This window comes from Rattus norvegicus, chromosome 10 (assembly GCF_021556685.1).
Source record: "Rattus norvegicus strain SHRSP/BbbUtx chromosome 10, alternate assembly SHRSP_T2T, whole genome shotgun sequence".
NCBI classification, from domain to species: Eukaryota; Metazoa; Chordata; class Mammalia; order Rodentia; family Muridae; genus Rattus; species Rattus norvegicus.
The window spans coordinates 8,787,583-8,859,671 of record NC_141543.1 but is presented as its reverse complement, the minus strand read 5'-3'; the positions used below and the strand labels follow the sequence as shown (position 1 = coordinate 8,859,671).

At 42.1% G+C, this 72,089-nt stretch overlaps 3 protein-coding genes across 3 annotated transcripts; all 3 read right to left on the bottom strand.

The window, feature by feature from the left end:
* Positions 1-29,129: 29,129 nt before the first annotated feature.
* On the bottom strand, positions 29,130-31,515 carry Smok4al (sperm motility kinase 4A like). The gene has a single exon (XM_087574778.1). The coding sequence runs from the start codon at positions 31,024-31,026 to the stop codon at positions 29,587-29,589; it is 1,440 nt and encodes a 479-aa protein (XP_087430904.1). The 5' UTR covers positions 31,027-31,515; the 3' UTR covers positions 29,130-29,586.
* An 11,585-nt stretch (positions 31,516-43,100) lies between these two features.
* On the bottom strand, positions 43,101-45,472 carry Smok3al1 (sperm motility kinase 3A like 1). Its single transcript, XM_087574779.1, has one exon. The coding sequence runs from the start codon at positions 44,995-44,997 to the stop codon at positions 43,558-43,560; it is 1,440 nt and encodes a 479-aa protein (XP_087430905.1). The 5' UTR covers positions 44,998-45,472; the 3' UTR covers positions 43,101-43,557.
* An 11,481-nt stretch (positions 45,473-56,953) lies between these two features.
* Smok2bl (sperm motility kinase 2B like) lies at positions 56,954-60,212 on the bottom strand. The gene has a single exon (XM_087574780.1). It carries the CDS (start codon positions 58,848-58,850, stop codon positions 57,411-57,413), a length of 1,440 nt encoding a protein of 479 aa, XP_087430906.1. The 5' UTR covers positions 58,851-60,212; the 3' UTR covers positions 56,954-57,410.
* Positions 60,213-72,089: the final 11,877 nt, after the last annotated feature.

The window sequence follows — 72,089 nt, the reverse complement described above, 5'->3', positions numbered from 1 at the left end:
TTCTGAAATTATAAACACATCATTATAAGATTTCATTGAGTCTACAGATGAACTGAACTCCCAAGAAACTGGTTAAATTTGTGACAATATTAGTATTAGAATATTAGTATTTGGATCTTTTCTCTCCATGAGTCTTTTCTTTGCCCCATTGGATGGAGCTTTTTGGTTTTTTTCTAATTTTTTAATAGATTTACTTATTTATGTTTATGAGTACCCTATTCAACCTTCAGACATGACAGAAGAGGGCATCAGATCCCATTACAGATAGTTGTGAGTCACCGTGTGGTTGGTTGCTGGTAACTAAACTCTAAAAGAACAGTCAGTGCTCTTAACCACTGAACCATCTCTCAATCTCCCTACTCCCAGATTGAGCTTTCAAGAATTGTCTAAAAAAGCCTAGAATGTGGACCTGTGCTTCAGTCCTCAGAACTGAGAAAAATATATAATAGCATGGATTAGACAGGTCCAGATTGAACTAGGAATTGTGTTTTGCCAGCTTTTATTTCCTTTTTTTTTTTAAACATCAGTCCTTGGAGGTGGGGAATCGATGTCTCTGTTTCATAAACACAAAGACAAAGAGCAAGAGATGATAAAACATTTCTCCAAGTTCACACAGCTATTCAAGGAAGGATTTTGATGAGAACCCTCAGCTTGTCCATGCATTTGACGTGTGCTGATGCTACACTGAGTGCCTGAGGAGGTCTCACCTTCTAAGGGAAGAGGCTGTTGTATACTACTACACTGCATGCCCACATGTCATCACCCCCAAAGCACAGGTTGAAGTCTTTTTTTTCTGTTTAGATTTATTTATTATTACTTACATATATGCCTGCAGGCCAAAAGAAGGGACAAGATCTCATTATAGATGGTTATGAACAATGATGTGGGTGCTGGGAATTGAACTCAGAACCTCTGCAAGAGCAGCAAGTGCTCTTAACATCTGAGCCATCTCTCCAGCCCCCAAGGTTGAAATCTATTTTTGTCTTTCTTTTTTTCTTTTATTGGGTATTTTTTAATTTACATTTCAAATGTTATTCCCTTTCCCGATTTTACGGACATAAGCCCCTTAATACAACCACCTCCCCTTGATCTACAAGGGTATTCTCCCCATCTACCCCTGCCTCCTACCACCTCAACATTCCCCTACACTGGGGGTCCAACCTTGGCAGGAACAAATGCTTCTTCTTTGGTGCCCAACAAGGCCACCCTCTGCTACATACGCAGCTGGCTCCGTCGGTCAGTCCATGTATAGACTTTGGGTAGTGGTTTATTCCGTGGGGCTGGTTGGTTGGCACTGTTGTTCTTATGAGGTTGCAAGCCAATTCAGTTCTTTCAATCCTTTCTATATCTAATTTCTCTAATGCGGGCCTGTTCTCACTTCAATGGTTTGCTGCTAACATTTGCCTTTATATTTGAAATGCTCTGGCTGTGTCCCTCAGGAGACATCTATATCAGGTTCCTGTGAGCATGCACTTCTTAGCTTCATCAATCTTACATAGTTTTGGTGGCTGCATATATGTGGGCCGCATGTGGAGCAGGCTCTGAACGGCCATTCCTTCAATCTCTGCTCCAAACGTTGCCTCCTATAAATATTTTTACCCCTTTAAAGAAGGAGAGAAGCATCTGCACTTTAGTCATCCTTCTTCTTGAGCTTCATGTGGTCCGTGGACTGTATCTTGGGTAATTCGAGCTTTGGGCTAATATCCACTTATCAGTGACTGCATACCATGTGTGTTTTTCTGAGATTGGGTTACCTCACTGAGAATGATGTTTTCTAATTCAATCCATTTGGCTATGAATTTCATGAAGTCATTGTTTTTGATAGCTGAGTAATATTCCATTGTGTAGACATACCACATTTTCTGTATGCATTCCTCTGTTGAAGGGCATCTGGATTCTTTCCAGCTTCTGGCCACAATAAATAAGGCTGCTATGAACATAGTGAAGCATGTGTCTTTGTTGTATGTTGGAGCATCTTTTGGGTATATGCCGAGGAGAGTAATAGCTGGGTCCTCAGGTAGTGCAATGTCCAATTTTCTGAAGAACCTCCAGACAATATCCAGAATGGTTGCACCAATTTGCAATCCCACCAACAATGAAGGAGTGTTCCCTTTTCTCCACATCCTTGCCAGCATCTGCTGTCACCTGACCTTTTTATCTTAGCCATTCTGACTTGTGTGAGACAATCTCAGGGTTGTTTGGATTTTCATTTCCCTGATGACAAGGTGCTTCTCAGCCATTCAATATTCATCAGCTGAGAATTCTTTATTTAGCTCTGTACCACATTTTTAATAGGGTTATTTGGTTCTGAGGAGTCTAAATTCTTGAGTTCTTTGTATATTTTGGATATTAGCCCTCAATCCTCTATCAGCTGTAGGATTTGTAAAAATCTTTTCCCAATCTGTTGGTTGCCATTTTGTCCTTTGACTTACAGAAGCATTGCAGTTTTATGAGGTCCCATTTGTTGATTCTTGATCTTAGAACATAAGCCATTGGTGTTTTGTTCAGGAAATTTTTCCCAGTGCCCATGTAATCAAGATTCTTCTCCACTTTTTCTTCTATTAGTTTCAATGTATCTGGTTTGATGTGCAGGTCCTTGATCCACTTGGAGTTAAGCTTTGTACAGGATGATAAGAATGGACAAATTTGGGGGCACTCGAGCAGCAGGTCCCCTGTGCTCCAGACACCTCCCGGACCTGAAGGGACCCAATCAACGGTTCTCTGTACCCAAATTCCGAGGGAGGGAGAGCTAAACCTTCACATGGGCAGACACACCTGGGAAGCCAGAAGAGACTACACCCTGCCCACATTTCTTACTCTATAGGAAAACGCCTAAGGCCATCTGGGACCCCGGTGCACAGGGATTCAGGGAAAAGGTGGTGCAGGCCCTCCTGGTTGCTGCCCTCACGAAAAGCTCAAAAACAGCACCCATGAGCAACTTGAGCCTAGGGACCACAGGTAAGACCAACTGTTCTGCTCTAAGCAACCTGCCTGGTGGACTCAGGACACAGTCCCACAGGAACAGCTGAAGACCAGTAGACAGGAAACACTGCACATCTGAAAGCAGAACACTCTGTTCCCATAACTGGCTGAAAGAAAACAGGAAAACAGGTATACAACACTCCTGACACACAGGCCTATAGGAAGGTCTAGCCACTGTCAGAAATAGCAGAACAAGGTAACACCAGAGACAACCTGATGGTGAGAGGCAAGTGCAGGAACCCAAGCAACAGAAACAAAGACTACATGGCATCATCGGAGGCCAGTTCTCCCACCAAAGCAAACACTGAATATCCAAACACACCAGAAAAGCAAGATCTAGATTTAAAATCACATTTGATCATGATGCTGGAGGACTTCAAGAAAGACATGAAGAACTCCCTTAGAGAAATGCAGGAAAACACAAATAAACAAGTAGAAGCCTATAGAGAAGAATCCATAGAAAACCAAAGGAAGAGAAAAGGAGTCGCAGATACAAGCATCACCAACAGAATACAAGAGATAGAAGAGAGAATCTCAGGAGCAGAAGATTCCACAGAAATCATTGACACAACGGTCAAAGATAATGTAAAACGGAAAAAGCTTCTGGTCCAAAACATACAGGAAATCCAGGACTCAATGAGAAAATCAAACCTAAGGATAATAGATATAGAAGAGAGTGAAGACTCCCAGCTCAAAGGACCAGTAAATATCTTCAACAAAATCGTAGAAGAAAACTTCCCTAACCTGAAGAAAGAGATGCCCATAAACATAAAAGAAGCCTAGAGAACTCCAAATAGATTGGACCAGAAAAGAAACTCCTCCCATCACATAATAGTCAAAACACCAAATGCACAAAACAAAGAAAGAATATTAAAAGCAGTAAGGGAAAAAGGTCAAGTAACATATAAAGGCAGACCTATCAGAATCACACCAGACTTCTCACCAGAGACTATGAAAGCCAGAAGATCCTGGACAGATGTCATACAGACCCTAAGAGAACACAAATGCCAGCCCAGGTTACTGTATCCAGCAAAACTCTCAATTAACATAGATGGAGAAACCAAGATATTCCATGACAAAACCAAATTTACACAATATCTTTCTACAAATCCAGCACTAGAAAGGATAATAAATGGTAAAGCCCAACATAAGGAGGCAAGCTATACCGTACAAGAAGCAAGAAACTAATTGTCTTGGCAACAAAACAAAGAGAAGAAAAGAACACAAACATAACCTCACATCCAAATATGAATATAACAGGAAGCAATAATCACTATTCCTTAATCTCTCTCAACATCAATGGTCTCAACTCCCCAATAAAAAGACATAGATTAACAAACTGGATATGCAACGAGGACCCTGCATTCTGCTGCCTACATGAAACACACCTCAGAGACAAAGACAGACACTACCTCAGAGTGAAAGGCTGGAAAACAAATTTCCAAGCAAATGGTCAGAAAAAGCAAGCTGGAGTAGCCATTCTAATATCAAATAAAATCGACTTTCAACTAAAAGTCATCAAAAAATATACGGAAGGCCACTTCATATTCATCAAAGGAAAAATCCAGCAAGATGAACTCTCAATCCTAAATATCTATGCTCCAAATACAAGGGCACCTACATACATAAAAGAAACCTTATTAAAGCTCAAAGCACACATTGGACCTAACAGAATAATAGTAGGAGATTTCAACACCCCACTCTCATCAATGGACAAGTCATGGAAACAGAAATTAAACAGAGACATAGACAGACTAAGAGAAGTCATGAACCAAATGGACTTAACAGATATTTATAGAACATTCTATCCTAAAGCAAAAGGATATACCTTCTTCTCAGCTCCTCATGGTACTTTCTCCAAAATTGACCATATAATTGGTCATAAAACAGGCCTCAACAGATACAGAAAAATAGAAATAATCCCATGCGTCCTATCAGACCACCACGGGCTAAAGCTGGACTTCAATAATAGTAAGCGAAGAACGCCCACATATACATGGAAGTTGAACAATGCTCTACTCAATGATAACCTGGTCAAGGAAGAAATAAAGAAAGAAATTAAAGACTTCTTATAATTTAATAAAAATGAAGGTACAACATACCCAAACTTATGGGACACAATGAAAGCTGTGCTAAGAGAAAATCTCATAGATCTGAGTGCCTGCAGAAAGAAACAGGAGAGAGCATATATCAGCAGCTTGACAGCACACCTAAAAGCTCTAGAACAAAAAGAAGCAAATACACCCAGGAGTAGTAGAAGGCAGGAAATAATCAAACTCAGAGATGAAATCAACCAAGTAGAAACAAAAAGGACCATAGAAAGAATCAACAGAACCAAAAGTTTCTTTGAGAAAATCAACAAGATAGATAAACCCTTAGACAGACTAATGAGAGGACACAGATAGTGTGTCCAAATTAACAAAATCAGAAATTAAAAGGGAGACAAAACTACAGAATCAGAGGAAATTAAAAATTCATCAGATCCTACTACAAAAGCCTATATTCAATAAAAGTTGAAAATCTGCAGGAAATGGACAATTTCCTAGACAGATACCAGGTACCGAAGTTAAATCAGGAACAGATAAACCAGTTAAACAACCCCATAACTCCTAACGAAATAGAAGCGGTCATTAAAGGTCTCCCAACCAAAAAGAGCCCAGGTCCAGAAGGGTTCTGCTCAGAATTCTATCAGACCTTCATAGAAGACCTCATGACAATACTATCTAAATTATTTCACAATATTGAAACAGATGGAGCACTAACGAATTCCTTCTATGAAGCCACAATTACTCTTATACCTAAACCACACAAAGACCCAACAAAGAAAGAGAACGTCAGACCAATTTCCCTTATGAATATCGACGCAAAAATAGTCAATAAAATTCTGGCAAACGGAAACCAAGAGTGCTTCGAAACAATCATCCTCCATGATCAAGTACTCTCCATCCCAGGCATGCAGAGATGGTTTAATATACGGAAAACCATCAACATAATCCATTATATAAACAAACTGAAAGAACAAAACCACGTGATCATTTCATTAGATGCTGACAAAGCATTTGACAAAATTCAACACCCCTTCATGATAAAAGTCCTGGAAAGAATAGGAATTCAAGGCCCATACCTAAACATAGTAAAAGCCATATACGGCAAACCAGTCGCTAACATCAAACTAAATGGAGAGAAACTTGAAGCAATCCCACTAAAATCATGGACTAGACAAGACTGCCCACTCTCTCCCTACTTATTCAATATAGTTCATGAAGTTGTAACCAGAGCAATCAGACAACAAAAGGAGATCAAGGGGATACAGATTGGAAAAGAAGAAGTCAAAATATCATTATTTGCAGATGATATGATAGTATATTTAAGTGATCCCAAAAGTTCCACCAGAGAACTACTAAACGTGATAAACACCTTCAGCAAAGTGGCTGGGTATAAGATTAACTCAAATAAATCAGTAGCCTTCCTCTAAACAAAAGAGAAACAAGCCGAGAAAGAAATTAGTCAAACGACACCCTTCATAATAGTCCCATATAATATAAAATACATTGGTGTGACTTTAACCAAGCAAGTGAAAGATCTGTATGATAAGAACTTCAAGCCACTGAAGAAAGAAATTGAAGATCTCAGGAGATTGAAAGATCTCCCAAGCTCATGGATTGGCAGGATTAATATAGTAAAAATGGCCATTTTACCAAAAGCGATCTACAGATTCAATGCAATCCCCATCAAAATACCAATCCAATTCTTCAGAGAGTTTGACAGAACAATTTGCAAATTCATGTGGAATAACAAAAAACCCAGGATAGCTAAAACTATCCTCAACAATAAAAGGACTTCCAGGGAAAGCACTAACCCTGAACTCAAACAGTATTACAGAGCAATAGTGATAAAAACTGCATGGTATTGGTACAGAGACAAACAGATAGAGCAGTGGAATAGAATTGAAGGCCCAGAAATGAACTCACACACCTATGGTCATTTGATTTTAGACAAAGGAGCCAAAACCATCCAATGAAAAATAGATAGTATTTTCTGCAAATGGTGCTGGTTCTACAGGAGGTCAGCATGTAGAAGAATGCAGATCGATCTATGCTTATCACCCTGTACAAAGCTTAAGTCCAAGTGGATCAAAGACCTCCACATCAAACCAGATACACTTAAACTAATAGAAGAAAAAGTGGGGAAGAATCTCAAGCACATGGTCACTGGAGAAAATTTCCTGAACAAAACACCAATGGCTTATGCTCTAAGATCAAGAATCGACAAATGGGATCTCATAAAACTGCAAAGTTTCAGCAAGGCAAAGGACACTTTTGTTAGGACAAAATGGCAACCAAAAGATTGGGAGAAGATCTTTACCAATCCTACAACAGATAGAGGGCTTATATCCAAAATATACAAATAACTGAAGCAGTTAGACCGCAGGGAGACAAATAACCCTATTAAAAATGGGGTTCAGAGCCAAACAAAGAATTCACAGCTGAGGAATGCCAAATGGCTGAGAAAAACCTAAAGAAATGTTCAACATCTTTAGTCATTCATAAGGGAAATGCAAATCAAAACAACTCTGAGATTTCACCTCACACCAGTGAGAATGGCTAAGATCAAAAACTCAGGTGACAGCAAATGCTGGCAAGGATGTGGAGAAAGAGGAACACTCCTCCATTGTTGGTGGAATTGCAGACTGGTACAACCATTCTGGAAATCAGTCTAGAGGTTCCTCAGAAAATTGGACATTGAACTACCTGAGGATCCAGCTATACCTCTCTTGCGTGTGTACCCAAAAGATGCCCCAACATATAACAAAGACACGTGCTCCACTATGTTTCTAGCAGCCTTATTTATAATAGCCAGAAGCTGGAAAGAACCCAGATGCCCTTCAACAGAGGAATGGATACAGAAAATGTGGTACATCTACGCAATGGAATATTACTGAGCTATCAAAAACAATGACTTTATGAAATTCATAGGCAAATGGAGGGAACTGGAAAATATCATCCTGAGTGAGGTAACCCAATCACAGAAAAACACACATGGTATGCACTCATTGATAAGTGGCTATTAGCCCAAATGCTTGACTTACCCTAGATGCACAGAATACATGAAACTCAAGACAGATGATCAAAATGCGAATGCTTCACTCCTTCTTTAAAAGGGGAACAAGAATACCCTTGGGAGGGAATAGGGAGGCAACGGTTAGAACAGAGGCAGAAGGAACACCCATTCAGAGACTGCCCTACATGTGTCCCAGACATATACAGCCACCCAATTAGATAAGATGAATGAAGCAAAGAAGTGCAGGCCAACAGGAGCCGGATGTAGATCTCTCCTGAGAGACACACCCAGAATACAGCAAATACATAGGTGAATGCAGCAGCAAACCACTGAACTGAGAACAGGACCCCCGTTGAAGGAATCTTAGAAAGGACTGAAAGAGCTTGAAAGGGCTTGAGACCCCATATGAACAACAATGCCAACCAACCAGAGCTTCCAGGACTAAGCCACTACCCAAAGACTATAACATGGACTGACCCTGGGCTCCAACCTCATAGGTAGCAATGAATAGCCTAGTAAGATCACCAGTGGAAGGGGAAGCCCTTGGTCCTGCCAAGACTGAACCTCCAGTGAACGTGATTGTTGGGGTGAGGGTGGTAATGGGGGGAGGATGGGGAGTAGAATACCCATACAGAAGGGGAGGGGGAGGAGTTAGGGGGATGTTGGCCCGGAAACTGGGAAGGGGAATAACAATTGAAATGTAAATAATAAATACTCAAGTTAATAAAGATGGAAAAATATATTTAGTATTTGTGGGTTTAAGATATGGTAAATATACTAAATATATGTTTAGTATTTTATAAACAAAAAGAAAATCAAATCAAATATTAAAAAAAAAAAGAATGGACAAATTTGTATTCTTCTACATGCTGACCTCCAGTTGAACCAGCACCAGTTGTTGAAAATGCTATCTTTTTTCCATTGGATGGTTTTAGCTCCTTTGTCAAAGATGAAGTGATATTTCACTGATCTACCTGCCTGTCTCAGTGCCAATTCCATACAGTTTTTTTTTTCATTATTGCTCTGTAATATTGCTTGAGATCACGGATGGTAATTCCCCCAGAAGTCCTTTTATTGTTGAGTATAGTTTTCGCTATCCTGGGATTCTTGCTATTCCAAATGAGTTTGCAAATTGCTCTTTCTAACTCTATGAAGAATTGAGTTGGAATTTTGATGGGGATTGCATTGAATCTGTAGATTGCTTTTGGCAAAGTGAACATTTTTATTACATTAATTCTGCCAATCCATGAGCATGGGAGGTCTTTCCATCTTCGGATATCTTCGATTTCTTTCTTCAGAGACTTGAAGTTTTTGTCATACAGATCTTTCACTTGCTTGGTTAGAGTCACACTGAGGTATTTTATGTTATTTGGGACTATTGTAAAGGAAATCATTTCCCTAATTTCTTTCTCAACCTGTTCATCCTTGCTGAAGTTGTTTCTCAGGCTTAGTAGTTCTCTGGCAGAACTTTTGTGGTCACAAATAAATACTATCAAATCATCTGCAAATAGTGATACTTTGACTCTTTCCTTTCCAATTTGTATCCCTTTGACCTTGTTTTTTTTTGTCTGACTGCTCTGGATAGAATTTCAAGTACTATATTGAATAAGTAGGGAGAGAGTGGGCAGCCTTGTCTAGCCCCTGATTTTAGTTGGATTGCTTCAAGTTTCTCTCCATTTAGTTTAATATTGGGTACTGGTTTGCTGTATATCACTTTTACTATGTTTAGTTATGGGCCTTGAATTCCTGATTTTTTCCAGACTTTTATCATGAAGCGATGTTGAATCTTGTCAAATGATTTCTCAGCATCTAATGAAATGATCATGTGGGCTTTTTCTTTGAGTTTATTTACATAGTGGATTACATTGATGGATTTCCGTAGATTGAAGCATTCCTGCATCTCTGGGATGAAGCCTACTTGATCATGATGGATGATTGTTTTGATGTGTTCTTGGATTTGGTTTGTGAGCATTATATTGAGTATTTTTGGCTCAATATTCATAAGGGAAATTTTCCTAAAGTTCTCTTTCTTCGTTGGGTCTTTGTGTGGTTAGATATAATTGTAATTGTGGCATCATAATGGGAATTGCCTAGTGCTCTCTCTGTTTCTATTTTGTGGAATCATTTGGACAGTATTGGTATGAGCTCTTCTATGAAGGTCTGATAGAATTCTACACTAAATACATCTGGTCCTGAGCTATTTTTGGTTGGGAGACTTAGGAGTTATGGGGTTTTTAGATGGTTTATCTGTTCCTGATTTAACCTAGGTACCTGGTATTTTACTAGAAAATGTTCCATCTCCTCCAGTTTTTCAGTTTTCTTGAATATAGGCTTTTGTAGTACAATATGATTTTTTGAATTTTTCTCATATTCCATTGTTATATCTCTCTTTTCATTTATGATTGTTAATTTGGATACACTCTCTGTGCCCTCTGGTTAATCTGGCTAATGGTTTTTCTATCTGTTTGATTTTCTCAAAGAACTAGCTCCTGGTTTTGTTGACTCTTTGTATAGTCCTTTTTGTTTCTACTTTGTTGATTTCAGCCCCGACTTTGATTATTCCCTGCCTTCTACTCCTCTTGGATGTATTTGCTTCTTTTTGTTCTAGAGCTTTTAGGTGTGCTGTCAAGCTGCTGATATATGCTCTCTCCTGTTTCTTTTTGCAGGCACTCAGAGCTATGAGATTTTCTCTTAGCACAGCTTTCATTGTGTCCCATAAGTTTGGGTATGTTGTACCTTCATTTTTATTAAATTCTAAGAAGTCTTTAATTTATTTCTTTATTTCTTCCTTGACCAGGTTATCATTGAGTAGAGCATTGTTCAACTTCCATTTATATGTGGGATTTCTGTCATTTTTGTTTTTATTGAAGACCAGCCTTAGTCCATAGTGATCTGATAGGATCCATGGGATTATTTCTATTTTCCTGTATCTGTTGAGGCCTGTTTTGTGGCGGATTATATTGTCAGTTTTGGAGAAGGTACCATGAGGTGCTGAGAAGGTGAATCCTTTTGTTTTAGGATGAAATGTTCCATAGGTATATTTTAAATCCATTTGGGTCATAACTTCTGTTTGTCTATGTCTCTGTTTAGTTTCTGTTTCCATGATCTGTCCATTGATGAGAGTGGGGTGTTGAAATCTCCTACTATTATTGAGTGAGGTGAAATGTGTGCTTTGAGTTTTAGTAAAGTTTTTTTATGAATGTAGGTATCTGGTATTTTGAGCATAGATACTTAGGATTGAGAGTTCATCTTGATGGATTTTTCCTTTACTGAATATGCAGTGTCCTTATCTTTTTTGATAACTTTTGGCTAAAAGTCAATTTTATATGATATTAGAATGTCTACTCCAGCTTCTTTCTTGTCTTCTCTGTATTCTATACCAATTATCCTTAGGTGTGCTCTTCTCGTGTCCTGGATTTGCTGGTTGTTTTGGGTTAGGAGTTTGCTTTTTACATTATCTTTGATGGTTGTCTTGATGTTTTCTATGGTATCTTCTGCCCCTGTAATTCTCTCTTCAATCTCTTGTATTCTGTTGATGATGCTTGCACCTATGACTCCTGATCTCTTTCGTTATCTCCAGGGTTATCTCCCTTTGTCCTTTCTTTACTGTTTCTATTTCCATTTTTAAATCCTGGATCAACTACTTCACCCATTTGGTTCTGTTTTTCTATAATTCTTTAAGGGATTTTTGTGTTTCCTCTGCAAAGGCTTCTACTTGTTTACTTGTCTTGTCTGTATTTCTTCAAAGGAGTTATTTATGTTCTTCTTAAAGTCCTTCATCAACATCATAAACTGTGATTTGAAATATAAGTCTGACTTTTCCAGTGTGTTTGGATGTCCATTATTTTCTTTGGTGGGAGAACTGATCTCTGATGATGCCAAGTAGTCTTGGTTTCCATTGCTTAGATTCCTGTGCTTGTCTCTCACCATCAGGTTGTCTCTGGTATTAGCTTGTCTTGCAGTGGTTTGGCCCTCCTGTAGGCCTGTGTGTCAGCACTCCTGTAGAACTGTTTACTTTCAGCCAGATCTGGAAACACAGAACACTGCTCTCAGGTGTGTCTGAACTTCTGAGGATCCAGCTCCCTCCCCCATGGGATCTGGGTGCAGGGAGCTGTGCACCCAGCTGAGTTTAGTTCTAAGCACAGGCAGAAACCAGCTGGTTTCTGCCACTGACTGCTCCTATATTCCTACATCAAGAGGCACTATGCAGTTTCCTACTGGCAAAGGGATGTGGGAAGAAGTGGTGGTCTGTCCTGGAGTCTCAGAATTTTCCACACTTCTGAGGGTTCAGTTCTCTCCCCAATGGAATTTAGGTACAGGGAGCTGTGGGATCTGTTCAGTTAAGTTCTGGGCACAGCCAGAAACCACAAGTGTCCTGTCCCAGAGGACTTCTTCTACCTTTGTGTGTCCTAAGTCTACCAGACAGGTCACTTGGAGCAGAAAAGTTGGTCTTACCTCTGCTCTCAGGTATGTAGGCACTCCTGCCAAATAGCTCTCAGCTCTCAGTGCAGACAGAAACCTGAAGGGTCCTGCCCCTTACTGCTCCTGGGTCCCTGTGCCCAGGGGGCACAGATGACACTAGGTGATTTCCTCTTGGGTCAGGAATGTGAGAAGAAAGTAATTGTCCCCTCTGAGTTCTCAGGAGTGCACTTCTGAGGGTCCAGCTCTCTCTTCCAAGGGATTAGCTGTCTCTGCCAGCTTTTCTAGGCTGGGCTCAGAGAAGAGCTGACCTTCAAACATTCTCCTACATCTCTTGTATTTTGAGGTATTTCCTTTTGTTCCCTCTGACTTGGCCCCATTGGTGAGGCACCATCTTCCTCATCATCTGCACAGAGAATCCCTCTGTACTTCTGCTATTCTCCTTCCTTCCCTTGCCATAAAAAGTAAAGGCTTTCAGCAGAGATTTGCCATATTCTTGATGGATATATTGTGGCTTCATGGTAGCAACAAGTCTACTAGTTATATGTCCATCAAACTTTATGTCAGAATACCATCAATGGACAAAAACTTTTAAAAAATCAAAACATATTCCTGTGTTTATGTGTAAAATTTTCAAAGAACAAATAAAAATACATACTGTGTATGGCACTCCAATCCAAAAGAAGGCAGAGAGCCTGGAATCTTTGCCTTCTATACAGAAATTCTTGGTAGAATCTGTGAGGGGCTTAGGGGCTTTTTCTTTCTTTCTTCTTTCTCTTTCTTTCTTTCTTTCTTTCTTTCTTTCTTTCTTTCTTTCTCTCCTCTTCTCTTTGTCTTCTCCTCTTCCTCCTCTCTCTCTTCTCTCTCCCTCCCTCCCTTTTTCTCTCTCTCTCTCTCCCTCCCTCCCTCCCTCCCTCCCTCCCTCCCTCTGTGATTGAGTTGCCAGTAAGCTCAGGGAATGACCCCTCAGCCACCTAGCATGAGAGTTACAGTTGCACATCAGGGTACTCAGTTTTAAAATGGGTGCTGGGAATCAAATCTCGGGTACCAATGCTTATAAACTACTTTGCTAGCCCCTTCTGTTGTTGTTGCAGCTGCTGCTGTTTCTAGCCATTCAGTAGCTGATATGGAGTCTCTCAGTAGTCTCCAACTTACCATGGTTTAAGGTTTCTCAATTTCACAGATAACAGTGGAGCAAAAGCAATCTAGATTTAGGAGAAACCTTATTTCTTCTGATTTTTCCTCCATCCTAATATCATGATCCTCTTTTACCATAGTGAATGTTGACTGTGCAGAATGACTGGGAATTTAGCTATGTTGTAGAGTGGTTGACTGGCATGCATGAATGCCTGAGTTCTGCAACATAAACAAGGTTGCAAGACTAGAAGGCCAATGTCATCATCAGCTACATAATGAGTTTGATGCAAACTTGGAATGAAAGACCCCCAGAGAGGACCTTTCCCTCAGGAGGAGTCCCAAGCGCCCAATGACCGAGCCCAGTCCACTCGGATGCAATCAGCAAGAGGGTTTATTGGAAAACACAGGTACCTGCAGGCACACAGTCTCTTCGGAGGACTTGCGCACCCAGCGGCTCCAGCATGGGGCTTTTATAGGGATTGGGGAAGCAGAAGCGGGCGTACAGAAGCAGATGCATAGTTACGGGGATTGGTGGATTCAAACGAGGCACATAGACATGTTCACATATGATTGGCTAATTCACATGATGAGGTAATAAGGTATAGCTACACACATTGGCAGGTTTGGGGCGTCCTGGATGTCGGGGGCTGGGGGCTTATCTCTTCCTGCCAGGTGGCCTGTGAGTCAGATCTGGTACTCCTGGTCTGTTCTGCATTCCTTTCCTTTTATGGTCTGTTAGTTCTAGCGGCAGGGCGGGGCTGCCTGGACTTGCTTTTCACAGTGTTTAGTCCTGAGTTGAAACATACTCTTTTAACTTCGTATTTTTAAACCTTAAATCTGTGTAATTTTCCTTTCATTCCCCTCTTCTTCTACTAAGTAATTCTAATCTTAGAATTTTGATATCAAGTCTCGTATTTGGTCTCACCAGTTGTCCTAACTGACTGGTACTGTTGTCTCAGAACCATCAACCGCACAGCACTCACTCGATTTGTAACAAAAGCAATTAACCTGTTTGTCATGCAGGGTCCAAAAACTAAAACCAAGAAAATTATTAGTAATGGCCCAGCCATATAGCAGAGAGTAGGGTAGTCATCCAGGGAGACCGAGTGAACCAAGACTCAAACCAACCTTGTTGAGCGTCTCTATCTTTTTGTAGGAGTGAAACCTATTAACTAGTTTCTCTAACACACATGGACCTATAATCAGAAGCAGAAGCAAAACTAAGAAGGGTCCCATAAGGGAAAATACCAGAGTAGTCATCCAAGGAGATCTACTAAACCAGCTCTCAAACCATCCCTGATGCGCTTCTCTGTCTGCCTTTTGTCTAACCTTTCTCTAAGTTTATTCATGGAATCTTTAATTACTCCTGAATGGCAGTTCTGAATTCTCTATAAGCCTTGCATTGCAACAGCAGATGTCCTTGTGCTGCCCTTGCAGCACCTAGATAGCCTTACCCCTAAGTAATTCTCAACTCCTTTTTTGTGTCTTACTAAGTCTTTAGCATCAGGATTCCAATCTGGACACTATCTAAACCTACACACCAAGGTCATGACTAGCTTTTAGAACTTCTAAACTTATACAGATTGTGATCCCTGAGGCACAGTCCCAAGAAGTGTTAGGAGTACTAATATATGCAATGTTATATCATTTGTAATGGAAATCAAGCCTATCCCACACCTATCTTGATAGAACCCAGGACAAACATGACTGAATCTCCCTCTAGGTCCCAGCTCTCAGCCCCAACAGCTAGTACACGGCTGGTGAGGGCTGAGAATTGACAGCTGTCAGGGTGGTCAGCAGCACCAGTGAGGCTCGAATGTCTGGGCTCAGTGTAGCTGCAGTCTCCGACCTGGAACTCAGGGGTCTCCGGGGCATAGGCTGCTGTCAGCTGTGAGCAGATTTCTTTCTGTATCACCTGTAGGTCTTTTAGCCTAGCACACAAATCATTATTACTATGGCACTATGACATGTTGGTTCAGTAACATCATCTAATACAGTCAGGGGGGCTGAGGCCCCATTTAAGATCTCAAAGGGGGTAAGGCTGAATCTGGAAGGGGTATTTCTTGCTCTGAAGAGAGCAAGAGGGAAGGAGTGTCACCCAGTCTGCACCAGTCTCCATGGTTAATTTGGTCAGGGTCTCTTTGAGAGTTCTATTTATTTACTCTACCTGTCCTGAACTTTGAGGTCTGTAAATACAATGTAATTTCCAATCGACCTCTAAATACTTGGCCACACCCTGGCTTACCTTGGCAACGAAAGTAGGGCCGTTGTCTGACCAGATTACCTTGGGCATTCCAAATCGGGGGAAGATTTCTTCCAGTATCTTCTTGATGATTGCAGAGGCCGTCTCTCGTTTGGTGAGGAAAGCTTCTATCTATTCCTGAAAAAGTATCTACAAGCACTAGGAGATACTTGTGATTATATTTTTCTGGTTTTATCTCAGTGAAGTTCACTTCGACTTTTCACCAAACTCTCTAGGTCTCTTTGCCCTGTTTGCTAAGCATTCACTTATTGACATACCTTATACTTTCTACTGCCTCTCTGGCTAAAATCTTAAAGTCTATTACATACACTTAACTACTTGGACAACCTTTTTATCTCCTAAATGAGTCCATTTCTGTATTTGGCAAAGTGAGTCTTTTCTTTGTTCTCTGGGGAGTATAGCTTTCCCCTCAAGTGCGTCATTGTCTTTTTTTTTTTTTTCGTTTAAGCAATTTGGGCCTTTTCTTCTGTTTTACATTCTAAGTGAGGCCATCCCTTAGTCCGATCCTAGTTCTCAGTGGCTGTCTCTTGCAGGCCTGCAACCAGGATAGGCTCCTGCATCGCCATTTCCCGAGCCACTTTATCTGCTTTGTTACTGTCCAATGCCACTGAATCTCTTCCCTCCTGATATCCTGAGCAATGAATAGTACTCACAGTTGTTGGCTTCACCAGGGCATCCAAGAGATGGCAAAGGCATCTGCGGCACTGATGTACTGGGGGGTTGAGGTTCAGCCATCCTAGATGACATTGTGTTGTCCACCATGGCAGCACCCACTTATCTCTGACCTTCATGAAGAGAACTGTTCCCGTCTGTGGACAAGGTAGCCTCGGCTTTCAGCAGGGGTCAGTCAGCCAGTCGCAGAGGTCTTTCCTCCACCCATGGGCTTCTGCCAGTGCTTGACACTCGTGCTGTGGTGGCTCCAGGTCAGGATTGGGCAGCAAGGTGACCAGATTGCCCCCAACAGGTGGAGAATCTAGTCCATGGCAGCTGACCAGTGGTCCCATCTTTTGGGACACTCTATTCAAAGGCAAACATCAGCCACTCTATCACAGTTTAAGTCCTGGATTGGGTGATAATTGTTAGTGCCCGGCTGGCAGGAGTGATATGTTCCAAGTAGAACAGCGCTAAGCCATTCATCTCCCAGCATCAGGTACTGGTGCACTGAGACAGGTCTTAAGCTCCGCATACACAGTCTGTAGATATGCATACACATGGCCTCACCCAGCCGTTTCAGCCCAAGCAAGCCATTTTGGGGAGCAATTTTCTCATGAGCAAGGGATGGGGGCAGTCAGGGATGACTATGAACTAGTGGGTTACCCGGCCCACGCCAAGGTCCACTGTTCTTCGGGCAGTCCATAAGTATTGTTTGTTGCCAGTAGGCCCCTGTACCCAAGGTCTTTGGATACCGGCCCACTGGAGCATAGGAGCACAGAGCATTGGGTCCCTGTATCCATAAAACAACTGGGCAGGCTTCCCTCCTATCTCTGCACATAGCCAGCACTCCAGGACCGAGAGGCTCTCCAGTGTCCCCTCTTGTTCTTTCTGGGGCAGTCCCTGACCCCGTGTCTTTTTTTTTTCTTTGCATTAGGCACACTGATCTTTAGCCAGGAATTCTCTTCTGTTGCCAGGTACTGTCTTCCTAGGTTCCCTAACTACTGTGGCCAGTATATGTTCCTCTCTTGTCTTTTATCTCTCTTTAGCTCTCTAGCTTCCTCTTCTTTTTGTCTCTTTCCTTCCCTAGCTTTCTGCTCTTTTTACCTTTTCTCTTTCTCTTTGTTTAACCTTACTTTCTCTGTAACTTATACTAACTCTCAGCAACTTAGCTTAACCCTTCAAATTTCTGTAACTTTCTCTTCATACCCTTTCCTTATCTTAGCCAAATTGGTGGGGCATTTTCCAGCCCCTAGGAGACCCACCCTTGGAGCCTGGGGGCAGACCTGGAGCACTCCCTACCTTCAGGCGTATTGAAGTCAACAGTCAGGAGCCTTCCATCCATGTCAGGAACATTCTTTCTGGCCTCTAGCAGGATTCTGTCTTTCCTCGGTGGTAAAGAAGATCTGTAACAGTTACTAACAAGCATCCCACGTGGGATGGTGAGAAAACAAGAAGGGAATCTAGAGGAGAGAGGTCCACTGAAGAGGACAAATAGCATTTAGTCACACAGCTAAACCAGGAGGCCTTTTTTTGGACAAAAAGGCCACTGTAAATATAAGCACAAGCTTTGTCTATGAAACAGAAAGGTGAGCAGAGAGGCAGCCTAGCTGTTACCGGCTGTCTCTCTGGGCTTAGATTTTCCCTTAAGGAGTACCTACCTCCCTTCAGTGTCAGCTTGGTGGCTTTGCCTCTCAAGAGAACCAGCCTCCAAATGACACTAGGCTTCTAGTAACAACTAATAACAAAAGGATGGAGAGATGGTTAGAACCTGGTTGCTAGATGCCAGGTGGCTGAAAAAAGAATCGTAACCAGTTCACCTGGGGCTATCAGGACCTCAGTAGCAGCCCTTTACCAAACCGTCTCACTGGGTTTAAAAGCCCATGGAAAAGAAAACATTAATCCTGACTGGCAAAACAAAGTTCTTCACAGTTGTAGATTCTTTGAAACTATTTTAGGGGCTCTTTTTGTCCCCCAAACTGGTGAAAAGCACTCAGGGAGAACTTTCCCTCGGGATGGAGACCCTCCAACTCCAAAGACCAGACCGAGACACCACAGGATGCAATCAGCAAGAGGATTTGGTTTATTGTCGGGATACACAGGCACAGGCACCTGCGGGCGCTTCAGTCACTCGGGGGACTGGCGCGCCCCACGGAACCAAGGATGGGCTTTTATAGGATTTTGGGGAGCAGAAGCAAGCATACAGAAGCAGATGCATGGTTACAGGGATATAATTGGTGGATTCTAATATGGCAAGGGTTTAGCCCGGGGGCAAGTTTCCTAGCTACCTTCCTGAAACATAACGGCTGACTCGGCCCCCCAAGGGTTCAGCCCGGGGGCAAGTTTCTTAGCTACCTTCTTGGAACATAACGACTGACTCGGCCCCCCACCAGGGTGTGGGACCTCTCCTGGGGCTTTTTTTCATTGTCAGGTGCTCAACCGAAGTCGTCCTGTTGCCAGGCCTTCAACCAAACATATCTTGCTTGGCAGCCGCTGTGTACTCAGTGTTCTAACCTTTCCCTGAACCAGTCATCTTAAGTACAGCCTTGCAAAATGGCGTTACTGCTGCTAAGCTGGGGTCTTTCATTCCCCCATTTTTTTGCTAACTTTGAGTGAAATCTTTCACTCGACTTGGTCAAGAAATTTCTGTCTGGTGGGGGCTTATTTCCTCACTGACTCTAGACCACAAAAGGGCTAGGAGGAGCCACGTAGGAGTTTTAACTTTAAGGGGTTTGGAGTGTGCTGAACTCTCCATGTCTGGGGTGTAGTGTTGTGATTAGTCAATTCCTTAGACCGGACTGCCTTGACGTGTGGTGCGTGGATCTAAGCCGAGACTCCGTCCTTTCCACCGTGGCTCGAGATTCTTGGTCTGGTGTCTGTGTACCCACACGGTGTCTCCAATCTGGAACGGGTGTGGCACCACCGGATGCTCAACTTGTCCTGGTAAGCAGCGGCCAAAGGTCTCCAGACGTCTCTCTGCACAATCTGTAGGGCCTGTAAATGGGCCCTCAGAGAAGGGCTGTCAGCAAAATCAGCAATGTTTGAATCAAAGAAATACATTATTTTAAAAGGAGTTGTTCCATATATTATTTCAAAAGGAGTTAGACCATGGGGGCCCGGGGTATTCCGGGCCCGATATAGAACTAGGGGAAGGAGGGCCACCCAATCCTTTGAGCCAGTTGCAAGCGTAAGTTTGGATAAAGTCTCCTTAATTGTTCTATTTATGTGTTCTACCTGACCTGAACTCTGGGGTCTATAGGCACAATGTAATTTCCAATCAATCCCCAGCAATTTGGCCACCAACTGACTTACTTGGGAGACGAAAGCGGGCCCGTTGTCCGACCCCAACGCTTGAGGCATGTCATACCTGGGAAAGATTTTCTCGAGGAGCTTCTTGGTGACCATTTTTGTAGTCTCGTGTTTCGTGGGGAAGGCTTTGACCCATCCTGAGAAGGTGTCTACAAACACTAGGAGATACTTGTATCCATATATACCTGGTTTAATTTCAGTAAAATCAATTTCTCAATGGATGTCGGGACGGTGTCCCCTAGGACGAACTCCTTGTCTAATCATGGTCCTTTCCGGGTTAACCTGAGCGCACGCTTTGTAACTCTCAGTCACCTTTTGTATCGCTTTGTCCCGATTTAAAAAAAAAAACACAGATTTATCTCTTCCCGATCTAGTAAGGTTTTTATCTTCTTAAACCCCAAATGGGTTAATTTATGTAAAAAGGAGATCAATTAGACCCACTGTTTTAGTTGAGGGTGGTAGATGGCCCCCATTTTTTCTAGGAGCTCTATGTCCTCATGGGCATAAACCCAACTGGTTTGTCCCACTGGTGGGGGCGTGGGTTGGTCTGGGCTATTTAAGGGCAAGATTTGTTTGCTCATGGCCGCTTTTCATGCCGTGGCATCGGCCAGCCGGTTTCTTTGTGCCTCTGGGTTGTGCCCTTTCTGGTGTCCTGGACAATACATAATATTCAGTCTTTTGGGCAAGAATAGGGCTTCTAAGAGGGCCAGAATTTTAGCCTTATTTTTAATATCTTTACCCTTAGATGTGAGCAGCTCCCGCCTCCGGTAGATCTCCCCGTGGATGTGTGCCGTGGCAAAGGCATAACAGCTGTCTGTATATATATTTAGCCTCTTACCTTTTGTCATCTTGAACGCCTGAGTCAAGGCGATGAGTTCAGCCCGTTGTGCGGAGGTACCAGCAGGCAGGGCTTTTGCCCAAATCACTTTGTCCTCCGTAGTGACCGCAGCTCCAGCCTTTCACTCTCCCTCTGCCAAGAAGCTGTTGTCATCCGTGTACCATGTGTGGTCAGCATTCTGAAGAGGCTGGTCCGATAGGTCCGGCCTGGTTCCATGTACTTCTGCAAGGATTTGTAGGCAGTCATGCTGTTTTGCCTCCTCTGGTAGAGGAAGCAAGGTGGCAGGATTGAGGGCGACTATGGGCCCAAACTGAACCCGTTCTGCATCCAGTAACAAGGCTTGGTGTGAGAATTAGAGAGCCAGCGGTCTGGGGGCTGCTTTACTAAGGCCTCCACTGCGTGGGGTGCTAGGATGGTAAGTGGCTGTCCCAAAGTCAATTTTTCAGCATCCTTGATCAGGACAGCAATAGCAGCCACCATCCTTAGGCACGGTGGCCAGCCGGAGGCCACAGGGTCCAATTTCTTAGACAGGTAGGCCACAGGGCGTTTCCAGGGTCCCAACCTTTGTGTTAGGACCCCTTTAGCATACCCCTGTTTCTCATCGATGAACAGTTACTGAGCAAATTGTAAGGGTTTGGAACAGTCAGATGAATATCTTCTATCCTCTTGTTGACCTTTCTCAAGTCTTGTACTGGCCTATAATCTCTAGTGTCGGGTTTCTTAACAGGCAGAAGAGGCGTATTCTAAGGCGACCGGCAGGGGATTAGGATGCCTTGATCTAGAAGCCTCGTAATGTGAGGCCTTATACCTTGATAAGCTTCATGTGACAGGGGGTATTGTTTTATGGAGACTTGAGTTGTAATTAAGGGGGGCTGTTGGAGCGCCAACCCCATCCCACCAGTCTCTGCCCAAGCCAGTGTCCTGTCCCGGTTCATAGGGTTGGAACTTGAAGGGGAGTTCTGTGGGGGCCAGTTATTTGGGCCCCTCTTTCTTCAAAATGAATTTGTGCTTTTAGTTTGGTGAGCAGGTCACGGCCCAGCAGAGGGTACGGGCAGTCCGGAACATGTAAGAAGGAAAGGGTCACCTTACCAGTAGCCAGCTGAACCCAGCGGTCCGTAGTCCATCTGTATTGTTTCCTGAAGCTTGGGTGAGGACTGAATGTTGGGCTCCTGTGTCTACCAGGAAAGTAACCGGCTGCCCCCCAACTTTAAGCGTTACCCTAGGCTCAGGGGGGGGGCTCCTCCTGGCCCTGACCTCCCTAATCTTTATCTAGAGCCAAGAGGGAGGTTCGTGGTCGAGGCTTTCGGGGTCCGCCAGGCTTCTTGGGGCACTCTCTGGCCCAGTGTCCTTTTTCTTTGTAATAGGCACATTGATCTTTATCCAGCTTTAGCCCCTTTCGAGCTCCCCCCTATCTCCCTTCCTTTCTTGGCCCTGTACTACGGCGGCCAAGATTCGACTCAATTCTTTGTTTTTTTCTCTCTCTCTGTGAACTCTATCTTCTTTTTTTTTTTTTTTTTAGCTTCTTTAAGTAAATCCTGTAATGTATAGCCCTGCAAATTTTCTAACCTCTGTAACTTAGTCCTGATATCTGGAGCAGCCTGCCAGATGAAGGACATAGAGACACTCGTCATTTGTCCTGGGTCATCTGGGTCATAGGGAGTGTACATACGGTAGGCCTCCTTAAGTCTCTCTAGAAAGGTGGAGGGAGTTTCCCCTGCTTCCTGTAATACCTGTTTTACCTGAGCCAAATTAGTAGGGCGTCGTATAGCCCCTCGGAGACCCGCTAGAAGCAACTGGCGATAAAGACGTAGGTGTCCCTTACCTTCAGCTGTATTAAAATCCCAGTTTGGTCCTCAGGCAGCTGGGTGGGACGCCCATCATCTCCCAGAACATGCTTTCTGGCCTCTAGGAACACTCTTTGTTTTTTTTTTTTTTTTTTTTTTGAGGTTAAGAGGGACTGTAAGAGCTGTTGGCAGTCATCCCAAGTAGGCTGGTGGGTAAGTAAAACAGATTCTATTAGGTCGGTGAGTGCCACCGGATCTTTGGAGAAAGAAGGGTTGTGTTGTTTCCAATTGTAAATGTCAGCTGCTGAAAACGGCCAGTATTGGGTCTGGCCACCGGTTCCCTGTCTAAGTGGGAAAGCCTGGGAGGTTGAATCTGGCATCACCTCGCGCTTATTGCGCAATCTCCCTGCGACAGGGGAGAAACCCTTATCAGACTGTGGCCCGGCAACTGATCTGGCCGGCGGCTCTGCCTCCTCCGTTTTAGCTGGGCCTGTCAGAGAGAAGATCTATGAGAGGGGAGTTTGGGTCTGCCGGGAGGACAGGTTTCTTAGAAGGCTCTGATTTCACAAAGGTAGAGAGAGGAAGACGTGGCCGGCGGACCGGGCGGGGCAGAGGGGACAGACTGGGGGTTGAGGGGAGGCCAATTTGGGTCCACGAAGGGTTCCGCCCGGGGGGGGGGGGTTAAGGCGAGACTCTCTCAAGTGATAATATAAGAAACCTGGTCAGGATGTCCGTGGACGACCCGATCTTTAACCTGTAAAATAATGATCTTATTAAATGTGCCATTCACTGGCCATCCCGCTCCGAAAGTGGGCCACTCGGATGTGTAGAGAGTCTGCCCTTTTCCTTTTTTTTTTTTTTAACCTCGACGGACTGGTTGTGTGCCCGGTCGTGGACGTCTTTCTAATGATCAAGAGTGAGACTTAGGGGCGTTGTTAGGGACTGTCCCATGTTAGTTCTAAGGAAGATTAGAACACAGAGAAAACAAACAACACCAACAGTCAAACAAACAACAGACAGGCGTGCTGCACGGCTTTGGTACCAAACTGAAAGCAAAAAGTCAGATGGAGGTGGCAAAGGTCCGGGGCCCTCTGAAAGCCAAAAATACAGACAGAGGTGCCGTTAGTCCGGATCTTTCTCCTCTCCCAGATTGGGCCCCGAAAAGTCGGGCCCCTAACACCCTTGGAACGTCTTCCAGGGCTGCGGGGCAAGAAGTCCGAGCTCGTCAGCTCCTTCTTCGTCCCGCCCAAATTCCAAACAACCTGGCTGAGCGCTCACAGAACAGACCTGGCTGAGCGCTCACAGAACAGACCCGGCTGAGCGCTCACAGAACCTGGCTGAGCGCTCACAGAACAGACCTGGCTGAGCGCTCACAGAACAGACCTGGCTGAGCGCTCACAGAACAGACCTGGCTGAGCGCTCACAGAACAGACAGAATAAGGCAGAACGAGACAAAATCAGACAGACAGACAGACGCCGGCCGGCTTACCTCCCAGTGGGTGGTCGGTGGTCCCTGGGTGGAGGATCTCCTTTCCCGGCCAACGCACCAAATGAAAAGCACTCAGGGAGAACTTTCCCTCGGGATGGAGACCCTCCAACTCCAAAGACCAGACCGAGACACCACAGGATGCAATCAGCAAGAGGATTTGGTTTATTGTCGGGATACACAGGCACAGGCACCTGCGGGCGCTTCAGTCACTCGGGGGACTGGCGCGCCCCACGGAACCAAGGATGGGCTTTTATAGGATTTTGGGGAGCAGAAGCAAGCATACAGAAGCAGATGCATGGTTACAGGGATATAATTGGTGGATTCTAATATGGCAAGGGTTTAGCCCGGGGGCAAGTTTCCTAGCTACCTTCCTGAAACATAACGGCTGACTCGGCCCCCCAAGGGTTCAGCCCGGGGGCAAGTTTCTTAGCTACCTTCTTGGAACATAACGACTGACTCGGCCCCCCACCAGGGTGTGGGACCTCTCCTGGGGCTTTTTTTCATTGTCAGGTGCTCAACCGAAGTCGTCCTGTTGCCAGGCCTTCAACCAAACATATCTTGCTTGGCAGCCGCTGTGTACTCAGTGTTCTAACCTTTCCCTGAACCAGTCATCTTAAGTACAGCCTTGCAAAATGGCGTTACTGCTGCTAAGCTGGGGTCTTTCACTGGGGCATTTTAACCATAGGGGCAGGAACTGGCTGCTGTGGGGATAGGACCAAAGGCACTCTCCATGTTAATGATGATCAGCAAGAAAAGTAATTTAATGTTGGAGACTGACTCCTCCCTTGGAATAAGGACAGCAGATAAGGCAGGCTTCCTTAAAGAACTTCTCTTAATGAGCGCTCTCCTTCTGTGAGCAAATGTCAGAAATTCCTTTCTTGTTTTCCTTATAGTCCTCTCCCACCTCGCTCTCAGCCTTTTTAGATAGTTCTTCCCGTAGCATTTCTAACACCGCCTGTCCCTTTTTTTTTTATAGCCTGTTGACAGCATTTCTGATCTTTTAGGCAGCTACGCACTAAGTGCCATACCGGCTGAAACACCATCTTTAAGATTCCTTTCTCCCAAGGAAAATTTAAATCTTTCCCAGTTCATCACAGCTGGCTGCGAGCACAAGTACAGATAAAACACTATGTTTTTGTTTTGTTTTTCTTTCCTTTTTTTTTCAGAGCTGGGGACCGAACCCAGGGCCTTGCGCTTGCTAGGCAAGAGCTCTACCACTGAGCTAAATCCCCAACCCCCAAAACACTATGTTCTAAAAATTAACTGTGGCTATCAACCAACACACCGCCACTAGAGCGGGGTCCACAAAATTAAGTTTCTTACTCACTAAGCGTTAAGGAGACCAAGTAAAACTCTTCGACGAACAAAGCAAACAGTTTCATGATTTCAAACACAGTCGTCGGTCCAAGATTTTAAACACAGTCGTCAGTCCAAATTCAAACACGAAACAAAAGCCAAAAGGCACTAACAGACACCAACACACGTCCAGAAAACCACAGTCAGGTCACAAAGAAGACAAACAATTCCAACAGTCAAACAAGTAACAGACGCGCCACTCGGCTTCGATACCAAACTGAAACCAAGAATTCAGATGGAGTCAGCGAGGGTCTTGGATCCTCTACTCCAATAAAATTCAGACAGAGTCATCAAGGGTACGGATCCCTCCGAAAACGGACAGAGGTGCCACGGATCCGGATCTCCCTCTCCTCCAACCACCCTTGGAACGTCTTCCAGGGCTGCGGGGGAGAAGTCCGAGCTCGTCAGCTCCTTCTCTGGCCCGCCCAGATAGTCCCCAGATCTGAGCCTATTGATCGATCATTCACAGGACAAGACACAACAGACAAGACAAACGCCGGCCGGCTTACCTCCCGGTGGGTGGTCGGTGATCTCTGGGCGGAGGGTCTCCAAATCCCGGGGCGAGCCCCCATAATGAAAGACCCCCAGAGAGGACCTTTCCCTCAGGAGGAGTCCCAAGCGCCCAATGACCGAGCCCAGTCCACTCGGATGCAATCAGCAAGAGGGTTTATTGGAAAACACAGGTACCTGCGGGCACACAGTCTCTTCGGAGGACTGGCGCACCCAGAGGCTCCAGCATGGGGCTTTTATAGGGATTGGGGAAGCAGAAGCGGGCGTACAGAAGCAGATGCATAGTTACGGGGATTGGTGGATTCAAACGAGGCACATAGACATGTTCACATATGATTGGCTAATTCACATGATGAGGTAATAAGGTATAGCTACACACATTGGCAGGTTTGGGGCGTCCTGGATGTCGGGGGCTGGGGGCTTATCTCTTCCTGCCAGGTGGCCTGTGAGTCAGATCCGGTACTCCTGGTCTGTTCTGCATTCCTTTCCTTTTGTGGTCTGTTAGTTCTAGCGGCAGGGCGGGGCTGCCTGGACTTGCTTTTCACAGTGTTTAGTCCTGAGTTGAAACATACTCTTTTAACTTCGTATTTTTAAACCTTAAATCTGTATAATTTTCCTTTCAGGGATATATTGACACCGTCTCAAAGAAAAAGGAGGGGGGCAATGTGGTTGCTCAGTAGAAAGCAATTGCTCTCTGAGAGCAATAATCTGAGTGAAAATCCACAGAATCCATGTGAGACCAACTCTAGCACAGTAGCATGTACATCTATACTCCCATAGCTCCTTGCTGAAGTGGACAGCAGAAGCAAGAAAGAACTCCAAAAGAAAAGGCCAGCTAGCCTGACTTACACAGCACAGAAACCAGAGACACTGTTTCAACTAAGGTAGAAAGCGAGGCCTCACACCTGAGGGCACTGAAAGTATACACTGGGGGTGGCAATGGGGGGTGAGGGGTGAAAGGTGGAGGTGGAGGGGTGCACTCTGATTTTTTTAACTTACAGGTTTAATAGAACATAACCCACCAAAAACCAAGGATCATCTGTACTTCATAATGAGTAGGAGGGTTTTTTTTTAATGTATTAACCATATACAACCTTTACTGAATATGGGTTTAACAGAAACACAAGACATGGTGGACAGATAAGGCACATCCACTTCAACGCATAGACACCCTTTGCTCTACCCCTTCCTTCACTGTGAAATTTGGGGAGCTGGTAGGATCTTGAACACTCCTATGAAACCAAATGCTACCCAAAACCACAACAACTTAATCCCCAAGCCTCAATCAAGTGGGGTGTTTCATATGTAGATGCTCAACCCCCTGCCATTCATCCTGTGGGTATGAGGAGTAAGGCCTGTGAGACCCTGAATACACAGGTAAGAGTCAGAGAAATTAACATATTTCCAAGTGCTTCTGTGGGTGAAGAAAATATGCTCAAACAATTTGAGCAAATTCAGTATGATGAGGAAAAATACAACACAACCCACAAGTAGCATGTTACTGGATAATTGAGGGTCCCCCACTACCACCACTTCTGTACACCATAAGAAAAATAAATTAAAAAAAAAAGGTCAGAAGATTAAGGACCATTTTATTACAGTTTGAGAAATAAGACAGGCAAGCTAAGAACTCTAAGCAGCTTGGTGATAGGAGAAAGAACTGTGCCCTTTTGACTTTACATCCAAGACCGCATTGGATCAGTGCAAGCATGCTTAGGATTTTGGATGGCATTCAGAGAACATACAGAAAGGGTACCATGCCTTGCTGGGAGCCTCCCAGGCTGGAGCAGGTTGAAACAGGACACAGAGTAGGACACTGGTGTGGCTTTAAACACTGATGGTCTTAGGATATTCTAGCTCTCTAACTATACTGAATGCTGATGATAAAACCTTCTTGCTCATTCTGAGGGTTAAAAACCACTGGCTAAGGTGATTAATGTCTGTAGCCTAATAGTGGAAGACTAAGTAATGTAGCCTTTCTTCTACCTCTGCAGGAATTTCACAGCTTTAACGTTTAGCCTGCTGGTTCACATGAAGAGGGGACACTTTGAAAAAAGTGGGAAAGCAGAATGACCATGATGATCCTAAGTGGAACAAGGAAAGTTCTAAAAAGAGGGGGATATGGAGTATAATTCTAAGAAAGGCTAGGATAAGGAGAGTGTAAGAGAGAGAGAGAGAGAGAGAGAGAGAGAGAGAGAGAGAGGTGGGGGGGGGGGAGACTTTCTCCTTGTCCTCATTGTCCTCGGCAGTTATACATCTTTCAGTATACATGGTCATATGGTAAAAAATTCATCACAAGTTTACATGTAAATTCAAAACAAATTGATTAAGAATTTTACAACAGTGAATGTTTACATGCATATCCATCAGGAATAATTATCTGGCTAAACACTCATCACCTGTCTCAGTTCCACAGGTACATGGAGAGTTAAAAAGCATAACTAGGTTATTGGGAAGTTTTGTGCAGATAAACCCAATCAATATTTTATCTTCTGTCCTAAACACTTATAATAAATCATTAGTTCCCCTTTTGTGGCCTTTGGTTAATGGTTTTACAACCTCTTGCAATGTTCTCTGAGTAGTAGAATGCCTAGTTACTATGTAGAAACAATTAACTGGTGATACCTGGGAGACTGGCAGAGTTCTCATTGCAGTTTCTACTATCAGAAAGAACCTAATAGCAATCCCACTGTAAAAGAGCTTAATAGATATTGATATAGTTTTAGGAATTCTTATAGGATTCCTCATGGACTTTATCACCCAGTTCCCTGATAACTCTGATTTTAAGAAAAATAAGTATAACGGGCCTGCAAATCAAAATTTAATAGACCATATGAAAGTGGGTGGAGAGAGCAGGGTTACTATGAGGTTCATTATGGGAAAGTGACCTTTGTCTATATAGCATCCTCAAAAGAGTGGACGAATACCTAGTGATTGTTATATATGCTTAATGACAGGAAAAACATGTTTAAATGATTCTCTCATGGGCATTGCCTATAGGAGCAAATCTGTCTAGGTATTAGTCCACTCTTTTGAGGATGCTATATAAACAAATAGGTCACTTTCCCATAATGAACCTCAGAGTAACCCTGCTCTCTCCACCTACTTTCATATGGTATCTTAAATTTTGATTTGAGGGGCCATTATACTTATTGTTCTTAAAATTAGAGTTATCAGGGAACTGAGTGATGAAGTCCATGAGGATAATGGGTCACAAAAAATGACAGTGGCATCTTTACTGGTTCTATGGGGAAATTTCTTTGTCTTTCTTGTTAAGGTTTTGGGGTTATCAGAAAACTTTAACTTATAGACACATCACTTCTCCATATCTATCATTACATGTCATTCTACCTCTATCAACTTTATTCTAAAATTAGCATACAGTCTTTATGATAAATTCAATTGTAAAAGAGTAACAACAAATCTAAGAAACACTGTAATCTACGGATCATTGCAGTCCAGCAAGGAATAGTGCAGGGATTTTCCCCAGTCCAACAAGATACTGAACAGGCAGAACGGCAGCTGTCTTCAAACTCGCTTTCGGGCCATTGGCCTAGATGCTTTAGAAGACTGTTGTCTTGCCTATATCTTTAAGGAATGGAATTCGCATGAAGAGACTTGAGTCATTTGCTGTCTCTCTCCTGGATCTTCCCAGGCCTCTGGACTTTATGCGTGTGTCCCTCCCAGCAGTTCCTTGAGTCCACTCATGAATAATCCCCAACACCGTGACCCCATAATTCAGAGGACATCAGCACCTTTGGCTGGCCTCCGGCTTCTTGTCTTCCTCCTATGCCTCCATTTGGGGCACCACTCTGTTGTTCTTAAGTGGTATGCAGCAGCAGCAGCAGCAGCAGCAGCAGAGCTGTAATAAACTGGCCCCAATTCTCCCTGTCCACCTCTTCCAGCTCCTGTACGCACCTCGGATTGAGTCCATAGTTGAATTGTGCTGTCTTCTGTTGTTGACCCTCTCATCAGAAAAAATGATTATCCTCTTCTGTGGGCAGTGAGGTGGCATTATAGGCGCAGTTGCACTTCTTCTTAGCCTCTGCCCTCCATGTTCTTTGTCCTTGGAAGAGTCAGTTTTTGAGCTTAATGATAGAAAGGCTCGAATAGCTGGTCTATCAGTTGTCTGCTCTCGGTAGGAAGGGAAGCTTGTAGGATCTGTGAGAGTGGGGAAAGGTGTTAATCCTGGTTGCACTGGCTCAGGTTGGCTAGTGTGGTCATCCTGCTTGCCTGCCTGGCGTTTTAATAGGCCATAAGTCGCCATCGGTTCATTATACAGCTTATCGACTAAAGATTTCTGGACAACACATGGGTCAAAGCCCATATCTGCCATGGCTGCTATGATTGCAGGATCCAGGTGACTAGAGTCTATCTTATCACAGTGGCTTAAGAAACCTGCATTTCCTTGCTTAAGCCAAGGGTGTGTCATAATATCCTTTAGTGTTGGTCTTTCTGTAGGATTTACAGTAAGTAAATACCGGATAATCTCTCGAAGTTCTTTTGAAAGGTGCCGGGGAATAGCATATCGTCCCAGCAAAACTTGGTTTCCAAGCTCTTTAAGGGTGGTACCTACAAATGGCAGGTCCCCGGTCACCATGAAGTATAAAACAACGCCTATATTCCAAGTGTCCACTTTCGTTCCATCATATGGTTGGTTTAGGAAAAATTCCGGGGCACAAAATCGTAAGGCACCACAATGCTCAGAAAGCTTCATACCGGGTGTAACTAGGGCACCCAGACCAAAGTCTACAATTTTAACTTTTCCTGAGGCATCAACCATGATGTTGTCAGGCTTAAGATCTCTATGTACTATGCCTATGTCATGACAGTAACTCATGGCATGTACAATCTGAATGAATATTTTCCGGGCTAGGCCCTCATGTAAATGGCCTGATTTCTCAATCCAATCAAACAGCTCACGTCCATCGGCCAGTTCCAAGATCAGGAAGATGTTCTGTTCAGTTTCAATGATTTGGTGTAACGAAATGATGTTTGGATGGTTCATCTTCTTCAATATCCCCACTTCCGTTCTGATCGGATAGTATTGTGTTCTCTCCTTCAGCAGGACTTTTATCGCCACAGCTGTGCCCGTGAGTCTGTGGTGAGCCAATTTCACCTGGCCATAACTTCCTTGGCCTATGGTCCTCAAAATAACATACTGAGCCCCAAGAGTCTCATATGGGAGGGTGGGCCCTGCTGTCACCTCACCCTTTAGACCACACATCACTGGTATCAAGGCTACCCAGACAGGTAGGTAGGTAGGTAGGCAGGCAGGCAGGTAGGTAGGTAGAGAATAGGTAGGAGGTATGTAGGTACGTAGGTTGATGATAAGTAGGTAGGCAGGCAGGTAGGTAGGTAAATAGGTAGGTAAGTAGAGGATAGGTAGGTAAGTAGATAATAGGTAGGTATGTGGGTAGGTAGGTAGGTAGGTAAGAAGGTAGATGGATATAAAAATTAATAGGTAGAATTAAAATAATTTTAAAAAATTTAAAAAAACAAGCAAAATCAACCCTTTCACTAACATACACACCAAAAAGAAAAAATCAAAATAAAAAGCCAAACACTCAAAGCTAAACACACACAAACACACATACATACGAAGGTATAATAAGGTACACACACACACACACACACACGTTCACTATATATCAGTCAAATTACACAGGACACTTCACCTATCAGAACGCCTCTCAAAACACCCACAGAAAGTCAACCTGGTTTGTCCTCCCTTATATCTGTTGGTTCAGACGCTCTCACAATGGCCCTCCTGATGAGGTCACACAGACCAGTTACTATGGATACAGCTCATACCAAGAGAAAGCAGTCAAAGAGTCTTAGGTGTATCTTAGGTGTGCTTTCAAGACTAACATTTGAACTTTTAAAATGAAAGTTTCCACGTCCTTATGGTTTCAGGTTTGAACATCTAGAATGCCTCTTGCCCCTCCATTCACTACTACAGTTTCTTGCAGTTCTGGCTAGTTGGTTGCAAATCTTTGTTACCACTTAACTAATATAATAATATTGTTTATCACATGTAATAAAATTACCTATGAGGCTATTTATAAGACACCTTTATGGATTTTTAAATACATGTAATAAATATCACAACTTCTTCACAATCAATGCAGCAATTTGACATGATTTCCATTGTCTGTGTGGTAGCAGCATGGGAGTAGCTACCTTGACTACAACCACATGTTGCTGGGTGTTTCTAGTAAGCATTTGAAGCCCTGGAGTACAGTGTCAGCCAGATGAGTGAGGCATCTTGATCGTCAATACCCAGACTCCTCTTTAACTGACCTTTGGCCATGTTGAGAAGGGTGTGTTCTCCCCCTTGAGATACAAGGCTCTGTCTTGAAGATGCTCACCGTGTTGTTTCTGCCTGCGAATCATCTCTGCAGCCCTAGATCTGTCTCTTTGGTCTCATGGCTGCCTCTGCCATTGGTAGCTGGATTTTATATAATGAAATTGGGCAGTTATTTGGGTTTCGTCTGTTCTTTGTTACAGTGACTTGATCTAGTCCCCAAACCATCATACACTTCAAAGGTTCTTGTTGTGAAAAACCACATTTATATTTCTATGCCATTAAGTCTCGCCTTTGTCTCAAGAGTATATATTCTGTGTAGAGTGTATGGCTTTCCTGCGTCACTCTCTTTCTTCTTCTTTTTCTCCCCCCACCTCCCTTAGTCCCTCTCGTTCACCTAGACAATTCCATTTCACTTGTACCTGACTCATACATAGATAGTTTATGTGACTCTATAAGATTTAGGAACAACAGATGAGAAAAAAATATGCTAGGTTTGTCTCTCTGAGACTGAATCAACTTTGCTTAATGTGACTGTCTCCCGTTTCATCCGTTATCTGCAATGATATACCATGTTCTTCTTGAGCATTTTCCCATTATGTGTGTAGAACACATTTTCTATAATTTACTCTTCTGTTGTTGGACATCTGGGCACATTCCACACCTCAGCTGTTGAGAATAGCACTGTAATAACCATTGATGTACAAGTGTCTCTGTGGTATGTGGACTTTATAGTCTTTGGGATAAATGCCTGAAAGACAGCCGGGTCAGATGGAAGCAGTGTTCAGAGACATCTCTACCCTGGTTTAAATAGAGTTGGATACGTACGATCTTCCCTTTTGTCTGTAGCCTCATGAGCATTTGATGTTATTTCTTTTCTTATAGCTACCATTTTGACTGTGGTAAGGTATAATCTCAACGTGGTTTTCATTTGCATTTTAATGGCTAATGAGGTTGTAAATGTGTGCTGGTTGTCTATTCAAATTTCCTCTTTTGTGAACTGTCTGTTCATTGCATAAGCTCACTTGTTGACAATTCTCTCCTCTTAGTGCTTGGATATAGAACTGATCAAGAGTTTCCCTCTTTCTATAGGAGGTCTCTTCATGCTTTTAAATGTTTCTTTTGCTGTGCAGAAGCAAAGTTCCCTCTTCTAAGTATAGTCACTGATTTCTACCCATTCTGATACAATGTGACTACATCTTGGCTTAGTCATATTTGCAGAGACCTTGCTTAGAAACAAGGAAACAGTCAAAAGTTTCAAGGAGAAATTAATTTAGAGGCCACATTATGTCACACACAACACACACACACACACACACACACACACACACACACACACACATTTTATACTGCTCTAAGAGACTTTATTTTTTTATTCGTTAGAAATTTTTCTTACAATGGCAATACTAATAAAGGTAAACTCATCAGGAAGTGGGAGACACAAGATTAAGATATCCGTGATGCTTAAAATCTTAACAACTTGACTGTAGTGAGGCCCCCTAGGGGACTGGACAAGCACACTCCTGGGTGCATCTGTGGAAGTGTTTCCAATGATGGTTGACTTGTGGAACAGAAGCTAGGGAAGACCTGATTGTGGACAACACTGTCTAGCAAGCCATGGACTTAGATGAAAGAAAAATATGGAGGAGGAGGGAAGGGGAGGATGAAGTAGAAGAGGAGGAAGAGGAGGAGGAGGAGAGGGAGGAAGAGGAGGAAGAAGAGGAGAGGAAGAGGAAGAGGAAGAAGAGGAAACAAATGCCATAGGCAGCTCTCTGACACCATAAACCAAATTAAAATTTCCCACCTACGATATTGATTTGGTCATGTATTTTGTTACAATCAGTATAAATTCACAGTTTGAAGCTGAATATGTCCAGTTTGACTGAACTTAGCTAGAGGTAAAGGTCAGAAGTGAATCAAGGACTAGGTGGCCAGAAAGCAGAGAAGATACCCTGTTCCTTCCAATATGATTATCTTACCAGGAAAAGCATGGAAAGAGAGGAATAACTTACAAGGGCAAGGGTTGGAAGGCAACATGTATCACAGATCTTGCCTCCACCAGGAGATCTATGTGCTGTTTCTAAGGGTGTCCAATTACTCCAGAATTCAGTAAGACATTTCACTACTTCCTTGGGCAGCTTGCCACATGTAACAGCCTTCACATTTTTATATGCACGCATGGCTATGTGAGAACACTGGAAGAACCAACCCACACAGTGTTACAAAACCTAATTGTTAAAGCTCTTATTAGAAAGTTGAATGGGAATCAAAACCCAACCATAGGTAATCAGCTTCTATGCCTCCTTGATTACACTACTGTGGAATTCTTTTAGCTGTTAAGGAATTCCTAAACTGTAGACAACACTACAGCTATATACACAATGAGAGAGATTCAGAGACAAGGATGGCTGCACTTGATAATGGTACAGGTAACAGAGGGTCTCATAAAAGCAAGAGGAATTGGGAAAGTGTCACGGCCTCAACTCCTGTTTGTCTTAATTACTACCTTGACAGTCCAGTTCAGAAATAGAAAAGAAGCATCATTTTCTTGCCTAACCCCATAGTGATATTCCCCAAGAGGGAATCATCACTTTCAACATAAAAAAGAACATAATGCTTTACTTTCTTCTACTCATACATGTATTTGACCAGTAATAGTTGAACAGTGAAAGAAACTTACAATACTTTAATGTTTGGGTTTTTTGTTTGTTTGTTTGTTTAAAGAAACACCTAGTCCTTTGAAGGAGTATTTCTCCTGTGCATCACAGGCATTTGAATGTGTCCCTTTATAGTAAGTGCTCAAATATTGCTAAATGTTTTGAGACTACACTATACATATACATATACATGTATGCACATATTTACATATACATATATATATATATATATATGCCGCCTAAGATGAATTCAAATTTCCTATGTAGCTGAGGCTAACTTGAACTCCTTATCTTCTTGCCTTTACTTCTCCAGTAGAATTATAGGCATTGGCACCATATTCAAATTCCATACACTGTTTTATCTTTCAATTATCTTTGTAGTATCAACTTATTTGACCCATATAACTACTCATTCCATTATAACTATACCCATTTTAGAATCAAAAGGACTATAGTAGAGAAAGTGTGATGGTTTGCCCAATTATTGCCAACATTTGGAAATGGCTAACCTGAAATCTTGAGGTCTAACCCTCTTTTCTTTCTCCATGTTTCCTATCTACCACAGTATAAGTCCAAAGTCAATCTGTGACAGGCATACACTTCTGTAGACAGAGGAAGAAGTTGTCTTACAATACATTGATGAAAATTATATATTTGCTGTGTTTTGAAACTCCAAAAACTAAGTCTCTTCAGAGAGAAAAAAAATAATCACAGGTGTAAAGGAAAAAGAAATCTACCAAATATATAGTATAGGAAATCCCTTGCTCTATTGTGATTTAGATATAAAAGGACCTCCTTCAGACTCTGGTGCCTAAAGGTTCCCCACTGCAACACTAATAAGAGGTGGGGCTTTTAGTGTGTGATTAGATCTTGATGACTCTGTGCTCATCAATGGACTAATAAAATAATAAATCCATAATTTAGTGGAATGACTGGGAGGTGACAGAAACTTTCGAATGTGGGGCCTACTTGAAGGAATGAGGTAAACCCCATCCATCTCTCAGCCTCCTGTCTGCTATGGCATGATCCAATCTGCATTACCACACATGCTCCTCACTGTGAAGCTCCCCTTCCCCATGGACTCAGAATCAATGGAGTCAAGAGAGCATAAGCTGTTGTCCCTGAGACTGTGAGCAAAAACAAGCCTTTCATCTTCTGAATTGTTTTTTAAAAGAAAAAAATTCGGGTACTTTGTTACAGTGATGAGATGCTGACTCGACTACCTGCGCTGAAACAAGAACAGAAATGATAAATGTCTAGAATATCTTACGTAGTCATAGCAGGGATATCTGGACCAGTGGGTCTCAACCTAGGGTGGCAGCCAGCACAGTGATGGAAGGACTGTCGCAAGTTGCCCAGGGACAGAGGCCAGGGATGTATCTATGTATCCACAATGAACACAAAGCTGTTGCTTGATGCCTAGTAAATAATAATATTCAATAGAGTTAATGGTCACCCCAAGAATATTGCTTTCATACTGGCCATTCTGTCTATAGACATTAGCCAAAGCACACTCAGCGAGTTTCCAGGTGTGTGACAGTGAGTGGCTGGTAGATGGAGAACAAGGCCCCAAGGGAGTCCTCTCCTGGATGTTTATTCTATGAAATGTTGGCCTTGTATGATATAAGCATCAGTCATGGAAGAATGTCCAATCAGGTCCTTTGTCAAAGCTTCTTGGACCGTAAAGGAATAAGAACACTGGCAAACTTACCAATTATGATCTTGGAGGCAAAAATTGGCCTGTCCCTCATGGAAACCATAGGAGATACAAAGAAAATTCAGGATGACTCGAGCCCTTTTGTCGTTTTATGTTTGGATGTCTTATGTTCTGGAAAAGAGAGGGGGGAAGTTATGTTTACGGTAGAGAGCATCAGCTGCTTCCCCAGCAGCTGTGACTATTCCCTCTCTCTCTTCCTACGGAATGTTTGTAACGATGACCTGTGTGTTCCCTAGCTAGAAGTTAAATTTAACTCTAGGATACCGTGGCAGCTCCCTTGTCTGTGAATAGGTGGAAACGGGATACATTTTGGGGATACAACAGAGTTCAAAAGTCCAAAAGAGCCTCCTCGCTCCTGGTACCAACTTCAAGTCAGAGGTCTTATAACACCCTTGGCTGGCCACAGGGACTACCCAGGATATACAGAACTCCATGAACAGGAAGCAATGAACCCATGAACCAAAATGAACCTTTTCTTCCTCAAGTCAGTTACTTTAGGTGTCTTGTTACCACAGTATAGACAGGAGCCTGGGAAGCCTGTATGAAGTTCAGTGTTCTGACCTCCCTGTGTGACCATGAACAGTTTTTTCAATGGCTCTGAGCCCCCATTTCTTCATCTGAGACAGACTAAACAACGATGTACTTAATGGACAGTATTTGGGGAAATTGTTTGGGAAGGTTTGCCTTTGAGGAAAAGAAACCCAGTTAAATTATCCTGAGCAAGAAACAGGTGGTAGGTGGCGCATGAGTACATTATCTCAAGGCCTCATGGCAGTGCTGAGGTAAACAGCTTACCTGGGGTATTACAGGGTCCCTTTGGGAGGAGCTACCCCAGGCTTAGTGGAGGGATACTTCCCTAGTTCCAGCTTAAAGAATGGATTGTTCATATGGTGTGCATTGAGGAGTGTTCTGGAGTGAAGAGGTAAGGAGCAATACAAAACATACATAAGAATACTTTCTTCATAAGGGCAAAGTACATGTCCTGAAGTGGCCTTGAATTCATTCTATAGTTAAAGCAGATCTTCAGCAGACAGCGTCCCCTATCTTGGCTTAGCAAATAACCAGAATTACAGGTCTATAAGGAAACAAGCAAACAACAAGCCACAGCACTAGATTTTAATTTCTGCACTGCTCCCATTTCACAAACGAGTAACTGAAAAATGGATAGACGTGTTTTACTAATATACACATGCATAAAACACTACACAAAGTGAAGGGACAAAAATGGGTGAGTTTAAGGATTTTAAGAGATATGCTGAACACCTGAATTCCCAGGATTTCTTGATTTTTTTCCCGCATGGTCTTAATACCTAGACTAGAGAGGCTCATTTGAAGTAGTTCACTTGGATACATAGGAGAGACCACTTCCTGGACAAAAGAGTCACAGAAAGTCACTCTGGAGAAACTGGCTTTAAGTAGGTCATCTTAGAGCTAGAACACAACTCAATGCTACAGCATTTGCCTTAGCAATACACACATACACACACACACACACACACACAAACACAAACACACACACAGACACACGCACAAACACACACACACACAAACACAAACACACACACAGACACACACACAAACACACACATACACATGTACACACACAGACACACACACAAACACACACACACCAACACACACAAAAGACACACACAAATACACACACAAACACACACACACACACACACACACACAAGCTAATATCATTGTCCACATTTTGCAGGTCAGGAACCTAAGACTCTGAGAGGTTATCACTATCCAATGGATGCACAGCCTCTAATACTGGAGAGGGGTTTACAGTCTAGTCTTCTGACTTCAAATCTCAGATTCCAATCATTTTTTAAATAGTATGACATTTTGAAAAAGAAACATCCTCTTTCCTCTGTTGGTCCCTAGATATTGAGACACATAAAATCATGTATGACCTGGAAGTAGAAATGATAGTATGGCCAAGACAGAGATGGGAGACAGGAGAAGATTTGCCAGCACACAACCTACAGTTGTATAAAAGTTTATAGGAACCACTAAGTGTGCTAACAATGAAATTGACTGCAGGGAGCTGTTTGACCAGTTCAGTTTAGTTCTGGGCACAGGCAGAAACCAGCTGGTTTCTGCCGCTGATTGCTCCTATATAACTGTATCCAGAGGCACTATGCAGTTTCCTCTTGTGCCAGAGATGTGGGCAGAAGTGGTGGTCTGTGCTGGGGTCTCAGGATTGTCCACACTTCTGGGAGTTCAGCCCTCTCCCCAATGGAATTTGGTTACAGGGAGCTGTGGGATCTGCTCAGTTAAGTTCTGGGCACAGCCAGAAACCAGAAGTGTCCTGTCCCAGAGGACTTCTTCTACCTTTGTGTGTCCTAAGTCTACCAGGCAGGTAAATTGGACGAGAATAGTTTGTCTTACCTCTGCTCTCAGGTATGTTGGCACTCCTAGCAACTAGCTCTCTGGCTCTCAGCGCAGACAGAAACCTGAAGGGTCCTGCACCTTACTGCTCCTGGGATTCCTGTGCCCAGAGGGCACAGATGACACTAGGTGATTTCCTCTTGGGTCAGGAATGTGAGCAGAAAGTAATTGTCCCCTCTGAGTTCTCAGGAGTGCACTTCTGAGGGTCCAGCTCTCTCTTCCAAGGGATTAGCTGTCTCTGTCAGCTTTTCTAGGCTGGGCTCAGAGAAGAGCTGACCTTCAAACATTCTCCTACATCTCTTGTATTTTGAGGTATTTCCTTTTGTTCCCTCTGACTTGGCCCCATCGGTGAGGCACCATCTTCCTCACCATCTGCACAGAGAATCCCTCTGTACTTCTGCTCTTCTCCTTCCTTCCCTTGCCATAAAAAGTAAAGGCTTTCAGCAGAGATTTGCCATATTCTTGATGGATATATTGTGGCTTCATGGTAGCAATGTCTACTAGTTATATGTCCATCAAACTTTATGTCAGAATACCATCAATGGACAAAAACTTTAAAAAAATCAAAACATATTCCTGTGTTTATGTGTGAAATTTTCAAAGAACAAATAAAAATACATACTGTGTATGGCACTCCAATCCAAAAGGCAGAGAGCCTGGAATCTTTGCCTTCTATACAGAACTTCTTGGTAGAATCTGTGAGGGGCTTAGGGGCTCTCTTTCTTTTTCTTTCTTTCTTCCTTTCTTTTCCTTTCTTTCTTTCTCTCCTCTTCTTTTTCTCCTCCTCTTCCTCCTCTCTTCTCTCTCTCAACCTCTCTCTCTCTCTCTCAACCTCTCTCTCTCTCTCTCTCTTTCTCTCGCTCTCGCTCTCCCTCCCTCCCTCCCTCTGTGATTGAGTTGCCAGTAAGCTCAGGGAACGACTCCTCAGCCACCTAGCATGAGAGTTACAGTTGCACATCAGGGTACTCAGTTTTAAAATGGGTGCTGGGAATCAAATCTCGGGTACCAATGCTTATAAACTACTTTGCTAGCCCCTTCTGTTGTTGTTGCAGCTGCTGCTGTTTCTAGCCATTCAGTAGCTGATATGGAGTCTCTCAGTAGTCTCCAACTTACCATGGTTTAAGGTTTCTCAATTTCACAGATAACAGTGGAGCAAAAGCAATCTAGATTTAGGAGAAACCTTATTTCTTCTGATTTTTCCTCCATCCTAATATCATGATCCTCTTTTACCATAGTGAATGTTGGCTGTGCAGAATGACTGGGAATGTAGCTATGTTGTAGAGTGGTTGACTGGCATGCATGAATGCCTGAGTTCTGCAACATAAACAAGGTTGCAAGACTAGAAGGCCAATGTCATCATCAGCTACATAATGAGTTTGATGCAAACTTGGGATATATTGACACCGTCTCAAAGAAAAAGGAGGGGGGCAATGTGGTTGCTCAGTACAAAGCAATTGCTCTCTGAGAGCAATAATCTGAGTGAAAATCCACAGAATCCATGTGAGACCAACTCTAGCACAGTAGCATATACATCTATACTCCCATAGCTCCTTGCTGAAGTGGACAGCAGAAGCAAGAAAGAACTCCAAAAGAAAAGGCCGGCTAGCCTGACTTACACAGCACAGAAACCAGAGACACTGTTTCAACTAAGGTAGAAAGCGAGGCCTCACACCTGAGGGCACTGAAAGTATACACTGGGGGTGGCAATGGGGGGTGAGGGGTGAAAGGTGGAGGTGGAGGGGTGCACTCTGATTTTTTTAACTTACAGGTTTAATAGAACATAACCCACCAAAAACCAAGGATCATCTGTACTTCATAATGAGTAGGAGGGTTTTTTTTTAATGTATTAACCATATACAACCTATACTGAATATGGGTTTAACAGAAACACAAGACATGGTGGACAGATAAGGCACATCCACTTCAACGCATAGACACCCTTTGCTCTACCCCTTCCTTCACTGTGAAATTTGGGGAGCTGGTTGGATCTTGAACACTCCTATGAAACCAAATGCTACCCAAAACCACAACAACTTGGGGCTGGGGATTTAGCTCAGTGGTAGAGCGCTTACCTAGGAAGCGCAAGGCCCTGGGTTCAGTCCCCAGCTCCGAAAAAAAAAACCAAAAAAAAAAAAAAAAAAAACCACAACAACTTAACCCCAAGCCTCAATCAAGTGGGGTGTTTCATATGTAGATGCTCAACCCCCTGCCATTCATCCTGTGGGTATGAGGAGTAAGGCCTGTGAGACCCTGAATACACAGGTAAGAGTCAGAGAAATTAACATATTTCCAAGTGCTTCTGTGGGTGAAGAAAATATGCTCAAACAATTTGAGCAAATTCAGTATGATGAGGAAAAATACAACACAACCCACAAGTAGCATGTTACTGGATAATTGAGGGTCCCCCACTACCACCACTTCTGTACACCATAAGAAAAATAAATTTAAAAAAAAGGTCAGAAGATTAAGGACCATTTTATTACAGTTTGAGAAATGAGACAGGCAAGCTAAGAACTCTAAGCAGCTTGGTGATAGGAGAAAGAACTGTGCCCTTTTGACTTTACATCCAAGACCGCATTGGATCAGTGCAAGCATGCTTAGGATTTTGGATGGCATTCAGAGAACATACAGAAAGGGTACCATGCCTTGCTGGGAGCCTCCCAGGCTGGAGCAGGTTGAAACAGGACACAGAGTAGGACACTGGTGTGGCTTTAAACACTGATGGTCTTAGGATATTCTAGCTCTCTAACTATACTGAATGCTGATGATAAAACCTTCTTGCTCATTCTGAGGGTTAAAAACCACTGGCTAAGGTGATTAATGTCTGTAGCCTAATAGTGGAAGACTAAGTAATGTAGCCTTTCTTCTACCTCTGCAGGAATTTCACAGCTTTAACGTTTAGCCTGCTGGTTCACATGAAGAGGGGACACTTTGAAAAAAGTGGGAAAGCAGAATGACCATGATGATCCTAAGTGGAACAAGGAAAGTTCTAAAAAGAGGGGGATATGGAGTATAATTCTAAGAAAGGCTAGGATAAGGAGAATGTAAGAGAGAGAGAGAGAGAGAGAGAGAGAGAGAGAGAGAGAGAGAGAGAGAGAGAGAGAGACTTTCTCCTTGTCCTCATTGTCCTCGGCAGTTATACATCTTTCAGTATACATGGTCATATGGTAAAAAATTCATCACAAGTTTACATGTAAATTCAAAACAAATTGATTAAGAAGTTCACAACAGTGAATGTTTACATGCATATCCATCAGGAATAATTATCTGGCTAAACACTCATCACCTGTCTCAGTTCCACAGGTACATGGAGAGTTAAAAAGCAAAACTAGGTTATTGGGAAGTTTTGTGCAGATAAACCCAATCAATATTTTATCTTCTGTCCTAAACACTTATAATAAATCATTAGTTCCCCTTTTGTGGCCTTTGGTTAATGGTTTTACAACCTCTTGCAATGTTCTCTGAGTAGTAGAATGCCTAGTTACTATGTAGAAACAATTAACTGGTGATACCTGGGAGACTGGCAGAGTTCTCATTGCAGTTTCTACTATCAGAAAGAACCTAATAGCAATCCCACTGTAAAAGAGCTTAATAGATATTGATATAGTTTTAGGAATTCTTATAGGATTCCTCATGGACTTTATCACCCAGTTCCCTGATAACTCTGATTTTAAGAAAAATAAGTATAACGGGCCTGCAAATCAAAATTTAATAGACCATATGAAAGTGGGTGGAGAGAGCAGGGTTACTATGAGGTTCATTATGGGAAAGTGACCTTTGTCTATATAGCATCCTCAAAAGAGTGGACGAATACCTAGTGATTGTTATATATGCTTAATGACAGGAAAAACATGTTTAAATGATTCTCTCATGGGCATTGCCTATAGGAGCAAATCTGTCTAGGTATTAGTCCACTCTTTTGAGGATGCTATATAAACAAATAGGTCACTTTCCCATAATGAACCTCAGAGTAACCCTGCTCTCTCCACCTACTTTCATATGGTATCTTAAATTTTGATTTGAGGGGCCATTATACTTATTGTTCTTAAAATTAGAGTTATCAGGGAACTGAGTGATGAAGTCCATGAGGATAATGGGTCACAAAAAATGACAGTGGCATCTTTACTGGTTCTATGGGGAAATTTCTTTGTCTTTCTTGTTAAGGTTTTGGGGTTATCAGAAAACTTTAACTTATAGACACATCACTTCTCCATATCTATCATTACATGTCATTCTACCTCTATCAACTTTATTCTAAAATTAGCATACAGTCTTTATGATAAATTCAATTGTAAAAGAGTAACAACAAATCTAAGAAACACTGTAATCTACGGATCATTGCAGTCCAGCAAGGAATAGTGCAGGGATTTTCCCCAGTCCAACAAGATACTGAACAGGCAGAACGGCAGCTGTCTTCAAACTCGCTTTCGGGCCATTGGCCTAGATGCTTTAGAAGACTGTTGTCTTGCCTATATCTTTAAGGAATGGAATTCGCATGAAGAGACTTGAGTCATTTGCTGTCTCTCTCCTGGATCTTCCCAGGCCTCTGGACTTTATGCGTGTGTCCCTCCCAGCAGTTCCTTGAGTCCACTCATGAATAATCCCCAACACCGTGACCCCATAATTCAGAGGACATCAGCACCTTTGGCTGGCCTCCGGCTTCTTGTCTTCCTCCTATGCCTCCATTTGGGGCACCACTCTGTTGTTCTTAAGTGGTATGCAGCAGCAGCAGCAGCAGCAGCAGCAGAGCTGTAATAAACTGGCCCCAATTCTCCCTGTCCACCTCTTCCAGCTCCTGTACGCACCTCGGATTGAGTCCATAGTTGAATTGTGCTGTCTTCTGTTGTTGACCCTCTCATCAGAAAAAATGATTATCCTCTTCTGTGGGCAGTGAGGTGGCATTATAGGCGCAGTTGCACTTCTTCTTAGCCTCTGCCCTCCATGTTCTTTGTCCTTGGAAGAGTCAGTTTTTGAGCTTAATGATAGAAAGGCTCGAATAGCTGGTCTATCAGTTGTCTGCTCTCGGTAGGAAGGGAAGCTTGTAGGATCTGTGAGAGTGGGGAAAGGTGTTAATCCTGGTTGCACTGGCTCAGGTTGGCTAGTGTGGTCATCCTGCTTGCCTGCCTGGCGTTTTAATAGGCCATAAGTCGCCATCGGTTCATTATACAGCTTATCGACTAAAGATTTCTGGACAACACATGGGTCAAAGCCCATATCTGCCATGGCTGCTATGATTGCAGGATCCAGGTGACTAGAGTCTATCTTATCACAGTGGCTTAAGAAACCTGCATTTCCTTGCTTAAGCCAAGGGTGTGTCATAATATCCTTTAGTGTTGGTCTTTCTGTAGGATTTACAGTAAGTAAATACCGGATAATCTCTCGAAGTTCTTTTGAAAGGTGCCGGGGAATAGCATATCGTCCCAGCAAAACTTGGTTTCCAAGCTCTTTAAGGGTGGTACCTACAAATGGCAGGTCCCCGGTCACCATGAAGTATAAAACAACGCCTATATTCCAAGTGTCCACTTTCGTTCCATCATATGGTTGGTTTAGGAAAAATTCCGGGGCACAAAATCGTAAGGCACCACAATGCTCAGAAAGCTTCATACCGGGTGTAACTAGGGCACCCAGACCAAAGTCTACAATTTTAACTTTTCCTGAGGCATCAACCATGATGTTGTCAGGCTTAAGATCTCTATGTACTATGCCTATGTCATGACAGTAACTCATGGCATGTACAATCTGAATGAATATTTTCCGGGCTAGGCCCTCATGTAAATGGCCCGATTTCTCAATCCAATCAAACAGCTCACGTCCATCGGCCAGTTCCAAGATCAGGAAGATGTTCTGTTCAGTTTCAATGATTTGGTGTAACGAAATGATGTTTGGATGGTTCATCTTCTTCAATATCCCCACTTCCGTTCTGATCGGATAGTATTGTGTTCTCTCCTTCAGCAGGACTTTTATCGCCACAGCTGTGCCCGTGAGTCTGTGGTGAGCCAATTTCACCTGGCCATAACTTCCTTGGCCTATGGTCCTCAAAATAACATACTGAGCCCCAAGAGTCTCATATGGGAGGGTGGGCCCTGCTGTCACCTCACCCTTTAGACCACACATCACTGGTATCAAGGCTACCCAGACAGGTAGGTAGGTAGGTAGGCAGGCAGGCAGGTAGGTAGGTAGAGAATAGGTAGGAGGTATGTAGGTACGTAGGTTGATGATAAGTAGGTAGGCAGGCAGGTAGGTAGGTAAATAGGTAGGTAAGTAGAGGATAGGTAGGTAAGTAGATAATAGGTAGGTATGTGGGTAGGTAGGTAGGTAGGTAAGAAGGTAGATGGATATAAAAATTAATAGGTAGAATTAAAATAATTTTAAAAAATTTAAAAAAAACAAGCAAAATCAACCCTTTCACTAACATACACACCAAAAAGAAAAAATCAAAATAAAAAGCCAAACACTCAAAGCTAAACACACACAAACACACATACATACGAAGGTATAATAAGGTACACACACACACACACACACACGTTCACTATATATCAGTCAAATTACACAGGACACTTCACCTATCAGAACGCCTCTCAAAACACCCACAGAAAGTCAACCTGGTTTGTCCTCCCTTATATCTGTTGGTTCAGACGCTCTCACAATGGCCCTCCTGATGAGGTCACACAGACCAGTTACTATGGATACAGCTCATACCAAGAGAAAGCAGTCAAAGAGTCTTAGGTGTATCTTAGGTGTGCTTTCAAGACTAACATTTGAACTTTTAAAATGAAAGTTTCCACGTCCTTATGGTTTCAGGTTTGAACATCTAGAATGCCTCTTGCCCCTCCATTCACTACTACAGTTTCTTGCAGTTCTGGCTAGTTGGTTGCAAATCTTTGTTACCACTTAACTAATATAATAATATTGTTTATCACATGTAATAAAATTACCTATGAGGCTATTTATAAGACACCTTTATGGATTTTTAAATACATGTAATAAATATCACAACTTCTTCACAATCAATGCAGCAATTTGACATGATTTCCATTGTCTGTGTGGTAGCAGCATGGGAGTAGCTACCTTGACTACAACCACATGTTGCTGGGTGTTTCTAGTAAGCATTTGAAGCCCTGGAGTACAGTGTCAGCCAGATGAGTGAGGCATCTTGATCGTCAATACCCAGACTCCTCTTTAACTGACCTTTGGCCATGTTGAGAAGGGTGTGTTCTCCCCCTTGAGATACAAGGCTCTGTCTTGAAGATGCTCACCGTGTTGTTTCTGCCTGCGAATCATCTCTGCAGCCCTAGATCTGTCTCTTTGGTCTCATGGCTGCCTCTGCCATTGGTAGCTGGATTTTATATAATGAAATTGGGCAGTTATTTGGGTTTCGTCTGTTCTTTGTTACAGTGACTTGATCTAGTCCCCAAACCATCATACACTTCAAAGGTTCTTGTTGTGAAAAACCACATTTATATTTCTATGCCATTAAGTCTCGCCTTTGTCTCAAGAGTATATATTCTGTGTAGAGTGTATGGCTTTCCTGCGTCACTCTCTTTCTTCTTCTTTTTCTCCCCCCACCTCCCTTAGTCCCTCTCGTTCACCTAGACAATTCCATTTCACTTGTACCTGACTCATACATAGATAGTTTATGTGACTCTATAAGATTTAGGAACAACAGATGAGAAAAAAATATGCTAGGTTTGTCTCTCTGAGACTGAATCAACTTTGCTTAATGTGACTGTCTCCCGTTTCATCCGTTATCTGCAATGATATACCATGTTCTTCTTGAGCATTTTCCCATTATGTGTGTAGAACACATTTTCTATAATTTACTCTTCTGTTGTTGGACATCTGGGCACATTCCACACCTCAGCTGTTGAGAATAGCACTGTAATAACCATTGATGTACAAGTGTCTCTGTGGTATGTGGACTTTATAGTCTTTGGGATAAATGCCTGAAAGACAGCCGGGTCAGATGGAAGCAGTGTTCAGAGACATCTCTACCCTGGTTTAAATAGAGTTGGATACGTACGATCTTCCCTTTTGTCTGTAGCCTCATGAGCATTTGATGTTATTTCTTTTCTTATAGCTACCATTTTGACTGTGGTAAGGTATAATCTCAACGTGGTTTTCATTTGCATTTTAATGGCTAATGAGGTTGTAAATGTGTGCTGGTTGTCTATTCAAATTTCCTCTTCTGTGAACTGTCTGTTCATTGCATAAGCTCACTTGTTGACAATTCTCTCCTCTTAGTGCTTGGATATAGAACTGATCAAGAGTTTCCCTCTTTCTATAGGAGGTCTCTTCATGCTTTTAAATGTTTCTTTTGCTGTGCAGAAGCAAAGTTCCCTCTTCTAAGTATAGTCACTGATTTCTACCCATTCTGATACAATGTGACTACATCTTGGCTTAGTCATATTTGCAGAGACCTTGCTTAGAAACAAGGAAACAGTCAAAAGTTTCAAGGAGAAATTAATTTAGAGGCCACATTATGTCACACACAACACACACACACACACACACACATTTTATACTGCTCTAAGAGACTTTATTTTTTTATTCGTTAGAAATTTTTCTTACAATGGCAATACTAATAAAGGTAAACTCATCAGGAAGTGGGAGACACAAGATTAAGATGTCCGTGATGCTTAAAATCTTAACAACTTGACTGTAGTGAGGCCCCCTAGGGGACTGGACAAGCACACTCCTGGGTGCATCTGTGGAAGTGTTTCCAATGATGGTTGACTTGTGGAACAGAAGCTAGGGAAGACCTGATTGTGGACAACACTGTCTAGCAAGCCATGGACTTAGATGAAAGAAAAATATGGAGGAGGAGGGAAGGGGAGGATGAAGAAGAAGAGGAGGAAGAGGAGGAGGAGGAGAGGGAGGAAGAGGAGGAAGAAGAGGAGAGGAAGAGGAAGAGGAAGAAGAGGAAACAAATGCCATAGGCAGCTCTCTGACACCATTAACCAAATTAAAATTTCCCACCTACGATATTGATTTGGTCATGTATTTTGTTACAATCAGTATAAATTCACAGTTTGAAGCTGAATATGTCCAGTTTGACTGAACTTAGCTAGAGGTAAAGGTCAGAAGTGAATCAAGGACTAGGTGGCCAGAAAGCAGAGAAGATACCCTGTTCCTTCCAATATGATTATCTTACCAGGAAAAGCATGGAAAGAGAGGAATAACTTACAAGGGCAAGGGTTGGAAGGCAACATGTATCACAGATCTTGCCTCCACCAGGAGATCTATGTGCTGTTTCTAAGGGTGTCCAATTACTCCAGAATTCAGTAAGACATTTCACTACTTCCTTGGGCAGCTTGCCACATGTAACAGCCTTCACATTTTTATATGCACGCATGGCTATGTGAGAACACTGGAAGAACCAACCCACACAGTGTTACAAAACCTAATTGTTAAAGCTCTTATTAGAAAGTTGAATGGGAATCAAAACCCAACCATAGGTAATCAGCTTCTATGCCTCCTTGATTACACTACTGTGGAATTCTTTTAGCTGTTAAGGAATTCCTAAACTGTAGACAACACTACAGCTATATACACAATGAGAGAGATTCAGAGACAAGGATGGCTGCACTTGATAATGGTACAGGTAACAGAGGGTCTCATAAAAGCAAGAGGAATTGGGAAAGTGTCACGGCCTCAACTCCTGTTTGTCTTAATTACTACCTTGACAGTCCAGTTCAGAAATAGAAAAGAAGCATCATTTTCTTGCCTAACCCCATAGTGATATTCCCCAAGAGGGAATCATCACTTTCAACATAAAAAAGAACATAATGCTTTACTTTCTTCTACTCATACATGTATTTGACCAGTAATAGTTGAACAGTGAAAGAAACTTACAATACTTTAATGTTTGGGTTTTTTGTTTGTTTGTTTGTTTAAAGAAACACCTAGTCCTTTGAAGGAGTATTTCTCCTGTGCATCACAGGCATTTGAATGTGTCCCTTTATAGTAAGTGCTCAAATATTGCTAAATGTTTTGAGACTACACTATACATATACATATACATGTATGCACATATTTACATATACATATATATATATATATATGCCGCCTAAGATGAATTCAAATTTCCTATGTAGCTGAGGCTAACTTGAACTCCTTATCTTCTTGCCTTTACTTCTCCAGTAGAATTATAGGCATTGGCACCATATTCAAATTCCATACACTGTTTTATCTTTCAATTATCTTTGTAGTATCAACTTATTTGACCCATATAACTACTCATTCCATTATAACTATACCCATTTTAGAATCAAAAGGACTATAGTAGAGAAAGTGTGATGGTTTGCCCAATTATTGCCAACATTTGGAAATGGCTAACCTGAAATCTTGAGGTCTAACCCTCTTTTCTTTCTCCATGTTTCCTATCTACCACAGTATAAGTCCAAAGTCAATCTGTGACAGGCATACACTTCTGTAGACAGAGGAAGAAGTTGTCTTACAATACATTGATGAAAATTATATATTTGCTGTGTTTTGAAACTCCAAAAACTAAGTCTCTTCAGAGAGAAAAAAAATAATCACAGGTGTAAAGGAAAAAGAAATCTACCAAATATATAGTATAGGAAATCCCTTGCTCTATTGTGATTTAGATATAAAAGGACCTCCTTCAGACTCTGGTGCCTAAAGGTTCCCCACTGCAACACTAATAAGAGGTGGGGCTTTTAGTGTGTGATTAGATCTTGATGACTCTGTGCTCATCAATGGACTAATAAAATAATAAATCCATAATTTAGTGGAATGACTGGGAGGTGACAGAAACTTTCGAATGTGGGGCCTACTTGAAGGAATGAGGTAAACCCCATCCATCTCTCAGCCTCCTGTCTGCTATGGCATGATCCAATCTGCATTACCACACATGCTCCTCACTGTGAAGCTCCCCTTCCCCATGGACTCAGAATCAATGGAGTCAAGAGAGCATAAGCTGTTGTCCCTGAGACTGTGAGCAAAAACAAGCCTTTCATCTTCTGAATTGTTTTTTAAAAGAAAAAAATTCGGGTACTTTGTTACAGTGATGAGATGCTGACTCGACTACCTGCGCTGAAACAAGAACAGAAATGATAAATGTCTAGAATATCTTACGTAGTCATAGCAGGGATATCTGGACCAGTGGGTCTCAACCTAGGGTGGCAGCCAGCACAGTGATGGAAGGACTGTCGCAAGTTGCCCAGGGACAGAGGCCAGGGATGTATCTATGTATCCACAATGAACACAAAGCTGTTGCTTGATGCCTAGTAAATAATAATATTCAATAGAGTTAATGGTCACCCCAAGAATATTGCTTTCATACTGGCCATTCTGTCTATAGACATTAGCCAAAGCACACTCAGCGAGTTTCCAGGTGTGTGACAGTGAGTGGCTGGTAGATGGAGAACAAGGCCCCAAGGGAGTCCTCTCCTGGATGTTTATTCTATGAAATGTTGGCCTTGTATGATATAAGCATCAGTCATGGAAGAATGTCCAATCAGGTCCTTTGTCAAAGCTTCTTGGACCGTAAAGGAATAAGAACACTGGCAAACTTACCAATTATGATCTTGGAGGCAAAAATTGGCCTGTCCCTCATGGAAACCATAGGAGATACAAAGAAAATTCAGGATGACTCGAGCCCTTTTGTCGTTTTATGTTTGGATGTCTTATGTTCTGGAAAAGAGAGGGGGGAAGTTATGTTTACGGTAGAGAGCATCAGCTGCTTCCCCAGCAGCTGTGACTATTCCCTCTCTCTCTTCCTACGGAATGTTTGTAACGATGACCTGTGTGTTCCCTAGCTAGAAGTTAAATTTAACTCTAGGATACCGTGGCAGCTCCCTTGTCTGTGAATAGGTGGAAACGGGATACATTTTGGGGATACAACAGAGTTCAAAAGTCCAAAAGAGCCTCCTCGCTCCTGGTACCAACTTCAAGTCAGAGGTCTTATAACACCCTTGGCTGGCCACAGGGACTACCCAGGATATACAGAACTCCATGAACAGGAAGCAATGAACCCATGAACCAAAATGAACCTTTTCTTCCTCAAGTCAGTTACTTTAGGTGTCTTGTTACCACAGTATAGACAGGAGCCTGGGAAGCCTGTATGAAGTTCAGTGTTCTGACCTCCCTGTGTGACCATGAACAGTTTTTTCAATGGCTCTGAGCCCCCATTTCTTCATCTGAGACAGACTAAACAACGATGTACTTAATGGACAGTATTTGGGGAAATTGTTTGGGAAGGTTTGCCTTTGAGGAAAAGAAACCCAGTTAAATTATCCTGAGCAAGAAACAGGTGGTAGGTGGCGCATGAGTACATTATCTCAAGGCCTCATGGCAGTGCTGAGGTAAACAGCTTACCTGGGGTATTACAGGGTCCCTTTGGGAGGAGCTACCCCAGGCTTAGTGGAGGGATACTTCCCTAGTTCCAGCTTAAAGAATGGATTGTTCATATGGTGTGCATTGAGGAGTGTTCTGGAGTGAAGAGGTAAGGAGCAATACAAAACATACATAAGAATACTTTCTTCATAAGGGCAAAGTACATGTCCTGAAGTGGCCTTGAATTCATTCTATAGTTAAAGCAGATCTTCAGCAGACAGCGTCCCCTATCTTGGCTTAGCAAATAACCAGAATTACAGGTCTATAAGGAAACAAGCAAACAACAAGCCACAGCACTAGATTTTAATTTCTGCACTGCTCCCATTTCACAAACGAGTAACTGAAAAATGGATAGACGTGTTTTACTAATATACACATGCATAAAACACTACACAAAGTGAAGGGACAAAAATGGGTGAGTTTAAGGATTTTAAGAGATATGCTGAACACCTGAATTCCCAGGATTTCTTGATTTTTTTCCCGCATGGTCTTAATACCTAGACTAGAGAGGCTCATTTGAAGTAGTTCACTTGGATACATAGGAGAGACCACTTCCTGGACAAAAGAGTCACAGAAAGTCACTCTGGAGAAACTGGCTTTAAGTAGGTCATCTTAGAGCTAGAACACAACTCAATGCTACAGCATTTGCCTTAGCAATACACACATACACACACACACACACACACACACACACAAACACAAACACACACACAGACACACACACAAACACACACACACACAAACACAAACACACACACAGACACACACACAAACACACACATACACATGTACACACACAGACACACACACAAACACACACACACCAACACACACAAAAGACACACACAAATACACACACAAACACACACACACACACACACACACACACACAAGCTAATATCATTGTCCACATTTTGCAGGTCAGGAACCTAAGACTCTGAGAGGTTATCACTATCCAATGGATGCACAGCCTCTAATACTGGAGAGGGGTTTACAGTCTAGTCTTCTGACTTCAAATCTCAGATTCCAATCATTTTTTAAATAGTATGACATTTTGAAAAAGAAACATCCTCTTTCCTCTGTTGGTCCCTAGATATTGAGACACATAAAATCATGTATGACCTGGAAGTAGAAATGATAGTATGGCCAAGACAGAGATGGGAGACAGGAGAAGATTTGCCAGCACACAACCTACAGTTGTATAAAAGTTTATAGGAACCACTAAGTGTGCTAACAATGAAATTGACTGCAGGGAGCTGTTTGACCAGTTCAGTTTAGTTCTGGGCACAGGCAGAAACCAGCTGGTTTCTGCCGCTGATTGCTCCTATATAACTGTATCCAGAGGCACTATGCAGTTTCCTCTTGTGCCAGAGATGTGGGCAGAAGTGGTGGTCTGTGCTGGGGTCTCAGGATTGTCCACACTTCTGGGAGTTCAGCCCTCTCCCCAATGGAATTTGGTTACAGGGAGCTGTGGGATCTGCTCAGTTAAGTTCTGGGCACAGCCAGAAACCAGAAGTATCCTGTCCCAGAGGACTTCTTCTACCTTTGTGTGTCCTAAGTCTACCAGGCAGGTAAATTGGACGAGAATAGTTTGTCTTACCTCTGCTCTCAGGTATGTTGGCACTCCTAGCAACTAGCTCTCTGGCTCTCAGCGCAGACAGAAACCTGAAGGGTCCTGCACCTTACTGCTCCTGGGATTCCTGTGCCCAGAGGGCACAGATGACACTAGGTGATTTCCTCTTGGGTCAGGAATGTGAGCAGAAAGTAATTGTCCCCTCTGAGTTCTCAGGAGTGCACTTCTGAGGGTCCAGCTCTCTCTTCCAAGGGATTAGCTGTCTCTGTCAGCTTTTCTAGGCTGGGCTCAGAGAAGAGCTGACCTTCAAACATTCTCCTACATCTCTTGTATTTTGAGGTATTTCCTTTTGTTCCCTCTGACTTGGCCCCATCGGTGAGGCACCATCTTCCTCACCATCTGCACAGAGAATCCCTCTGTACTTCTGCTATTCTCCTTCCTTCCCTTGCCATAAAAAGTAAAGGCTTTCAGCAGAGATTTGCCATATTCTTGATGGATATATTGTGGCTTCATGGTAGCAATGTCTACTAGTTATATGTCCATCAAACTTTATGTCAGAATACCATCAATGGACAAAAACTTTAAAAAAATCAAAACATATTCCTGTGTTTATGTGTGAAATTTTCAAAGAACAAATAAAAATACATACTGTGTATGGCACTCCAATCCAAAAGGCAGAGAGCCTGGAATCTTTGCCTTCTATACAGAACTTCTTGGTAGAATCTGTGAGGGGCTTAGAGGCTCTCTTTCTTTTTCTTTCTTTCTTCCTTTCTTTTTCTTTCTTTCTTTCTCTCCTCTTCTCTTTTTCTCCTCCTCTTCCTCCTCTCTTCTCTCTCTCAACCTCTCTCTCTCTCTCTCAACCTCTCTCTCTCTCTCTCTCTCTTTCTCTCGCTCTCGCTCTCCCTCCCTCCCTCCCTCTGTGATTGAGTTGCCAGTAAGCTCAGGGAACGACTCCTCAGCCACCTAGCATGAGAGTTACAGTTGCACATCAGGGTACTCAGTTTTAAAATGGGTGCTGGGAATCAAATCTCGGGTACCAATGCTTATAAACTACTTTGCTAGCCCCTTCTGTTGTTGTTGCAGCTGCTGCTGTTTCTAGCCATTCAGTAGCTGATATGGAGTCTCTCAGTAGTCTCCAACTTACCATGGTTTAAGGTTTCTCAATTTCACAGATAACAGTGGAGCAAAAGCAATCTAGATTTAGGAGAAACCTTATTTCTTCTGATTTTTCCTCCATCCTAATATCATGATCCTCTTTTACCATAGTGAATGTTGGCTGTGCAGAATGACTGGGAATGTAGCTATGTTGTAGAGTGGTTGACTGGCATGCATGAATGCCTGAGTTCTGCAACATAAACAAGGTTGCAAGACTAGAAGGCCAATGTCATCATCAGCTACATAATGAGTTTGATGCAAACTTGGGATATATTGACACCGTCTCAAAGAAAAAGGAGGGGGGCAATGTGGTTGCTCAGTACAAAGCAATTGCTCTCTGAGAGCAATAATCTGAGTGAAAATCCACAGAATCCATGTGAGACCAACTCTAGCACAGTAGCATATACATCTATACTCCCATAGCTCCTTGCTGAAGTGGACAGCAGAAGCAAGAAAGAACTCCAAAAGAAAAGGCCGGCTAGCCTGACTTACACAGCACAGAAACCAGAGACACTGTTTCAACTAAGGTAGAAAGCGAGGCCTCACACCTGAGGGCACTGAAAGTATACACTGGGGGTGGCAATGGGGGGTGAGGGGTGAAAGGTGGAGGTGGAGGGGTGCACTCTGATTTTTTTAACTTACAGGTTTAATAGAACATAACCCACCAAAAACCAAGGATCATCTGTACTTCATAATGAGTAGGAGGGTTTTTTTTTTAATGTATTAACCATATACAACCTATACTGAATATGGGTTTAACAGAAACACAAGACATGGTGGACAGATAAGGCACATCCACTTCAACGCATAGACACCCTTTGCTCTACCCCTTCCTTCACTGTGAAATTTGGGGAGCTGGTTGGATCTTGAACACTCCTATGAAACCAAATGCTACCCAAAACCACAACAACTTAATCCCCAAGCCTCAATCAAGTGGGGTGTTTCATATGTAGATGCTCAACCCCCTGCCATTCATCCTGTGGGTATGAGGAGTAAGGCCTGTGAGACCCTGAATACACAGGTAAGAGTCAGAGAAATTAACATATTTCCAAGTGCTTCTGTGGGTGAAGAAAATATGCTCAAACAATTTGAGCAAATTCAGTATGATGAGGAAAAATACAACACAACCCACAAGTAGCATGTTACTGGATAATTGAGGGTCCCCCACTACCACCACTTCTGTACACCATAAGAAAAATAAATTTAAAAAAAAGGTCAGAAGATTAAGGACCATTTTATTACAGTTTGAGAAATGAGACAGGCAAGCTAAGAACTCTAAGCAGCTTGGTGATAGGAGAAAGAACTGTGCCCTTTTGACTTTACATCCAAGACCGCATTGGATCAGTGCAAGCATGCTTAGGATTTTGGATGGCATTCAGAGAACATACAGAAAGGGTACCATGCCTTGCTGGGAGCCTCCCAGGCTGGAGCAGGTTGAAACAGGACACAGAGTAGGACACTGGTGTGGCTTTAAACACTGATGGTCTTAGGATATTCTAGCTCTCTAACTATACTGAATGCTGATGATAAAACCTTCTTGCTCATTCTGAGGGTTAAAAACCACTGGCTAAGGTGATTAATGTCTGTAGCCTAATAGTGGAAGACTAAGTAATGTAGCCTTTCTTCTACCTCTGCAGGAATTTCACAGCTTTAATGTTTAGCCTGCTGGTTCACATGAAGAGGGGACACTTTGAAAAAAGTGGGAAAGCAGAATGACCATGATGATCCTAAGTGGAACAAGGAAAGTTCTAAAAAGAGGGGGATATGGAGTATAATTCTAAGAAAGGCTAGGATAAGGAGAGTGTAAGAGAGAGAGAGAGAGAGAGAGAGAGAGAGAGAGAGAGAGAGAGAGAGAGGTGGGGGGGGGGAGACTTTCTCCTTGTCCTCATTGTCCTCGGCAGTTATACATCTTTCAGTATACATGGTCATATGGTAAAAAATTCATCACAAGTTTACATGTAAATTCAAAACAAATTGATTAAGAATTTTACAACAGTGAATGTTTACATGCATATCCATCAGGAATAATTATCTGGCTAAACACTCATCACCTGTCTCAGTTCCACAGGTACATGGAGAGTTAAAAAGCATAACTAGGTTATTGGGAAGTTTTGTGCAGATAAACCCAATCAATATTTTATCTTCTGTCCTAAACACTTATAATAAATCATTAGTTCCCCTTTTGTGGCCTTTGGTTAATGGTTTTACAACCTCTTGCAATGTTCTCTGAGTAGTAGAATGCCTAGTTACTATGTAGAAACAATTAACTGGTGATACCTGGGAGACTGGCAGAGTTCTCATTGCAGTTTCTACTATCAGAAAGAACCTAATAGCAATCCCACTGTAAAAGAGCTTAATAGATATTGATATAGTTTTAGGAATTCTTATAGGATTCCTCATGGACTTTATCACCCAGTTCCCTGATAACTCTGATTTTAAGAAAAATAAGTATAACGGGCCTGCAAATCAAAATTTAATAGACCATATGAAAGTGGGTGGAGAGAGCAGGGTTACTATGAGGTTCATTATGGGAAAGTGACCTTTGTCTATATAGCATCCTCAAAAGAGTGGACGAATACCTAGTGATTGTTATATATGCTTAATGACAGGAAAAACATGTTTAAATGATTCTCTCATGGGCATTGCCTATAGGAGCAAATCTGTCTAGGTATTAGTCCACTCTTTTGAGGATGCTATATAAACAAATAGGTCACTTTCCCATAATGAACCTCAGAGTAACCCTGCTCTCTCCACCTACTTTCATATGGTATCTTAAATTTTGATTTGAGGGGCCATTATACTTATTGTTCTTAAAATTAGAGTTATCAGGGAACTGAGTGATGAAGTCCATGAGGATAATGGGTCACAAAAAATGACAGTGGCATCTTTACTGGTTCTATGGGGAAATTTCTTTGTCTTTCTTGTTAAGGTTTTGGGGTTATCAGAAAACTTTAACTTATAGACACATCACTTCTCCATATCTATCATTACATGTCATTCTACCTCTATCAACTTTATTCTAAAATTAGCATACAGTCTTTATGATAAATTCAATTGTAAAAGAGTAACAACAAATCTAAGAAACACTGTAATCTACGGATCATTGCAGTCCAGCAAGGAATAGTGCAGGGATTTTCCCCAGTCCAACAAGATACTGAACAGGCAGAACGGCAGCTGTCTTCAAACTCGCTTTCGGGCCATTGGCCTAGATGCTTTAGAAGACTGTTGTCTTGCCTATATCTTTAAGGAATGGAATTCGCATGAAGAGACTTGAGTCATTTGCTGTCTCTCTCCTGGATCTTCCCAGGCCTCTGGACTTTATGCGTGTGTCCCTCCCAGCAGTTCCTTGAGTCCACTCATGAATAATCCCCAACACCGTGACCCCATAATTCAGAGGACATCAGCACCTTTGGCTGGCCTCCGGCTTCTTGTCTTCCTCCTATGCCTCCATTTGGGGCACCACTCTGTTGTTCTTAAGTGGTATGCAGCAGCAGCAGCAGCAGCAGCAGCAGAGCTGTAATAAACTGGCCCCAATTCTCCCTGTCCACCTCTTCCAGCTCCTGTACGCACCTCGGATTGAGTCCATAGTTGAATTGTGCTGTCTTCTGTTGTTGACCCTCTCATCAGAAAAAATGATTATCCTCTTCTGTGGGCAGTGAGGTGGCATTATAGGCGCAGTTGCACTTCTTCTTAGCCTCTGCCCTCCATGTTCTTTGTCCTTGGAAGAGTCAGTTTTTGAGCTTAATGATAGAAAGGCTCGAATAGCTGGTCTATCAGTTGTCTGCTCTCGGTAGGAAGGGAAGCTTGTAGGATCTGTGAGAGTGGGGAAAGGTGTTAATCCTGGTTGCACTGGCTCAGGTTGGCTAGTGTGGTCATCCTGCTTGCCTGCCTGGCGTTTTAATAGGCCATAAGTCGCCATCGGTTCATTATACAGCTTATCGACTAAAGATTTCTGGACAACACATGGGTCAAAGCCCATATCTGCCATGGCTGCTATGATTGCAGGATCCAGGTGACTAGAGTCTATCTTATCACAGTGGCTTAAGAAACCTGCATTTCCTTGCTTAAGCCAAGGGTGTGTCATAATATCCTTTAGTGTTGGTCTTTCTGTAGGATTTACAGTAAGTAAATACCGGATAATCTCTCGAAGTTCTTTTGAAAGGTGCCGGGGAATAGCATATCGTCCCAGCAAAACTTGGTTTCCAAGCTCTTTAAGGGTGGTACCTACAAATGGCAGGTCCCCGGTCACCATGAAGTATAAAACAACGCCTATATTCCAAGTGTCCACTTTCGTTCCATCATATGGTTGGTTTAGGAAAAATTCCGGGGCACAAAATCGTAAGGCACCACAATGCTCAGAAAGCTTCATACCGGGTGTAACTAGGGCACCCAGACCAAAGTCTACAATTTTAACTTTTCCTGAGGCATCAACCATGATGTTGTCAGGCTTAAGATCTCTATGTACTATGCCTATGTCATGACAGTAACTCATGGCATGTACAATCTGAATGAATATTTTCCGGGCTAGGCCCTCATGTAAATGGCCTGATTTCTCAATCCAATCAAACAGCTCACGTCCATCGGCCAGTTCCAAGATCAGGAAGATGTTCTGTTCAGTTTCAATGATTTGGTGTAACGAAATGATGTTTGGATGGTTCATCTTCTTCAATATCCCCACTTCCGTTCTGATCGGATAGTATTGTGTTCTCTCCTTCAGCAGGACTTTTATCGCCACAGCTGTGCCCGTGAGTCTGTGGTGAGCCAATTTCACCTGGCCATAACTTCCTTGGCCTATGGTCCTCAAAATAACATACTGAGCCCCAAGAGTCTCATATGGGAGGGTGGGCCCTGCTGTCACCTCACCCTTTAGACCACACATCACTGGTATCAAGGCTACCCAGACAGGTAGGTAGGTAGGTAGGCAGGCAGGCAGGTAGGTAGGTAGAGAATAGGTAGGAGGTATGTAGGTACGTAGGTTGATGATAAGTAGGTAGGCAGGCAGGTAGGTAGGTAAATAGGTAGGTAAGTAGAGGATAGGTAGGTAAGTAGATAATAGGTAGGTATGTGGGTAGGTAGGTAGGTAGGTAAGAAGGTAGATGGATATAAAAATTAATAGGTAGAATTAAAATAATTTTAAAAAATTTAAAAAAACAAGCAAAATCAACCCTTTCACTAACATACACACCAAAAAGAAAAAATCAAAATAAAAAGCCAAACACTCAAAGCTAAACACACACAAACACACATACATACGAAGGTATAATAAGGTACACACACACACACACACACACACACGTTCACTATATATCAGCCAAATTACACAGGACACTTCACCTATCAGAACGCCTCTCAAAACACCCACAGAAAGTCAACCTGGTTTGTCCTCCCTTATATCTGTTGGTTCAGACGCTCTCACAATGGCCCTCCTGATGAGGTCACACAGACCAGTTACTATGGATACAGCTCATACCAAGAGAAAGCAGTCAAAGAGTCTTAGGTGTATCTTAGGTGTGCTTTCAAGACTAACATTTGAACTTTTAAAATGAAAGTTTCCACGTCCTTATGGTTTCAGGTTTGAACATCTAGAATGCCTCTTGCCCCTCCATTCACTACTACAGTTTCTTGCAGTTCTGGCTAGTTGGTTGCAAATCTTTGTTACCACTTAACTAATATAATAATATTGTTTATCACATGTAATAAAATTACCTATGAGGCTATTTATAAGACACCTTTATGGATTTTTAAATACATGTAATAAATATCACAACTTCTTCACAATCAATGCAGCAATTTGACATGATTTCCATTGTCTGTGTGGTAGCAGCATGGGAGTAGCTACCTTGACTACAACCACATGTTGCTGGGTGTTTCTAGTAAGCATTTGAAGCCCTGGAGTACAGTGTCAGCCAGATGAGTGAGGCATCTTGATCGTCAATACCCAGACTCCTCTTTAACTGACCTTTGGCCATGTTGAGAAGGGTGTGTTCTCCCCCTTGAGATACAAGGCTCTGTCTTGAAGATGCTCACCGTGTTGTTTCTGCCTGCGAATCATCTCTGCAGCCCTAGATCTGTCTCTTTGGTCTCATGGCTGCCTCTGCCATTGGTAGCTGGATTTTATATAATGAAATTGGGCAGTTATTTGGGTTTCGTCTGTTCTTTGTTACAGTGACTTGATCTAGTCCCCAAACCATCATACACTTCAAAGGTTCTTGTTGTGAAAAACCACATTTATATTTCTATGCCATTAAGTCTCGCCTTTGTCTCAAGAGTATATATTCTGTGTAGAGTGTATGGCTTTCCTGAGTCACTCTCTTTCTTCTTCTTTTTCTCCCCCCACCTCCCTTAGTCCCTCTCGTTCACCTAGACAATTCCATTTCACTTGTACCTGACTCGTACATAGATAGTTTATGTGACTCTATAAGATTTAGGAACAACAGATGAGAAAAAAATATGCTAGGTTTGTCTCTCTGAGACTGAATCAACTTTGCTTAATGTGACTGTCTCCCGTTTCATCCGTTATCTGCAATGATATACCATGTTCTTCTTGAGCATTTTCCCATTATGTGTGTAGAACACATTTTCTATAATTTACTCTTCTGTTGTTGGACATCTGGGCACATTCCACACCTCAGCTGTTGAGAATAGCACTGTAATAACCATTGATGTACAAGTGTCTCTGTGGTATGTGGACTTTATAGTCTTTGGGATAAATGCCTGAAAGACAGCCGGGTCAGATGGAAGCAGTGTTCAGAGACATCTCTACCCTGGTTTAAATAGAGTTGGATACGTACGATCTTCCCTTTTGTCTGTAGCCTCATGAGCATTTGATGTTATTTCTTTTCTTATAGCTACCATTTTGACTGTGGTAAGGTATAATCTCAACGTGGTTTTCATTTGCATTTTAATGGCTAATGAGGTTGTAAATGTGTGCTGGTTGTCTATTCAAATTTCCTCTTCTGTGAACTGTCTGTTCATTGCATAAGCTCACTTGTTGACAATTCTCTCCTCTTAGTGCTTGGATATAGAACTGATCAAGAGTTTCCCTCTTTCTATAGGAGGTCTCTTCATGCTTTTAAATGTTTCTTTTGCTGTGCAGAAGCAAAGTTCCCTCTTCTAAGTATAGTCACTGATTTCTACCCATTCTGATACAATGTGACTACATCTTGGCTTAGTCATATTTGCAGAGACCTTGCTTAGAAACAAGGAAACAGTCAAAAGTTTCAAGGAGAAATTAATTTAGAGGCCACATTATGTCACACACAACACACACACACACACACACACACACACACACACACACATTTTATACTGCTCTAAGAGACTTTATTTTTTTATTCGTTAGAAATTTTTCTTACAATGGCAGTACTAATAAAGGTAAACTCATCAGGAAGTGGGAGACACAAGATTAAGATATCCGTGATGCTTAAAATCTTAACAACTTGACTGTAGTGAGGCCCCCTAGGGGACTGGACAAGCACACTCCTGGGTGCATCTGTGGAAGTGTTTCCAATGATGGTTGACTTGTGGAACAGAAGCTAGGGAAGACCTGATTGTGGACAACACTGTCTAGCAAGCCATGGACTTAGATGAAAGAAAAATATGGAGGAGGAGGGAAGGGGAGGATGAAGAAGAAGAGGAGGAAGAGGAGGAGGAGGAGAGGGAGGAAGAGGAGGAAGAAGAGGAGAGGAAGAGGAAGAGGAAGAAGAGGAAACAAATGCCATAGGCAGCTCTCTGACACCATAAACCAAATTAAAATTTCCCACCTACGATATTGATTTGGTCATGTATTTTGTTACAATCAGTATAAATTCACAGTTTGAAGCTGAATATGTCCAGTTTGACTGAACTTAGCTAGAGGTAAAGGTCAGAAGTGAATCAAGGACTAGGTGGCCAGAAAGCAGAGAAGATACCCTGTTCCTTCCAATATGATTATCTTACCAGGAAAAGCATGGAAAGAGAGGAATAACTTACAAGGGCAAGGGTTGGAAGGCAACATGTATCACAGATCTTGCCTCCACCAGGAGATCTATGTGCTGTTTCTAAGGGTGTCCAATTACTCCAGAATTCAGTAAGACATTTCACTACTTCCTTGGGCAGCTTGCCACATGTAACAGCCTTCACATTTTTATATGCACGCATGGCTATGTGAGAACACTGGAAGAACCAACCCACACAGTGTTACAAAACCTAATTGTTAAAGCTCTTATTAGAAAGTTGAATGGGAATCAAAACCCAACCATAGGTAATCAGCTTCTATGCCTCCTTGATTACACTACTGTGGAATTCTTTTAGCTGTTAAGGAATTCCTAAACTGTAGACAACACTACAGCTATATACACAATGAGAGAGATTCAGAGACAAGGATGGCTGCACTTGATAATGGTACAGGTAACAGAGGGTCTCATAAAAGCAAGAGGAATTGGGAAAGTGTCACGGCCTCAACTCCTGTTTGTCTTAATTACTACCTTGACAGTCCAGTTCAGAAATAGAAAAGAAGCATCATTTTCTTGCCTAACCCCATAGTGATATTCCCCAAGAGGGAATCATCACTTTCAACATAAAAAAGAACATAATGCTTTACTTTCTTCTACTCATACATGTATTTGACCAGTAATAGTTGAACAGTGAAAGAAACTTACAATACTTTAATGTTTGGGTTTTTTGTTTGTTTGTTTGTTTAAAGAAACACCTAGTCCTTTGAAGGAGTATTTCTCCTGTGCATCACAGGCATTTGAATGTGTCCCTTTATAGTAAGTGCTCAAATATTGCTAAATGTTTTGAGACTACACTATACATATACATATACATGTATGCACATATTTACATATACATATATATATATATATATGCCGCCTAAGATGAATTCAAATTTCCTATGTAGCTGAGGCTAACTTGAACTCCTTATCTTCTTGCCTTTACTTCTCCAGTAGAATTATAGGCATTGGCACCATATTCAAATTCCATACACTGTTTTATCTTTCAATTATCTTTGTAGTATCAACTTATTTGACCCATATAACTACTCATTCCATTATAACTATACCCATTTTAGAATCAAAAGGACTATAGTAGAGAAAGTGTGATGGTTTGCCCAATTATTGCCAACATTTGGAAATGGCTAACCTGAAATCTTGAGGTCTAACCCTCTTTTCTTTCTCCATGTTTCCTATCTACCACAGTATAAGTCCAAAGTCAATCTGTGACAGGCATACACTTCTGTAGACAGAGGAAGAAGTTGTCTTACAATACATTGATGAAAATTATATATTTGCTGTGTTTTGAAACTCCAAAAACTAAGTCTCTTCAGAGAGAAAAAAAATAATCACAGGTGTAAAGGAAAAAGAAATCTACCAAATATATAGTATAGGAAATCCCTTGCTCTATTGTGATTTAGATATAAAAGGACCTCCTTCAGACTCTGGTGCCTAAAGGTTCCCCACTGCAACACTAATAAGAGGTGGGGCTTTTAGTGTGTGATTAGATCTTGATGACTCTGTGCTCATCAATGGACTAATAAAATAATAAATCCATAATTTAGTGGAATGACTGGGAGGTGACAGAAACTTTCGAATGTGGGGCCTACTTGAAGGAATGAGGTAAACCCCATCCATCTCTCAGCCTCCTGTCTGCTATGGCATGATCCAATCTGCATTACCACACATGCTCCTCACTGTGAAGCTCCCCTTCCCCATGGACTCAGAATCAATGGAGTCAAGAGAGCATAAGCTGTTGTCCCTGAGACTGTGAGCAAAAACAAGCCTTTCATCTTCTGAATTGTTTTTTAAAAGAAAAAAATTCGGGTACTTTGTTACAGTGATGAGATGCTGACTCGACTACCTGCGCTGAAACAAGAACAGAAATGATAAATGTCTAGAATATCTTACGTAGTCATAGCAGGGATATCTGGACCAGTGGGTCTCAACCTAGGGTGGCAGCCAGCACAGTGATGGAAGGACTGTCGCAAGTTGCCCAGGGACAGAGGCCAGGGATGTATCTATGTATCCACAATGAACACAAAGCTGTTGCTTGATGCCTAGTAAATAATAATATTCAATAGAGTTAATGGTCACCCCAAGAATATTGCTTTCATACTGGCCATTCTGTCTATAGACATTAGCCAAAGCACACTCAGCGAGTTTCCAGGTGTGTGACAGTGAGTGGCTGGTAGATGGAGAACAAGGCCCCAAGGGAGTCCTCTCCTGGATGTTTATTCTATGAAATGTTGGCCTTGTATGATATAAGCATCAGTCATGGAAGAATGTCCAATCAGGTCCTTTGTCAAAGCTTCTTGGACCGTAAAGGAATAAGAACACTGGCAAACTTACCAATTATGATCTTGGAGGCAAAAATTGGCCTGTCCCTCATGGAAACCATAGGAGATACAAAGAAAATTCAGGATGACTCGAGCCCTTTTGTCGTTTTATGTTTGGATGTCTTATGTTCTGGAAAAGAGAGGGGGGAAGTTATGTTTACGGTAGAGAGCATCAGCTGCTTCCCCAGCAGCTGTGACTATTCCCTCTCTCTCTTCCTACGGAATGTTTGTAACGATGACCTGTGTGTTCCCTAGCTAGAAGTTAAATTTAACTCTAGGATACCGTGGCAGCTCCCTTGTCTGTGAATAGGTGGAAACGGGATACATTTTGGGGATACAACAGAGTTCAAAAGTCCAAAAGAGCCTCCTCGCTCCTGGTACCAACTTCAAGTCAGAGGTCTTATAACACCCTTGGCTGGCCACAGGGACTACCCAGGATATACAGAACTCCATGAACAGGAAGCAATGAACCCATGAACCAAAATGAACCTTTTCTTCCTCAAGTCAGTTACTTTAGGTGTCTTGTTACCACAGTATAGACAGGAGCCTGGGAAGCCTGTATGAAGTTCAGTGTTCTGACCTCCCTGTGTGACCATGAACAGTTTTTTCAATGGCTCTGAGCCCCCATTTCTTCATCTGAGACAGACTAAACAACGATGTACTTAATGGACAGTATTTGGGGAAATTGTTTGGGAAGGTTTGCCTTTGAGGAAAAGAAACCCAGTTAAATTATCCTGAGCAAGAAACAGGTGGTAGGTGGCGCATGAGTACATTATCTCAAGGCCTCATGGCAGTGCTGAGGTAAACAGCTTACCTGGGGTATTACAGGGTCCCTTTGGGAGGAGCTACCCCAGGCTTAGTGGAGGGATACTTCCCTAGTTCCAGCTTAAAGAATGGATTGTTCATATGGTGTGCATTGAGGAGTGTTCTGGAGTGAAGAGGTAAGGAGCAATACAAAACATACATAAGAATACTTTCTTCATAAGGGCAAAGTACATGTCCTGAAGTGGCCTTGAATTCATTCTATAGTTAAAGCAGATCTTCAGCAGACAGCGTCCCCTATCTTGGCTTAGCAAATAACCAGAATTACAGGTCTATAAGGAAACAAGCAAACAACAAGCCACAGCACTAGATTTTAATTTCTGCACTGCTCCCATTTCACAAACGAGTAACTGAAAAATGGATAGACGTGTTTTACTAATATACACATGCATAAAACACTACACAAAGTGAAGGGACAAAAATGGGTGAGTTTAAGGATTTTAAGAGATATGCTGAACACCTGAATTCCCAGGATTTCTTGATTTTTTTCCCGCATGGTCTTAATACCTAGACTAGAGAGGCTCATTTGAAGTAGTTCACTTGGATACATAGGAGAGACCACTTCCTGGACAAAAGAGTCACAGAAAGTCACTCTGGAGAAACTGGCTTTAAGTAGGTCATCTTAGAGCTAGAACACAACTCAATGCTACAGCATTTGCCTTAGCAATACACACATACACACACACACACACACACACACACACACAAACACAAACACACACACAGACACACACACAAACACACACACACACAAACACAAACACACACACAGACACACACACAAACACACACATACACATGTACACACACAGACACACACACAAACACACACACACCAACACACACAAAAGACACACACAAATACACACACAAACACACACACACACACACACACACACACAAGCTAATATCATTGTCCACATTTTGCAGGTCAGGAACCTAAGACTCTGAGAGGTTATCACTATCCAATGGATGCACAGCCTCTAATACTGGAGAGGGGTTTACAGTCTAGTCTTCTGACTTCAAATCTCAGATTCCAATCATTTTTTAAATAATATGACATTTTGAAAAAGAAACATCCTTTTTCCTCTTTTGGTACCTAGATATTATTGAGACACATAAAATCATGTATGACCTGGAAGTAGAAATGATAGTATGGCCAAGACAGAGATGGGAGACAGGAGAAGATTTGCCAGCACACAACCTACAGTTGTATAAAAGTTTATAGGAACCACTAAGTGTGCTAACAATGAATTCTGTTGAGCAAGTCCCTCCTTCAATGGATCTGCTGCTTTGTAAACAGTGCCCGCTGTAGGTGAATCACAGCTTATTTTCACAGCAGCTTCATCCTTACATGAGTCTTATGAATGGAACCAAGCTGTCAAGCTCTACCAGTAAGTAGCATGCGACATAGTGTTACCCCAAATCAAGCTTTCTGTGGCTAATTTTTCACTGCATAGCAGGCTCTAATTTAGCTGTCAGACCCTAGGTCTTTTGGCAATGCTAATGCAGAACTCTGGCAGGGGTGATAATTATCTCCAGACTCTAGTACCTCCTTCCTTTACCTTCTGGCCACAAATACTCAGCAGCTTCAAGCTAATTTCCTCTCTTATTTTCTTTATTAGTTTGCAAACTACCACCGCCAACAAAACAACCCATCTGATAAAAAAAAAATGTCAACACAGAGTGCTTAAAATATTAAAACTGTTAAATAAGAACTGCATTTTTACATACCAGTTCAATGAGGCCCCATGTGTGGAAACTGAGTTCTAAAATTATATTGTGCAGATTACAAGGTTGTTGGAATTTTCTGTTAGGCCTATACAATCTGGCCCCACAATGATGGTTCTTGTACTTCGAAATCAGCTTCCAATCTACCCTTGGACAAGATTGATTTTTGTCTCAATTGTAATGTCAAATGTCCTCCGCTCAAATGAAGGCTCTGTGGATTTTGCACTCAGTGAAACTAAGAGGAAAATTACCTGAAAGAAGAAACTAGGATTTTGCTTGCTATTTGTATTTCTTTCTCCCACCATTAAACGAGGAAGACAGAAAGTGGAGCCCATCAGCCAATGCTTATTATCTGGGGTACTGTTCTCTAGAAAACCTCATAAGCTGAGCACCCTAATTCAAACTCTACTAACTAAAATTGTAAATGGGAATGAAAGTGACATAGATAATTGAAAATCAGAGAAGAAAGGGATAGTACTTGGAAAGGGCTAAGCTCCAGATAGAAACAGTATTAAATGAGACTTCACATCCAAAGGCAGAACTTCTAAACGGAATATTTGTCCAAATAACACTATTATGTCTGCAACTTGGATCAATAGAAAAGGAATGCTTTACTGAGTCCCTTCACTTGGCCTAATTAAAGGAGGTTCTGGTGAGAGAAGGCAGTAGATGGGTGTGGATTGTTGAAGTTCACCTCCTCATGGTAAAAGGAGTTGGTATAAAGTCAAAGAAGCAGCTATGAGTGTCATGACCATGTGTGTATATGCATACATACATACATTCACAAACAGGCTTACATGCATCTATGTGGCATATGCATATATATGTACCATAAACAAATATACATACATACATGCATATGCAGACAGACAGACAAACAAACATATGACACTGCATGTGTTGTTCTGGGATATGCTAAAAAGCCAGAAGTATCGAAAAGTAGACAATGGCAGAAACCAAGACAAAGCTGTAGAGATACCTTAAGAAGACAAATTCATTGGGAGGCAGAAAAGAGAGCAAGCAGCATCTATTTACGAATGAACAATAATTGTACATTCAAACAACCAGGACTTAGTTATTCTCTTTACATGCATTTTTAAAGCTTATGTACATGTGAGGGAGAATTAGAGGAGCCAAGAATTTGCACATTCATTGAAATGAGCAAAAGAGATTTTCAAACTACCCAGGAACATATTTGGGGGAAGGAGATTAGAATTTCTTGTTCAATATGAGTTTTCAATGGCATTGGTTTTTACTTATTGTTTTAAGATTTTCTTTTCATTTTGATTCATGTTTATGCATCCGTCTGTGATTATGACTTCACACATATTCATGCAGTTGCCCAAAGAGGCCTAAAGAAGGAATAGAATAGTCTGAAATTGGACTTCCAGACCATGTAAGCCACCCAACATAGGTGCTAGCAACCATACTTGGGTTCTCTCTGCAAGAGCAGCAAGTGTTCTTAACTGCTGTTGAGTCAGCTTTCCAGAACCTCTGTTAACTGATGAACCAGCTCCCCAGACCCTGTTTAGCTGCTGAGTCAGCTCTCCAGCCCCTTTGTTAACTGCTGAGTCAGCTCTCCAGCTCCATTAGTGCATTCTCAACATTCCAGGGTTTAAGCATCCAAACCCTATCCTGTCATTTATTCTTCATGGAAAGCACATGTGTAAAAACATCTAACAGTGAGCAGCTTCCAGGGATTAGGCATTTCATCCTGTACTTATATACAGATTAATCCATTTCCTCTCCAAACACAGCTATACTAAGTGAAAACTATGAGCACCATTGCCTTAGTGTTTTCTTGTGAACAGACACCATGACCACGGTGACTCTTTTAAGGGACAATGTTTAGTTGGGGCTGGCTTACAGTTTCAAGGATTAGTCCACTATTGTCATGGCCAGAAACATGGTGGCAGGTAGGCAGACATAGTGCTGGAGAAGGAACTGAGAGTTGTACATCTTGAGCCACAGGCAGCAGAAGTGACTGTCACACTGAGCATGGCTTGAGCATAGATGACACACTTCCTCCAACAAGGGCATACCTTCTAATGGTGTATTCCTGTAGCCAAGCATTCAAACACATGAGCCTATGAAACAATTCCAATTTAAACCAGCAGAGTCACCTTCATTTTGCACATGAGGAAACTGAGTCAATAAGATCAAATAAGTAAAGTTCTATAACTGGAGGCTATGGAGCTGGGAGGTAATGTAGGCACACCTGACATCCCTGTTAAATGTTTTTAAAACTACAGTGTCTTCAGTCCCTGCTGTGCTACCATGTACATTATACATTTAATTCCAGTGTACAAAATAAAGTGATATGAGGATTTCCAAAGATATAAAGTGGCACAGCCAGAGACCATCTTGTAAGCTAGTTGCCCAGGGAGATGGTGAATGCTGTCATTTGGCTGGCCCGACCTGGGCATGTCTGTGAGGGACTTTCAGGATTGGGTGACCTGATATGGGCAGAGTCACTGTGAACATGGATGGCGCTATTGTACGGACTGGGATTCCAGACACAATATAAAGGGAAAGGAAATCTCACACCAGCATTCCTCTCCGTTTCCTAACTGCAGATGCAGTGGAACCAGATGCCACCTCACATCTTTGCTGCACGATGGGTTGTGCCTGCAAACTCTGGGCAAGAATAGATTCTTCTTCCTTAGGTTGCCTCTGTTTGGTATACTGTCACAGAAGCATGTAAAGTTACCAATACTCCCAGTTGTCAGGAGAAGCTCCAGGAAGCTAATTTCTCCACAGCAGTATGTCTTGCCTGTCCTGGGCTGGTGTGTATCACTGTTCTTGGGACAAATCCCCTTCCAAGCCCTTTCCGTTTCCCCATGATAAATTCCTAAAAAATTTAAAAGGCATCAGAGCTAGACTCAACCAGGCCATCTGATTGTTATGCCTGCCTGGCCGCTGGCTGGAGTCTGCTGTGGCCTTAAACAGGTATCATCAGCAAGGGAATGATCCAGAGTAACAAAGCAAGCATATTTATCTCAGCAAGACTGTAAATTTTTCAGTTTTTATTGTCTGCAAAGGATGCTGCAATATAGGGTGCTGTATTGAAAAATAAAAAAGGTATTCCTGGCTCAAGGCTTCAGACTATTCAGAATTACTAATGAAAACACCCACAATATTTTAATTCAAAAAAATTATTAATTAGTGGCAAACCTTCAATTAGCAACAGCCCCGATGGCCTTGGCTTTTTTTATACTCTCAATTCAAGAAAATGGGAATCGAATAAACACCCAGCTTCCATGTCATGAAAAAACTAATGGTTTTTCATAAATCATTGCATGTTAAGCTTCCTTCATTTGTATACATTATTTGGGATTCTTTCCTGGAAAACATGACTATGAAAGCTGGCCTCTAAGCTTTTTCAAGCTTATGCCTCTCCGTCGATGTTGCTAGCTATGAGTTTTTCTACCAAAAACTCTTGAGCTATGTTTTGTTTATCAAGTTTCAGAGAAATTGGACCTGTTCATTTGAATATGAAAGAGATAGGAAATGGGTAAATAGATTAGAGTTAGACAACAGATAGGAAGATAGACTGATGACAAAGAGATAGAGATAATTTCATTTAATATTTCTTTTTTACATATTTTATATATTTACATATATTAAATTATAATACATCATTATGTTTTATATTATATTTTATATTAAATTATTGCATTTTATATTATATTGCTTGTATAATATATAGTTTTTATATATTTCATATAACAAAATATATACTATATTATGTCATATATCAATATTATATCATTATATATTATTTTTATATTTTATATAATATAAAGTATTACATATTCTATAATATGAAATGGAAATATAGTATATAATTATATGATATGTTTAATATATAATCTAGCTATATAAATATAGATATTTATGTCCAACCATGGAAGAAAATGTATAATAAAAACATCTTTGTTAATCTTCATAAGAACACTGTATGAAACAATTGTATTTGGTGGGTTGGTTTTGGATTTTTTAGACATGTAGTCCTGGCTATCCTGAGTTTGCCGCATAATCCAGGCTGGCCTAGAAGTCTTAGAGATCCCTCTGACCCTGCCTCTGGTGGCTGGGATTAAAACCATGCAACAGTATGCTCAACAAAGCAGTTAATCCCCAATTTACACAAGTAAAGCGAATCTGAGAGATGTTAAGTAATTTGTCCCGAGGTATTCAGTTTAAATACAAAGGAAATGTTGAAAATGATGGTGGTGGGTAACAGTGACACTGGTGATGATGGTGGTTGTCATCGTAATTATGATGATGGGAACAGTGCTGGTAAAAGCAATAATTATGAGATATTGATCACAAATCACAATAATTATTTTAAAATCTATGTGAGTCTGGAGAGATGGCTCAACAAATAAAAATACTTACTACTAAGTTGACCACCTAAGCTGGAATAAACACCTTAGAATAAAAGTGACTTCCAGAAGTTCTCCTCAGACCTCCACACAAGTGAGCACCAAGGCAAGCTCCCTCTGCAGCCCCCCTCCCTCTTGACCCCTCCCTTCTTCCCTTACTTAGTAAATAAAAATCCAAGAAAAATATTAAAGTATCAGTGTGCTGCACTTCATTTATTGCATTTGCACTGCATACATGTATATGTCATAGGCACAGTAGCACAACTTTAACTGACACTCTCTAAAATAAGGAGCTAGAAAACCAGAACACTGATTCTGCATAGCACGAAACACAAAGGTAAAAACGCTGGCATTATAGCCAGAACTCCACATCTGTCAGTATCAAGGACCCATAGTACCCCATTGCCTAGCAGCACAGCATACCTTGCCTCTATTCACATGGCCTTTTGAAATTTTAATCAGCATTGAACCCAAACTCAACAGCTCTGTATGTGCCTCTGCCAGATGTCCATTGAGAGGCCTATAAGATTTTTAGTGCCCTTCTGATTCTATGGTTGCTGACAGAAGCCACAGCTACAGAACATCAGAAATACTGTGCTGTGAAATACTTCCTGGGTATTATATTCTGAGAGTCAAATAAATAACAGCCTCCTTTAAGATGTAGATGCCACTGGAAATTTTAAGCATATTAGAAAGTCTCAGTTTGAACAGATAATTCATTTAACAGTGAGGAGTATATCCAGTGGGGATGTGACTGTCACCAATGAGCCAGGGCCTTCTTTTCTTTTAGCACGGGACACTACAAAAGAAAAATGGGAAATATTTTTCCACTTTTTGACTAGGTTTGGGTTTATGGGGAAAAAAATCA

Coding starts and splice junctions, on each gene's coding strand:
- Smok4al (XM_087574778.1), bottom strand. CDS start 31,026: ATGTGTGGTCTAAAGGGTGAGGTGACAGCAGGGCCCACCCTCCCATAT.
- Smok3al1 (XM_087574779.1), bottom strand. CDS start 44,997: ATGTGTGGTCTAAAGGGTGAGGTGACAGCAGGGCCCACCCTCCCATAT.
- Smok2bl (XM_087574780.1), bottom strand. CDS start 58,850: ATGTGTGGTCTAAAGGGTGAGGTGACAGCAGGGCCCACCCTCCCATAT.